General features: G+C 28.0%; 6 protein-coding genes across 9 annotated transcripts in view; 3 read left to right on the top strand and 3 right to left on the bottom strand.

Annotated features, from left to right (window-relative positions):
• Positions 1–8,553: 8,553 nt before the first annotated feature.
• On the bottom strand, positions 8,554–21,325 carry LOC145749647 (uncharacterized). Its single transcript, XM_082565470.1, has 38 exons — positions 21,245–21,325; positions 20,887–20,991; positions 20,629–20,754; positions 20,319–20,444; positions 20,130–20,255; positions 19,897–20,022; positions 19,559–19,684; positions 19,219–19,344; positions 18,855–18,980; positions 18,578–18,703; positions 18,214–18,339; positions 17,937–18,062; positions 17,573–17,698; positions 17,313–17,438; positions 16,967–17,092; positions 16,692–16,817; positions 16,285–16,410; positions 15,855–15,980; positions 15,658–15,780; positions 15,185–15,307; positions 14,805–14,930; positions 14,522–14,647; positions 14,082–14,207; positions 13,695–13,820; positions 13,383–13,508; positions 12,947–13,075; positions 12,494–12,619; positions 12,202–12,330; positions 11,816–11,941; positions 11,527–11,655; positions 11,142–11,267; positions 10,853–10,981; positions 10,440–10,613; positions 10,161–10,199; positions 9,834–9,962; positions 9,471–9,638; positions 9,144–9,308; positions 8,554–8,782 (listed from the first exon to the last, which is right to left on the bottom strand). The coding sequence occupies exons 2-38, from the start codon at positions 20,915–20,917 to the stop codon at positions 8,763–8,765; spliced, it is 4,512 nt and encodes a 1,503-aa protein (XP_082421596.1). The 5' UTR covers positions 20,918–20,991; positions 21,245–21,325; the 3' UTR covers positions 8,554–8,762.
• On the bottom strand, positions 21,204–24,647 carry LOC145750928 (alpha-tectorin-like). Its single transcript, XM_082566999.1, has 8 exons — positions 24,428–24,647; positions 23,881–24,129; positions 23,431–23,687; positions 22,899–23,051; positions 22,544–22,707; positions 22,206–22,350; positions 21,776–21,939; positions 21,204–21,387 (listed from the first exon to the last, which is right to left on the bottom strand). The coding sequence occupies exons 1-8, from the start codon at positions 24,645–24,647 to the stop codon at positions 21,204–21,206; spliced, it is 1,536 nt and encodes a 511-aa protein (XP_082423125.1).
• A 1,026-nt stretch (positions 24,648–25,673) lies between these two features.
• LOC145749646 (uncharacterized) lies at positions 25,674–32,866 on the bottom strand. Its single transcript, XM_082565469.1, has 7 exons — positions 32,618–32,866; positions 32,295–32,378; positions 31,136–31,792; positions 30,767–30,872; positions 26,812–30,500; positions 26,673–26,733; positions 25,674–26,210 (listed from the first exon to the last, which is right to left on the bottom strand). Exons 1-7 carry the CDS (start codon positions 32,827–32,829, stop codon positions 26,040–26,042), a joined length of 4,980 nt encoding a protein of 1,659 aa, XP_082421595.1. The 5' UTR covers positions 32,830–32,866; the 3' UTR covers positions 25,674–26,039.
• Positions 32,867–35,897: 3,031 nt separating this feature from the next.
• Positions 35,898–38,037, top strand: LOC145750927 (uncharacterized). Its single transcript, XM_082566998.1, has 5 exons — positions 35,898–35,956; positions 36,740–36,883; positions 37,047–37,150; positions 37,350–37,510; positions 37,645–38,037. Exons 1-5 carry the CDS (start codon positions 35,898–35,900, stop codon positions 38,035–38,037), a joined length of 861 nt encoding a protein of 286 aa, XP_082423124.1.
• A 14,993-nt stretch (positions 38,038–53,030) lies between these two features.
• On the top strand, positions 53,031–60,235 carry LOC145750180 (guanylate-binding protein 2-like). Of its 3 annotated transcripts, none has more exons than XM_082566142.1 (17): positions 53,031–53,073; positions 53,666–53,746; positions 53,902–54,110; positions 54,454–54,582; positions 54,802–54,963; positions 55,251–55,325; positions 55,416–55,671; positions 55,890–55,919; positions 56,119–56,303; positions 56,403–56,474; positions 57,250–57,444; positions 57,772–57,855; positions 57,978–58,139; positions 58,356–58,433; positions 58,592–58,774; positions 59,095–59,166; positions 59,272–60,235. In XM_082566142.1, the coding sequence occupies exons 2-17, from the start codon at positions 53,689–53,691 to the stop codon at positions 59,638–59,640; spliced, it is 2,319 nt and encodes a 772-aa protein (XP_082422268.1). In that variant the 5' UTR covers positions 53,031–53,073; positions 53,666–53,688; the 3' UTR covers positions 59,641–60,235. The 3 variants fall into 3 exon arrangements, with proteins under 3 accessions (XP_082422268.1, XP_082422270.1, XP_082422267.1); XM_082566144.1 differs by lacking the exon at positions 53,031–53,073 and adding an exon at positions 53,119–53,168 and having other exon boundaries at positions 58,356–58,424; XM_082566141.1 differs by lacking the exon at positions 53,031–53,073 and adding an exon at positions 53,127–53,168.
• Positions 60,236–60,758: 523 nt separating this feature from the next.
• LOC145750241 (atlastin-2-like) overlaps positions 60,759–60,948 on the top strand; it is a 6,810-nt gene continuing 6,620 nt past the window's right edge. For both annotated transcript variants that reach the window (XM_082566226.1, XM_082566227.1), the window contains exon 1: positions 60,759–60,864. In XM_082566226.1, the coding sequence (XP_082422352.1) occupies positions 60,810–60,864 (55 nt within the window). In that variant the 5' untranslated portion in view covers positions 60,759–60,809. The remainder of the gene's footprint in view (positions 60,865–60,948) is intronic.

Below are 60,948 nucleotides of genomic sequence, written 5' to 3'. Positions count from 1 at the left end.
GAATGTTAGTTAGGTCAAGGCACATCTAATAAAATATTTATATTTGAGTTTTGAAAATTTGTAAAATATTAATAAATTTGTCATAACTTTATCAATTATTAATATTTTTTGCTAATTTTTTGAAAATACGTTGTTTAGACTAATTGGGTTGTAATGGTATTACTTAAATTCGATTTAAAATTTTCAACTTTTTCGCAAAATTTTTTTCTTAATACCAAATTGAAGTTAAGTGGGGGCGCTAGAGGCAATATAAAAAATACCTCTAATTTTTGTTTTATTGAATATTTTTGTAAAATGTTTTATCTTGAATGTTAGTTAGGTCAAGGCACATCTAATAAAATATTTAAATTTGAGTTTTGAAAATTTGTAAAATATTAATAAATTTGTCATAACTTTATCAATTATTAATATTTTTTGCTAATTTTTTGAAAATACGTTGTTTAGACTAATTGGGTTGTAATGGTATTACTTAAATTCGATTTAAAATTTTCAAGTTTTTTGCAAAATTTTTTTCATAATACCAAATTGAGGTTAAGTGGGGGCGCTAGAGGCAATATAAAAAATACCTCTAATTTTTGTTTTATTGAATATTTTCGTAAAATGTTTTATCTTGAATGTTAGTTAGGTCAAGGCACATCTAATAAAATATTTAAATTTGAGTTTTGAAAATTTGTAAAATATTAATAAATTTGTCATAACTTTATCAATTATTAATATTTTTTGCTAATTTTTTGAAAATACGTTGTTTAGACTAATTGGGTTGTAATGGTATTACTTAAATTCGATTTAAAATTTTCAACTTTTTCGCAAATTTTTTTTCATAATACCAAATTGAGGTTAAGTGGGGGCGCTAGAGGCAATATGAAATATACCTCTAATTTTTATTTTTTAGAATATTTTGGTAAAATGTTATATCTTGAATATTAGTTAGGTCAAGGCACATCTAATAAAATATTTAAATTTGAGTTTTGAAATTTTGCAAAATATTAATAAATTTGTCATAACTTTATTAATTATTAATATTTTTTGCTAATTTAAAAAAAATACGTTGTTTAAATCAATTGGGTTCTAATGGTACTACTTAAATTTGAATTGAAATTTTCATCTTTTTTGAAATTTTTTTTTATGGTAGCAAAATAAGGTCGAGGGGGGCGCTATAGGCAATATGAAATATACCTCTAACTTTTGCTTTTTAGAATATTTTGGTAAAATGTTTTATCTTGAATGTTAGTTAGGTCAAGGCACATCTAATAAAATATTTAAATTTGAGTTTTGAAAATTTGTAAAATATTAATAAATTTGTCATAACTTTATTAATTATTAATATTTTTTCCTAATTTTTTGAAAATACGTTGTTTAGACTAATTGGGTTGTAATGGTATTACTTAAATTCAATTTAAAATTTCCAACTTTTTTGCAAAATTTTTTTCATAATACCAAATTGAGGTTAAGTGATGGCGCTAGATGCAATATAAAAAATACCTCTAATTTTTGTTTTATTGAATATTTTCGTAAAATGTTTTATCTTGAATGTTAGTTAGGTCAAGGCACATCTAATAAAATATTTAAATTTGAGTTTTAAAAATTTGTAAAATATTAATAAATTTGTCATAACTTTATCAATTATTAATATTTTTTGCTAATTTTTTGAAAATACGTTGTTTAGACTAATTGGGTTGTAATGGTATTACTTAAATTCGATTAAAAATTTTCAACTTTTTCGCAAAATTTTTTTCATAATACCAAATTGAGGTTAAGTGGGGGCGCTAGAGGCAATATAAAAAATACCTCTAATTTTTGTTTTATTGAATATTTTCGTAAAATGTTTTATCTTGAATGTTAGTTAGGTCAAGGCACATCTAATAAAATATTTAAATTTGAGTTTTGAAAATTTGTAAAATATTAATAAATTTGTCATAACTTTATCAATTATTAATATTTTTTGCTAATTTTTTGAAAATACGTTGTTTAGACTAATTGGGTTGTAATGGTATTACTTAAATTCAATTTAAAATTTTCAACTTTTTCTGAAATTTTTTTTCATAATACCAAATTGAGGTTAAGTGGAGGCGCTAAAGGCAATATAAAAAATACCTCTAATTTTTGTTTTATTGAATATTTTCGTAAAATGTTTGATCTTGAATGTTAGTTAGGTCAAGGCACATCTAATAAAATATTTATATTTGAGTTTTGAAAATTTGTAAAATATTAATAAATTTGTCATAACTTTATCAATTATTAATATTTTTTGCTAATTTTTTGAAAATACGTTGTTTAGACTAATTGGGTTGTAATGGTATTACTTAAATTCGATTTAAAATTTTCAACTTTTTCGCAAAATTTTTTTCTTAATACCAAATTGAAGTTAAGTGGGGGCGCTAGAGGCAATATAAAAAATACCTCTAATTTTTGTTTTATTGAATATTTTTGTAAAATGTTTTATCTTGAATGTTAGTTAGGTCAAGGCACATCTAATAAAATATTTAAATTTGAGTTTTGAAAATTTGTAAAATATTAATAAATTTGTCATAACTTTATCAATTATTAATATTTTTTGCTAATTTTTTGAAAATACGTTGTTTAGACTAATTGGGTTGTAATGGTATTACTTAAATTCGATTTAAAATTTTCAACTTTTTCGCAAAATTTTTTTCATAATACCAAATTGAGGTTAAGTGGGGGCGCTAGAGGCAATATGAAATATACCTCTAATTTTTATTTTTTAGAATATTTTGGTAAAATGTTATATCTTGAATATTAGTTAGGTCAAGGCACATCTAATAAAATATTTAAATTTGAGTTTTGAAAATTTGTAAAATATTAATAAATTTGTCATAACTTTATCAATTATTAATATTTTTTGCTAATTTTTTGAAAATACGTTGTTTAGACTAATTGGGTTGTAATGGTATTACTTAAATTCGATTAAAAATTTTCAACTTTTTCGCAAAATTTTTTTCATAATACCAAATTGAGGTTAAGTGGGGGCGCTAGAGGCAATATAAAAAATACCTCTAATTTTTGTTTTATTGAATATTTTCGTAAAATGTTTTATCTTGAATGTTAGTTAGGTCAAGGCACATCTAATAAAATATTTAAATTTGAGTTTTGAAAATTTGTAAAATATTAATAAATTTGTCATAACTTTATCAATTATTAATATTTTTTGCTAATTTTTTGAAAATACGTTGTTTAGACTAATTGGGTTGTAATGGTATTACTTAAATTCAATTTAAAATTTTCAACTTTTTCTGAAATTTTTTTTCATAATACCAAATTGAGGTTAAGTGGAGGCGCTAAAGGCAATATAAAAAATACCTCTAATTTTTGTTTTATTGAATATTTTCGTAAAATGTTTGATCTTGAATGTTAGTTAGGTCAAGGCACATCTAATAAAATATTTATATTTGAGTTTTGAAAATTTGTAAAATATTAATAAATTTGTCATAACTTTATCAATTATTAATATTTTTTGCTAATTTTTTGAAAATACGTTGTTTAGACTAATTGGGTTGTAATGGTATTACTTAAATTCGATTTAAAATTTTCAACTTTTTCGCAAAATTTTTTTCTTAATACCAAATTGAAGTTAAGTGGGGGCGCTAGAGGCAATATAAAAAATACCTCTAATTTTTGTTTTATTGAATATTTTTGTAAAATGTTTTATCTTGAATGTTAGTTAGGTCAAGGCACATCTAATAAAATATTTAAATTTGAGTTTTGAAAATTTGTAAAATATTAATAAATTTGTCATAACTTTATCAATTATTAATATTTTTTGCTAATTTTTTGAAAATACGTTGTTTAGACTAATTGGGTTGTAATGGTATTACTTAAATTCGATTTAAAATTTTCAAGTTTTTTGCAAAATTTTTTTCATAATACCAAATTGAGGTTAAGTGGGGGCGCTAGAGGCAATATAAAAAATACCTCTAATTTTTGTTTTATTGAATATTTTCGTAAAATGTTTTATCTTGAATGTTAGTTAGGTCAAGGCACATCTAATAAAATATTTAAATTTGAGTTTTGAAAATTTGTAAAATATTAATAAATTTGTCATAACTTTATCAATTATTAATATTTTTTGCTAATTTTTTGAAAATACGTTGTTTAGACTAATTGGGTTGTAATGGTATTACTTAAATTCGATTTAAAATTTTCAACTTTTTCGCAAATTTTTTTTCATAATACCAAATTGAGGTTAAGTGGGGGCGCTAGAGGCAATATGAAATATACCTCTAATTTTTATTTTTTAGAATATTTTGGTAAAATGTTATATCTTGAATATTAGTTAGGTCAAGGCACATCTAATAAAATATTTAAATTTGAGTTTTGAAATTTTGCAAAATATTAATAAATTTGTCATAACTTTATTAATTATTAATATTTTTTGCTAATTTAAAAAAAATACGTTGTTTAAATCAATTGGGTTCTAATGGTACTACTTAAATTTGAATTGAAATTTTCATCTTTTTTGAAATTTTTTTTTATGGTAGCAAAATAAGGTCGAGGGGGGCGCTATAGGCAATATGAAATATACCTCTAACTTTTGCTTTTTAGAATATTTTGGTAAAATGTTTTATCTTGAATGTTAGTTAGGTCAAGGCACATCTAATAAAATATTTAAATTTGAGTTTTGAAAATTTGTAAAATATTAATAAATTTGTCATAACTTTATTAATTATTAATATTTTTTCCTAATTTTTTGAAAATACGTTGTTTAGACTAATTGGGTTGTAATGGTATTACTTAAATTCAATTTAAAATTTCCAACTTTTTTGCAAAATTTTTTTCATAATACCAAATTGAGGTTAAGTGATGGCGCTAGATGCAATATAAAAAATACCTCTAATTTTTGTTTTATTGAATATTTTCGTAAAATGTTTTATCTTGAATGTTAGTTAGGTCAAGGCACATCTAATAAAATATTTAAATTTGAGTTTTGAAAATTTGTAAAATATTAATAAATTTGTCATAACTTTATCAATTATTAATATTTTTTGCTAATTTTTTGAAAATACGTTGTTTAGACTAATTGGGTTGTAATGGTATTACTTAAATTCGATTAAAAATTTTCAACTTTTTCGCAAAATTTTTTTCATAATACCAAATTGAGGTTAAGTGGGGGCGCTAGAGGCAATATAAAAAATACCTCTAATTTTTGTTTTATTGAATATTTTCGTAAAATGTTTTATCTTGAATGTTAGTTAGGTCAAGGCACATCTAATAAAATATTTAAATTTGAGTTTTGAAAATTTGTAAAATATTAATAAATTTGTCATAACTTTATCAATTATTAATATTTTTTGCTAATTTTTTGAAAATACGTTGTTTAGACTAATTGGGTTGTAATGGTATTACTTAAATTCAATTTAAAATTTTCAACTTTTTCTGAAATTTTTTTTCATAATACCAAATTGAGGTTAATTGGGGGCGCTAGAGGCAATATAAAAAATACCTCTAATTTTTGTTTTATTGAATATTTTCGTAAAATGTTTTATCTTGAATGTTAGTTAGGTCAAGGCACATCTAATAAAATATTTAAATTTGAGCTTTGAAAATTTGTAAAATATTAATAAATTTGTCATAACTTTATTAATTATTAATATTTTTTGCTAATTTTTTGTAAATACGTTGTTTAGACTAATTGGGTTGTAATGGTATTACTTAAATTCAATTTAAAATTTTCAACTTTTTCGCAAAATTTTTTCATAATACCAAATTGTACCAAATTGAGGTTAAGTGGGGGCGCTAAAGGCAATATAAAAAATACCTCTAATTTTTGTTTTATTGAATATTTTCGTAAAATGTTTTATCTTGAATGTTAGTTAGGTCAAGGCACATCTAATAAAATATTTAAATTTGAGTTTTGAAAATTTGTAAAATATTAATAAATTTGTCATAACTTTATTAATTATTAATATTTTTTGCTAATTTTTTGTAAATACGTTGTTTAGACTAATTGGGTTGTAATGGTATTACTTAAATTTAATTTAAAATTTTCAACTTTTTTGCAAAATTTTTTTCATAATACCAAATTGTACCAAATTGAGGTTAATTGGGGGCGCTAGAGGCAATATAAAAAATACCTCTAATTTTTGTTTTATTGAATATTTTCGTAAAATGTTTTATCTTGAATGTTAGTTAGGTCAAGGCACATCTAATAAAATATTTAAATTTGAGCTTTGAAAATTTGTAAAATATTAATAAATTTGTCATAACTTTATTAATTATTAATATTTTTTGCTAATTTTTTGTAAATACGTTGTTTAGACTAATTGGGTTGTAATGGTATTACTTAAATTCGATTTAAAATTTTCAACTATTTCGCAAAATTTTTTTCATAATACCAAATTGAGGTTAAGTGGGGGCGCTAGAGGCAATATAAAAAATACCTCTAATTTTTGTTTTATTGAATATTTTCGTAAAATGTTTTATCTTGAATGTTAGTTAGGTCAAGGCACATCTAATAAAATATTTAAATTTGAGTTTTGAAAATTTGTAAAATATTAATAAATTTGTCATAACTTTATCAATTATTAATATTTTTTGCTAATTTTTTGAAAATACGTTGTTTAGACTAATTGGGTTGTAATGGTATTATTTAAATTCGATTTAAAATTTTCAACTTTTTCGCAAAATTTTTTTCATAATACCAAATTGAGGTTAAGTGGGGGCGCTAGAGGCAATATGAAATATAACTCTAATTTTTGTTTTTTAGAATATTCTGGTAAAATGTTATATCTTGAATATTAGTTAAGTCAAGGCACATCTAATAAAATATTTAAATTTGAGTTTTAAAATTTTGCAAAATATTAATAAATTTGTCATAACTTTATTAATTATTAATATTTTTTGCTAATTTAAAAAAAATACGTTGTTTAAATCAATTGGGTTCTAATGGTACTACTTAAATTTGAATTGAAATTTTCATCTTTTTTGAAATTTTTTTTTATGGTAGCAAAATAAGGTCGAGGGGGGCGCTATAGGCAATATGAAATATACCTCTAACTTTTGTTTTTTAGAATATTTTGGTAAAATGTTTTATCTTGAATGTTAGTTAGGTCAAGGCACATCTAATAAAATATTTAAATTTGAGTTTTGAAAATTTGTAAAATATTAATAAATTTGTCATAACTTTATTAATTATTAATATTTTTTGCTAATTTTTAAAAAATACGTTGTTTAAATCAATTGGGTTTTAATGGTACTACTTAAATTTGAATTGAAATTTTCTTCTTTTTTGAAATTTTTTTTTATGGTAGCAAAATAAGGTCGAGGGGGGCGCTATAGGCAATATGAAATATACCTCTAACTTTTGTTTTTTAGAATATTTTGGTAAAATGTTATATCTTGAATGTTAGTTAGGTCAAGGCACATGTAATAAAATATTTAAATTTGAGTTTTGAAATTTTGCAAAATATTAATAAATTTGTCATAACTTTATTAATTATTAATATTTTTTGCTAATTTTTTAAAAATACGGTGTTTAGATCAATTGGGTTCTAATGGTACTACTTAAATTTGAATTAAAATTTTCAACTTTTTCGCAAAATTTTTTTCATAATACCAAATTGAGGTTAAGTGGGGGCGCTAGAGGCAATATGAAATATACCTCTAAAGTTTGTTTTTTAGAATATTTTGGTAAAATGTTATATTTTGAATGTTAGTTAGGTCAAGGCACATCTAATAAAATATTTAAATTTGAGTTTTTAAATTTTGAAAAATATTAATAAATTTGTCATAACTTTATTAATTATTAATATTTTTTGCTAATTTTTTAAAAATACGTTGTTTAGATTTAAAAAAAATTTTGGTGAAATGTTTTATCTTAAATGTTAGTTAGATCAAAGCGCATCTAATAAATAATTTAAATTTATGTTTTGAAAATTTGTAAAATATTAATTTGTAAATACTTGTAACAATGAACAACACATTGGCAAACAAATGGCAATTATAAAATAGTGTTTTTAAACTTTTTTAAATAAAGTGCATATAGCCAGGGACATACCTTTTTATGTACGATTTTCTGATTTTATAAGACTATCCTTAGGTTTATTTTTAAACGTAAAATGACCAAAAACTATTAAGTTTAATACTCACAATTGTTATTTTACTATGTGTATTTTACTATCTTGCACTTCAAATAGTTAATTATTAAAATTAACAATTATTTGTAAATACAACTTAAAAGGCTTTATACCAAAACTAAGCTGTTTAAGTTACATGTAAACAAACTGTAAGCTAAAGCATGAACGTACAGTTTGGGGCATCTTTATGTTTTAAATCTTGAATCATGCCCGAGGTTAAACACTATGGTTTGAGTTTTATTTATCAACAAACTTTACGCCTGGATGTTAAACTGACATAGGTATTTGAAAATTTATACGCATAATTACCACAAAAACAAAGATATTTTTGATTTTTAAATGTAAGCAAACTTATCTTGTTCAGCAAAATTCTCAGTTTTATTTACCATAGGAATTTATTTATGTCTATAACTATAGGCGATTACACAAATTATTATTTTAGCAAATAGAAGTAGAGCAGTAAAATAAATTTAAAACCGTTTTCAGATTAAATATAAATACATTGTTAAAAAAAAGTTAGTTTTAAAAGAAATTCAGTTTAAATTTGTCTTAACTATGAAAAAAATATAATAACATACACATACAATTCTGTTTATATTGTTTTAACTACACGATTGAAACACCACCAATAATTCTGTAAATATTTAGGGTCTTCTATTTTTTGTCATCACCTTACTCGCAGTGATCGATTTCTGTTAGCAAGCACAAACAAATAAATTAATAAGAAATATTGCTATTGTTAAATATAATGCATGCTTTATTAAAATTTACACCAAACATGGTTATCCATATTTGTCATCATGACATATTGAATAGTAAAGTGAATTTAAATAAAACTTATAAATGAACAATAAACTTAATTTAAATTTTGGCTTTGGAAACTCAAAACAGCGTTATTAACTAAAATAACAACAATAGAACAATAAATTTTGTTTAATCGTTGTAATTACAGAGGCCAATTACCAATTAATTTTATCTAAATAAACAAGGCTAGTTTTTATTTGACTTAAAATGCGGTATCACATTATTAACACACAAACAGGGATATTTTACCTGGACATTCATCCTCTTTCACGCATTCATCATCGAGCACGTAGGTACCTTCAGGACAACTACAACCAGCCTTGCAATCTTTTGTACATGGAGGTGGATGATCTTTGTTTTGACATGATACCTCGCAACCGTGGCATGTTGAATACACACGACCACCCGCGCACACTAAAAAAGTTTAGTAAGGTCAGATATGTATGTGTTTATAACAGGTTAATTATTTAAACGCTTTATTACAAATTTGCCAAAACAAATTTAATAAAAAAAGAGTCTTTGAAAATGTGCCACTAAGAAAATTTAACAAGTTTTTTGTTTGCTTTGTATTTTTACCTGGACATTCGGTAGCGGGAACACATCTGTCTTCAAATACATATGTATCATGAGGACAACCACAACCGTCCTTACAGGTCTCTGGTGGACATGCTGGTGGATTTTCACGGTCCTCGCATTTTACTTCACAACCGTGACAAGTACAGTACACTCTACCGTTGGTACACTCTGTAAATTAAACGGTAATTTTTTTAAGCTTTACTTTAAATACAAAAAAAAAAAGTTAAGCTTACAATAAAAAATACTTTTGGTCATTTATTTGTATAAACTCTTCTAGCAAAAAAAACAAGACTTAAAACCAAATTTCGGTAATTTACAATATCGATCTCTATGTTGAAGTTTTGTGTCTAACTTTTAACATACCTTCTGTACAAGTTTTTCCATCTCCAGTGTATCCTTCATTACAAGTACAAGTAAAGCTCTCTTCTGTGTCTGTACAAAGTGCATTTTCATCACAATTGTGTTCTCCTGTTTCGCATTCATTCTTTCGAGCTTCGAATAATTTTGTATTTATTATTAAGAAAAATGTATGATTTGATTTTAAAGAATATTTTTTTTACATCGATAAAAAAGTGATATAATTTAACAATAATTAAGTGTCGTGTTTAAATGTATTTTTAAATAGTTTGCAGTCGTAGTAAATGACTATACTAATTTAACTTGTTATTTTAACTTTAAAAAAATACTTACTATCTCTAGGTGTTGTTGCTGGTGGAAGAGTTGTTGGCACTGTTAAAGAAAAGAGAAAATTAAGAATGTACAAAAACTTATTTAGTAAATTAAATTTGTTTATCTCAAACTACAAGTGTCAACTTATTAGTTTAAGGCAACATTAGGCACCAACAATTATTTTATGTGAGTTCGGTTGATTATGTTTCTCAAAAACGCAAACTTATATTTAAAAAAAAAACGATCTTAGATTTAATTTACAAGTAAAACATTGTTTTATACAAACGAATTATTAGTTACTTGGACATTCATCTTCATTCACGCATTTATCATCAAGTACGTAGGTACCTACAGGACAAGAACAACCAGGCACACATACTAATGGACAAGGGGGTGGCATATCCTTATCTTCACATGATACTTCGCAACCAGGGCATGTCGAAAAAACACGGCCACCCTCACACACTGGAGAAGCTAAGAAAGATAAGTTATACCCTTGTTTTATAATAATTAGGTTTATTTACCGTTTAATTAACGGAAATTGCTAAACCCAAATTACAAGGACCAATAATTAATATTAATATAACAGGACGCATCAAAAACTTAATCTTAAGAATTTATTTTTTTAACAAACGTGTTTTTGAACGCACTTTTCTCATAAAAATGATTCAATTGCGATAACATTGTATCAATATATTTATCAAAATACTTACGTTCTGTACAAGTTTTTCCATCTCCGGTGTAACCTTCCTTGCAAGTGCAGGTAAAACTTCCAGGTGTGTTGTCGCAAACTGCATTTGCATCACAATCGTTTTCAGCTCCTTCAGCACATTCGTCTACATCTAATATCAAATTTGTTAGTTTAAAAATGGCATTTAAAATGCTCTTACATTATTTTTACTATAAAATTTTACCAAAGCTCTGTTTTTAATTGTTATCTTAATTTTACTTATTACTAAAGTTTTTATATTAACTCCGACAACGTTTTTTATAATTATTTACCTGCACAAGTTTTTCCATCTCCAGTGTAGCCTTCGTTACAAGTGCAAGTAAAACTGTCAAATGTGTCCTTACAAGTTGCATTTTCATCGCAATCGTTTTCACCATTTTCGCATTCATTTCTTTCAGCTAAGAATAATTTTAAATTAATTACTTAGAAAAAACATTGGTGCGGCTTAAACCCCAAATCTTTTGGCTTGTAGTTCAACTTTATAACCGGTTTACTACGCTACCAGTTAATTAAACTTTTTATTCTTAAACTACCAGCGTCAATAATAAAAATTTAAAGATAACAGCACGCAATAAAAACTTATTTTTTAGAATTTCTTTTTTTTAAAAAGGAAAAATGTATTTAAAAGACCAATTCCCATAAAATTGGTTTACTCACTTTCGGTACAACTCGTTCCATCTCCGGTGAAACCAATTTTGCATTCGCAAGTAAAGCTTCCAGGTGTGTTGTCACAATCTGCATTTGCATCACAGTTATTGTCACCACCTTCGGCACATTCGTCGATATCTAATATCAAATTTGTTAGTTTAAAAATGGCATTTACAATGCTCTTACATTATTTCTACTATAAAATTTTATCAAAGCTCTGTTTTTAATTGTTTTATCTTATTTTTGCTTATTACTAAAGTTTTTATAATAACCCCGACAACGTTTTTAAACTATTTACCTGCACAAGTTTTTCCATCTCCAGTGTAGCCTTCGTTACAAGTGCACGTGAAACTGTCAAATGTGTCCTTACAAGTTGCATTTTCATCGCAATCGTTTTCACCATTTTCACATTCATCTTTTTCAGCTAAGAATAATTTTAAATTTATTACTTAGAAAAAACATTGGTGCGGCTTAAACCCCAAATCTTTTGGCTTGTAGTTCAACTTTATAACCGGTTTACTACGCTACCAGTTAATTAAACTTTTTATTCTTAAACTACCAGCGTCAATAATAAAAATTTAAAGATAACAGCACGCAATAAAAACTTATTTTTTAGAATTTCTTTTTTTTTAAAAAGCAAACATGTATTTAAAAGACCAATTCTTATAAAATTGGTTTACTCACTTTCGGTGCAACTCGTTCCATCTCCGGTGAAACCAATTTTGCATTCGCAAGTAAAGCTTCCAGGTGTGTTGTCACAATTTGCATTTGCATCACAGTTATTGTCACCACCTTCGGCACATTCGTCGATATCTAATATCAAATTAAATTTGTTAGTTTAAAAATGGCATTTAAAATGCTCTTAAATTATTTTTACTATAAAATTTTACCAAAGCTCTGTTTTTAATAGTTATCTTAATTTTGCCTATTACTGAAGTTTTTATAATAACCCCGACAACATTTTTAAACTATTTACCTGCACAAGTTTTTCCATCTCCAGTGTAGCCTTCGTTACAAGTGCACGTGAAACTGTCAAATGTGTCCTTACAAGTTGCATTTTCATCGCAATCGTTTTCACCATTTTCACATTCATCTTTTTCAGCTTAAAATAATTTTAAATTTATTACTTAAAAAATATTAAGTTTGATTTTAAATAATATGTTTTTAACATCATCAAAAAGTAATTTACTATTACAATACTTAAGTGAGTTATTTAAATAAATTTTTAAAAAGTTTGCTGTAGCCCAAGAGAAAAATGACTTTACAAATTTAAATTGCTTACTTATTAAAAAAATTACTTATTATTGCTAGGTGTCGATGCTGGTGGAAAAATGTAAAAAACTTATAGAAATTAAAAATTAGAAATTTTAGAGCACGCATTAAAAACTTTTTTTTAAAAGCACAGTTCTTATAAATATGTTTTACTCACTTTCTGTACAACTCGTTCCATCTCCGGTGAAACCAATTTTGCATTCGCAAGTAAAACTTCCAGGTGTGTTGTTACAATTTGCATTTGCATCACAGTTATTGTCACCACCTTCGGCACATTCGTCAATGTCTAAAACAATATTCGTATTAGTATACCATAACGTACACATGATTGTAAATATAATTTAATATTATTCTTTAAAAATAAAAATTTATTCAATTATATAGATTGTTATAAAGAAGCATTGAATGTACTATTTAGCCAAAAAAACAAATTTTTAATGCACTTAAACAATATTTCTGACTATGTCTACAAACATTTTTACCATAAATATGTTAAAATTAAAATCCTTTGCGAATTCTTGTCCTTTCTTAAACTATAGTTGTTTATAATTGGACTAAACAAAGTAAATCACACCTAAGTAAAAAAATGTTACCGTTGCAAGTTTTTCCATCTCCAGAGTATCCGTCTTTACAAGTACATGTATAAGAACCACCTGAGTTGCTACAAATTGCATTTTCGTCGCAGTCGTTTTGAGCACTATCCTCGCATTCGTCGATTTCTAAAAATATTGTGAGTTTACCCTTGAATGTATAATCGTTTGGTATTTTAACATATTTGTGGGTTAAACCCAATAACACCAAGCCTATTTCTGGTTTACTATTGTAAGGGTTATATACATTTAATGTTGATATTGGTGGTGATTTAAAACAAGTCTAGTGTTTTTGTGTAAAATTTAGCAACGTACCTTCACAAGTTTTACCATCTCCGGAATAACCCTCCTTGCAAGCACATGTGTAACTTCCAGGTGTGTTGGTGCAAACTGCATTAGCATCACAATCATTGTCAGCGCCTTCTGCACATTCGTCAATGTCTAAAAGTAAAATAAAGTTTATTTACTGAAAATACTAAATCGCTTTACCCTTCCCAGGTGTTTTTCTTATCTTTTAATGTAAAATATAAGTACTAAACAACGAGTTTTTAATATACAAATAAAAATATTACGTTGTATGTTTCGTGATAAAATGATGAGTTGGATTATATTTATTTTATATATATTATAGTTTAACATAGATATGTAGAAAAAATGTTAAAACACAAATTCTAAGAAAAAAGTTATTGGTTAGTATAATACCTGTACAAGTTTTTCCATCTCCAGAGTATCCATCCATACAAGCACAAGTAAAACTTCCTGGTGTGTTGGAACACTCGGCATTAGCATCACAGTCATTGTTACCACCTTCGGCACACTCGTCAATGTCTAAATTAGAAGTAGTAATAATATGTGCATTACTTATATATTGAGTTTATTTAAATGTAAAAGTTTTTCATGTTTTATTTTATTTGAAATATCATTTAGTTTAGTTAATGCACTAAAAAGTCTTTTTTGTCTACATACAAATATTTTTTTAAAAGCATGTTTATACATAAGGATTAGTTTTATGTTAATAAAATAATGAAATCCTATGTTAACATATATTAAAATTTGCTTAAAGTATAACATGTTTATAAACTATTTTTTTTTTGTATTATGTTGTTATTCGACCAGAAAAACGTTATTGGTTAGTATAATACCTGTACAAGTTTTTCCATCTCCAGAGTAACCATCTTTGCAAGCACAAGTGAAACTTCCAGGTGAGTTGGTACAAACTGCATTTTCATCACAGTCATTGTCAGCACCATCAGCACATTCGTCAATGTCTAAAATAAATTTTGCATAAAATACCAATTACGATTGCAATATAAATTAAAACATGTGTTTATAAATGTAAAATCATCATAAACGTTGTTAACATAGAAATGTCTAGTTTCGTCAATAAAAAAAATTGAGTGATTTGGTCAACATTTAGCAATATACCTTCACATGTTTTTCCATCTCCACTATACCCCTCTTTGCAAGTACAAGTATAACTTCCAGGTGTGTTAGAACAAACTGCGTTTGTGTCACAATCATTTTCAACGCCTTCTGCACATTCATCGATATCTAAAACATACAAATTTATGTAAAATATACCGTACAATTATTTATTTAAAAAAACAGAAAATTTAATAGTGAAATACTTTATGTAGCTTGTTGTTGTTAAATACTGTAAAAGTTAAGCCAACATATTACTTATATATTTCATATCTATCCGAAAGATAAAAATAAATATTCAGTGATAAAACTATGCAACGAATTAATCATCTAAGCAAGCATTGACACATAATCATACAAATAAAAATGAATTAAAATGGTACCTGAACATTGTTTTCCATCCCCAGTAAAACCTTCTTTACACACGCATATAAGAACACCATCCACATCTTTGCAATCTGCATTAACATCACAAGTGCTATCGCCGACCTGGCATTCGTCTTTAGCTAAAAATCAACTTGACTTGTAAAAATAGTTTATAACATTGCTCAATCTTTAAATCTTTACAAATAATCGTTGACTTAAGTGTTCTTACTGTTTCTAAATCTGGGCGTGAGTAAATTAATAGTATTTAATTTATTCATGCTTAAAACCATTAAAAGGTAAAGAATCAACTAAATAACATCAACATCTAAGAAAACAGCTTTAAGTAAAACTTAAAGACTAAAAGTAATCTAATATCAAAGCCATATAGTTGACTTGTATGTATACAAAAACTACATATAAAATTAAAAGTGAATTTTATTGTATTTTTTAATGTTGAAGTTATTTATTTAGGATTTATTAAAGTATTTACTTGCACAGTTTATTCCGTTTCCTGAAAAACCCTCGTTACAGGTACAAGTAAAAGATCCCGGCGTATTAGCACAAGTGGCATCAGCATGACAGTTTGCACCACCATTTGTACATTCATCAACATCTTAAAAAAATTTAAAAAATGATAAAAAAATTGGCAACAATCTTGAAATTATATATTAAAATTTAAGTAATAACCTGCACAATCTTTTCCATCTCCAGTATAACCTGCTTTGCAAGCACAAGTATAACTTCCAGGTGAGTTGGTACAAATTGCATTTACATTACAGTCGTTGCCAGCACCAGCAGCACATTCGTCGACATCTTAATGTACAGTAGATAATTATAGATTTATTTCAAAACAAAGTTTGTTTTTTTTATTGCAGTAAATATTTTTAATATACTACATACTTGAATAAAATCTAAAGTAATATTCTTAAAGAAGTATATAAGTAGGTTACTAGATTTTTAGTTGTGCTGTACATAAACAACTTAGGTTAAAAAAAATGTTACTCGCAGAATATTTATTCTTTATACTTTTAATTAATACTATATACATTAACATTAAAGCCTAATGGACCGATCAGCACTTTTTCAACTTTTTTAAAATTCTGTACAAAACACCCACCTTGACAAGTTTTTCCATCGCCAGTGTAACCTTCTTTGCAAGTACAAGAATAACTTCCAGGTGAGTTGCTACAAATTGCATTTACATCACAGTCGTTGTTAGCACCTTCAGCACATTCGTCAACATCTAAAAAAAGTGTTTAAAAAAGAATAATCAACATAAATAATATTTACAAAAATTATTTTAAAAACTAAGATAAAAAAATGCTGTTTAAAAATATCTCAAAGTTGTAAATTTTCTTTAACTTGCTAATTTGTGGCTTATCAAACAAATACTCATACACAAATGTTACAAAACCTTAAATTGAACAGCAATGTAGGAATAACTACTAAAAGCCAGATGATGTTGGTACACATACACCCCAAAGCATATACTTTTATGTAACAATGTTTTTTATAACTACATACCTTCACAAGTCTTTCCATCTCCAGTGTAACCTTCTTTGCAAGTACAAGTAAAACTTCCAGGTGAGTTGGCACAAACTGCATTTGCATCACAGTCATTGTTAGCAGCATCAGCACATTCGTCGATATCTAAAATCAATTAGTTATAAATAAAATTATTTCATTTCAAAATATTTTTAATTAGAATATTATTTTATTTCTCTGATTTTGTTATTCTGATTTGACTTTTTACAGAAGTTTTTGATTCGACCCATCAACATATGTTACAAACGCTTTACCTTCACACGTTTTTCCATCTCCGGTATAACCTTCATTGCAAGTACAGGTATAACTTCCAGGTGTGTTTGAACACTGTGCATTTGCATCACAGTCATTGTCTGCGCCTTCAGCACATTCGTCGATGTCTTTAAAGATTATTAATATTAAAATGACTAGCCTTAAACTATTTATTAATGATTGGGCTATTGCTGAAATTAAAGTAAAAATTGCCGTTCCTTTTCTAATTTTTAAAAGCAAGTTATTAATGTAGCTAGCTTTATATTAAATTAAACTTGAACCTATCAACTTTTTGTAAATGTCATTTATAGTTAAATAAATAATTACAAAAACTTATCACAAAACCACCTTGACATGTTTTTCCATCTCCAGTATAACCTTCGTTGCAAGTACAGGTATAACTTCCAGGTGTATTGGCACACTCTGCATTTGCATCACAGTCATTGTTACCACCTTCGGCACATTCGTCGATGTCTTAAGCAGGGCAAAAATGTTTTATAAAAATTTAAAAAAAATTATAAATTAGATATTATGTTATGATAAAAGCCTATATGTTCATAATAGAATTCTTTTAGAATCGTACAACGTAAAAAACTGTAGCAGCCTACCTTGACAAGTTTTTCCATCTCCAGTATAACCCTCATTACAAGTACAAGTATAACTTCCAGGTGTGTTGGCACACTCTGCATTTACATCACAGTCATTGACAGCACCATCAGCACATTCGTCAATGTCTTAAAATAGTTGAAAAGTTAAAAAAGTACTTTTTCTAAATATTAAAAAAAAATAGTTTAATAAAATATTTAAACTTAAACAATATTATGATAAAAAGTTTTTTAATTGCTGTAAAATTATAATGACAGTTTATTTAAACAGCACTGTCTTGCTTCAATTTATCTAAAACAAGTACGTTTGCGTGAAAAGTTATTTTACTGTTTGAAAATGAACTACTAAAAAATTAAGAGATATTACCTTGACAAGTTTTTCCATCTCCGGTGTAACCTTCGTTGCAAGTACATGTATAACTTCCAGGTGTGTTAGCACACTCTGCATTTGCATCACAGTCATTGTTAGCAGCATCGGCACATTCGTCAATATCTAAAATTAATTTGAAAAATACAAAATATAAGACTTTAATTTTATTTCTTTATTATGTACTTCTGCAATGTTCATTTTTTAGTTTTTATAATTTACCTCTTTAGAATAATATTTTATTTAATCACATCAAAGTAACTTGCAAACTCTTTACCTTGACAAGTTTTTCCATCTCCAGTATAACCCTCATTACAAGTACAAGTATAACTTCCAGGTGTGTTGGCACATTCTGCATTTGCATCACAGTCATTGACAGCACCATCAGCACATTCGTCAATGTCTTAAAATAGTTGAAAAGTTAAAAAAGTACTTTTTCTAAATATTAAAAAAAAATAATTTAATAAAATATTTAAACTTAAACAATATTATGATAAAAAGTTTTTTAATTGCTGTAAAATTATAATGACAGTTTATTTAAACAGCACTGTCTTGCTTCAATTTATCTAAAACAAGCACGTTTGCGTGAAAAGTTATTTTACTGTTTGAAAATGAACTACTAAAATATTAAGAGATATTACCTTGACAAGTTTTTCCATCTCCGGTGTAACCTTCGTTGCAAGTACATGTATAACTTCCAGGTGTGTTAGCACACTCTGCATTTGCATCACAGTCATTGTTAGCAGCATCAGCACATTCGTCAATATCTAAAATTAATTTGAAAAATACAAAATATAAGACTTTAATTTTATTTCTTTATTATGTACTTCTGCAATGTTCATTTTTTAGTTTTTATAATTTACCTCTTTAGAATAATATTTTATTTAATCACATCAAAGTAACTTGCAAACTCTTTACCTTGACAAGTTTTTCCATCTCCAGTATAACCCTCATTACAAGTACAAGTATAACTTCCAGGTGTGTTGGCACATTCTGCATTTGCATCACAGTCATTGACAGCACCATCAGCACATTCGTCAATGTCTTAAAATAGTTGAAAAGTTAAAAAAGTACTTTTTCTAAATATTAAAAAAAAATAATTTAATAAAATATTTAAACTTAAACAATATTATGATAAAAAGTTTTTTAATTGCTGTAAAATTATAATGACAGTTTATTTAAACAGCACTGTCTTGCTTCAATTTATCTAAAACAAGCACGTTTGCGTGAAAAGTTATTTTACTGTTTGAAAATGAACTACTAAAAAATTAAGAGATATTACCTTGACAAGTTTTTCCATCTCCGGTGTAACCTTCGTTGCAAGTACATGTATAACTTCCAGGTGTGTTGGTACACTTTGCATTTGCATCACAATCATTATCAGCAGCATCAGCACATTCGTCAATGTCTTCAAGTACATAATTAGGTGTAAAAAACAAACCATTCAAAAATGTTCTACTTTTAAAAATTTACACTTCAATATTAATCAAATCGAAAGCATTTTTAGTTTTTGTTAAATAACTCTTGAGCGTTTATAATTGCCTAAATTAATCATAGACAATTAATTTTTATGAAAATCTTTTCAATTTTGTTAAGAAATAACAAAACATTTAAAAAATTACCTTGACAAGTTTTTCCATCTCCAGTATAACCTTCGTTGCAAGTACATGTATAACTTCCAGGTGTGTTAGCACAAACTGCATTCGCATCACAGTCATTGTTAGCAGCATCAGCACATTCGTCAATATCTAAAATCAATTATGTATAAAAAATACCATTTACGATTGCAAAGCTACATTTTGACAAATTTGTAACAATTAAATGCTTTTGTTAATTTGTAAAATTTATGCCAAGTGACTTATATATAGTATTTTCTATGAATTAATTTAAATCAAGCAAACTCTTGTCGAATTGAATTTGTTGTTTTAAAGTCAGTTACAAACATATTAAGAGAAACTACCTTGACAAGTTTTTCCATCTCCGGTGTAACCTTCGTTACAAGCACATGTATAACTTCCAGGTGTGTTGGTACACTCGGCATTTGCATCACAATCATTGTCAGCAGCATCAGCACATTCGTTGATGTCTGAAAATTCACAAAAAAATGTTGTATATAATGTTCTTTGTAGAAAAAAAGTTGCAAATTTTGCTTAAAATAATTATTATGCTGTCACCTATAAAACACTGCATTACCTTGACAAGTTTTTCCATCTCCGGTGTAACCTTCCTTGCAAGCACATGTGTAACTTCCTGGTGTGTTTGTACACTCGGCATTTGCATCGCAATCATTGTCAGCACTATTTGCACATTCGTCGATGTCTTAAATATATTTAAATATTTTAATAGTATTTCCAAAAGTATAAGTACATTAAGCAAAATTACCTTGACAAGTTTTTCCATCTCCTGTGTAACCCTCTTTGCAAGCACAAGTATAACTTCCAGGTGTGTTGGTACACTCGGCATTTGCATCACAATCATTGTCAGCAGCATCAGCACATTCGTCGATGTCTGTAAACAGGTATATAGTCAAATAAACAATTTTGAAAATAAAAGAATAGATTTTTTTTTAAAATTATCACTACTATTTAAACATTCGTTTATGTCAAAATTTTTTATTTAAACGTGAGTTATAAAGTTTGCTAAAGTGTTATTATTTTTTTGTATATGTGTTTAAAAACCACTTTAAAATTACCTTGACAAGTTTTTCCATCTCCAGTGTAACCTTGATTGCAAGTACAAGTATAACTTCCAGGTGTGTTTGTACACTCGGCATTTGCATCACAGTCATTGGCAGCAGCAATTGCACATTCGTCAATGTCTAAATAAAAATAAAGTTTTTAAAATTTAAAAAAAAAATCTTTTAGTATTCTTTTTTTTACAAGATAAGGTATTTTTATATGTGGGATTTCAATTAAGTGTGAGCTTCTGAATAATTATTTTCAATAATTACCGACGCATGGTTCTCCAGTATAGCCTTCCATACACACACATTGAATATCCTCTCTATCTACACAAGTGCAAGTAGCATGAATCTCCTCAAACGTAAGTGAGTCATCTGTAAATAATAAAATTTTTATTAAATTTCGTTAAGAAATACAAAACGTTTCAAGAGTTTAGATAAAATTGTTTAAATTGACAAAAAACAAATATAAGCTTTAAATAGTGCGAAAATTTATGAAATTTTGCAAAATCATTCAAATGCATTTAATAAAATGTCAATTTTAACTAAAAGAATATTATTTTACATGCTTAGGGACGATTTTCAGTTTATAATAATGACATTAATTTACGTATAAAACAGCACTTACGTAAGATTATGTAGGCTCCTTTAATTGGTGGATATTCTGTGGTAAAAGTACAACCACATTCAGCACTAACTACACATTCTATTCCACTCTTGATAAATCCTTCGTCGCAAACACAATCTTCGTTCTCGCCTCTGATTAAGCATCTAAACAAAAATATAGAAGCGTGATTAAACTTTATTAATACTTTAGCAAACCTAATATATATATTTTTTTTTATATTTTTATCTTCGATTTGAGAAAGACAACTTTATGACCTAAACACAGAGTAACATTAATTACCCCGACCCAGTCTCGAGTTGCATTTGGCAGTTTGGGATATTATAGAATATAAGTGCCCGATATTTGCGCTGCTGATAAAGTGTTGGCTCAGCAGAAGTTGTGCCCTATATTTGCGCTGCTGATAAAGTGTTGGCTCAGCAGAAGTTCATCTTTTATAGCGCTCAGGGGCGCTACCATACAAGAGCTGTAGAGATCGAATTCACGACCTCATGTAATGTGGCAAGTGTTACAATGATAACTTTGAAAACTTACTGATCTGGCACTTCCGGGGCAATACAAATCGATTGACAAGGACTTGTGCAACCTTCGTAATGAGCATTCTCTGGGCAAACCATAGGCAGAGAGCTGGTCTGAGTTCTCCAGTCACAAACTTGGTGGCCAACTTTGCCGCACTCGTCGCTATACGTTTTGATCGACTAAACATTTAAAATAATTAATTATTTTCAATTTTAATAAAAACAGATTTAACATTGAATACTCAGTCAGTGGACACATTGCCTCTCAAAATATATGATTTTTATCGGACGATTGCAAACCAGTTGAAAAACAATAATAAGTTTGATTAAATAACTATTAATGGCTGTTAAAGTTATCCAAAATGGCGGTTTTCGTATGAAAAGCAGACTCCAATAAAATAAGTAATGATGCTTAGCTAAACACTATAAAAATATTTTATACATACGTTTGTCAAAACGCTTTTGTCTCCATTCTTTGCGCACACATCAAACACACAATTTTCGAAGAAGTCATCCGGGCTAACCCTAGTTTGGCAATCGGCAAACACTCCTGAAGGATCATTTATGACTCCGCAATAATCATTACTACCCCTATAAGCAAAATTTTTTTTTTTAATAGACAAAGTGCCGTCAAGGTCTTAAAACTAAATTTGTTAAAAAAAAAAAAAAAATCGTTTTACCATTAAAATGAATCGTCTCGTTTTTGTATTTTTTTTTCAAAAACACATCGGCGTAGTAAGGCAAACAGTCTAAAAAAAAATCCTTAAAAAAAGCATTAAAATACCATTTTTCTGGATCTGCGCAATCATTAGTTTCAGGGTCCTTATTTTCGCAATCACCTACAATGTAAGCTTTTGTCAAATCCAAAAAGCTAGTTGCTGTCGAACCGTCCGGTAATTCTAAATCGTCCTTGGGATCTTTGTTGTAGTTGCCACACAGACCTCGAACCTAAATTGATTTTTACCCAATGTTTAATACATAAAATACCTCAAACCCCCATTTAGTAATTGGCATTTATTACGATATAAATGATTTAAAAACAAGTTTCGACTTCATCTATTTTTTTATCTATTTTACATTTTTACACCATGTTACAAATAACCTTTTACGGTATAGTTTAATAGGCTTCAATTGCAAACCTTGTTTTGGTAGCTACCAGGTAGCCATACGTAGGCTGCTTGACCGCTAAAAATCACACGAAGTCCGTTGGCAGCAGATAAGATTAAAGACGTTCCAGATTGAACAACGTTTACTGGATCCGATGTCAAGCCCCAAACTTTATCACCATCAAACTAAACAAAAAAATGTGTGTTGTTTAGTTGATAATTGATTAAACTCTTCGTTTTTTGTTATTTGCTTAAAAAACTTTTAAAAGAAACGTTAATGTACAAATCACAACACTTCCTACACTACATGAGGTCATGGGTACGATCCCCAGTGATCTTATGCTGCAGTGCTCTTGAGTAGGGCGCTATAAACCGTATAAACTTTGCTGGGCTAGCACCTAATCAGCAGCTTAATTATCGGGCAATCATAATCTATAATATTCCAAACTGTCAAAAGCAACCCAAAACTGGGTCAGGGTAACCGTTGTTGCTCTATGATTAAGTCTCGCATTTCGCTCTTTCCGCATCGAGGATAAAGTTATATACAAAGAAAAAAAACACGTACCAAGATGGACCTGTCGCCGTTAAGTGTAACAGTTGTACCGACACCCAAATGAACTTCAAGGCAGGAAATCGAGGAAACGCCCATGTTATCAGTACGATGTTCGTTGTTGGCAACGACTTGAAAATATGAAGGGTCAGTATTCGGTATGTCTTTCGTTTCTGCCATTATGTAGGAGCAGTTGCCCATGAAATCATAAATACCGCTTCCGTCAAATGTAATATAATGAGGATCACCGAAAGCTTTGCACTGAGCAAACTCTAAAAAAGCATTTTAAGATATTGGATTATTAAAAACAATAATAATCTCCTTAACTATCTTACAAAGTAATTTTCATACATTTAATAGGCGCAAGCTAAAAGCTTATATTTTTTAAGCTAGTAAGTCTACAGAAAACACTTTAAAATCAATATTTTGGTATTTGTTTAGGAGATTATGTAATAATTCTCTAACCTAGTTGAGGGCTTCTCTCGCAGATGTATTTTGACTTTTCAGCGCATCTTACGTTAGCCCATTCGTCCTTGTCTGAAGTCATTCGAATACATTGCTTTTCTCCTGCTGGCTGACCAGATGCCCAGTTTGTGTAAGTTAAGTCGGTACCGTCTTCCCATACGAATGAAACTTTCTGAAACGGGAAGAAACCCAAGTATTCTGTGGTTGTCACTGTCTTGGCGCCGAGAAAAAATCCGGGGTCAGTTCGACCTAAAAATAACAACAACGCTTACAAAAGTTCTATTGTAAAAAGTACAAGTCTACGTTATATTAGATTATAAAGAGTCTCCCTGTCACTTAGCTAATTTAGAAATAACTTAACGTTGTCAAAATACGATAATTACTGCTATAAAATATTGATTGAGGTATTAAAAAAATATTTTATAAATGATTAGCTAAATTACAACCTTACCTACATTTATCTAGGTAGTTATTGCATGCATTCAAACAAAACTAAACTAGTTTATAAATATAATATGTTAGAGTAAGTTTTAACAGTTTTCCTTACCTATGTCAGAAATTGTTCTAGTAAAAAAGTTTTGAACTGCAAGAGTTTCAATCTTAGGAATGGTTGCGCCCTCGAGCTTACAGGCAAGTTTTGCTGCGTCGTACGTCGCTACAGTATCAGAGAAAAAATACTGTTTGCCCTCGAACGTGTACCATTTGTCTTGCGCTTGAACGCTTAACACACTCAGGCAAACAACAACGAAAACTGATAACTTATTCATTTTTGAAGTCAGGTTAACAGCTTATCAAGATGTACACACCTATTTAAAGATTTTAAACCTAAATACTGTAGTTTTTTACCATTAACAAAAATTTTAATTGAAATATTTTAATAGTTATTTAACTTTAAAAGTAAGCGCAGTAACCGATTATTTATTATGACTTTAACTTTATTAGATTTTAATGCAGTCTTTATTCCGTTGCTTTACACTTCTGTTTTAATAACGTAATAACTATATGCAGTACCGACCTTTAACGAGTATAGTAATTAAGCATAATCTGGTTTGTTTATAAAGTTTTTAACTCGTTTATTTAAACCTAATTTCCTTGACATGTAACGGTAAAGTATATTGAAAAATATACGAACTGCTATTTACGAAAAACTCCGCAATTGAAATGCATGGGAATTTAGGCAATTAGTTGACAAAAATACTGAAGGCCAAATGCGCTTGTATGTAATGTATATAGAAATATAGTTGTTTTCAAATATTCTTAATTTAAGAAAAAAATTCTTTAAAAAAATATTTTTGGTTATTATATACTGTGTTTATATTGGCAAATTTTTTCACTAAAAAACAAAACAAAAATAAATATATCGCTTTATAATTATATATTAAAAGAGTGATATATTATACGCAGTGTGGATACTTAATTAGCGTTTGTTTCAAAAATTTCCGAACAAAATTTTCCAATATTTCCTGTTTTAAATGAGTGAACTTTTTCACAGCCGATTAGTAAGTTTAAATAATAACGAAAAATATTTTCGTAAAACTTTTGATCATTATTTAGGTAAAAGCGTAAATTCCTATACTGATTTAAAACGTACCTATTTATACAATTTAATGACTTTTTTAAATATTATTTACTTATAAAATGTTTAATAAAATAGATATAACTAAATTTCTACATGTGCATGCAATAAAAAAAAGTACAAGCATTAAAAAAGATAAAATATATACAACTATACTTTAAAATAAAATAGTTTAAATCTATAAAAAAGATAGAAAATACAAACAAAAAATGGGCATATTTGTAAAAATATTTATGGTAATTTAAAATTAATAACCTAAAAAATACAAATATGTAAAACATCACTATAGCAAACTAAAAAATATAAAAGAATAAAGCATTATTTTAGGTGTAAAATTAATTAAAAAACATATACACCAACTAGCCAAAGAATATTTTAAATAATATTTAGACTTTAAGTAATTACTACCAAAGGCTATAACCTAATACTAAACAACAGGCTAGTTAAAAAAATGTGTGATTTTTAAAAATGTTGACCAGCTTTAAAAATGTTGTAAAATCCTTGTAACACTTCAAAATAAGGCCTTTTACTATAATGCATTTTAAATATCACACAAATATCATAAAGGACACCGGTGCATAAACTAATCACTTTCTTGGGAGTTACTGCTGTTAGGGTTGGAATTATGAACCTCGTCCGCGTCGGATAAAATGATTTCGTCCAGGCTTTCAACATCAGTCATCTCACTTTTGTTAGACGTACTATCTTCCCATGTGGAAGAGTCGTATAAGTCCGGAGTGTCGTCATGGAGGGGCTATAATAGGATAGTATTTTGTTTAATACATAACATTGGACTTTTGATATATTTCTAGTGTTGTAAAACACAAACAGGCCCGCATGTACAAATGATAGGTTTATAAATCACTGTCAATTTAAGTTTATCAAGAAAATGCCCAAAACAATATAATTTATTTTAGTCAATATACTTTCTTGATATAATACATGTTTAATTCGTGATGAGATAGTGTAATATTTTAAAAATCGCCATATGTCGCAAACAAAGCAAGTTAGAATTTTATTAACCCTTTTTGCGGTTATTTGTGTCGTTTTGCGACTTTTGCGGTTATTAGTGGTTCTTTCGTTATTAGTGCAGTTAATTGTGGTTATTTAAATTTTGAGATTTTGATTCCAGCACAACATTATACTATTAATAATATTATAAGTCATACTAAATAAAACATATATTTAATTATTAAGATAATTAACTAGCATCTACCTGTACTAGAGGATAAGTCTTTGTACCTTTTGAAACATTGGTTTTCTCAGTGGGACTATCTCTAAAAACATAAAAAAAATAGATTTTAGTTTTTCTTAAAAGTTATAGGCTATATATAATTTCAATTACAAAAAGTTACCTTTCGGTTGGTACTCCGTTTATTGTTGTATTTTCTTCAGTACTCGCATAGACAACCTTAGTTGTATCGGATTTCACCTTTTCAACTTTTGGACCAGACGACAATAACGAAGTTAAATTTTTCTTTGATTTTTTAGATTTTTTGCTGGCTTGCCTCTTTTTTGCTATCTTTAATTTGTTCTTGCTTTTTTTAGAGCTAGTTGAAGAAGCCCACGAAAATTTTCGAAGTGGAAAAATGCTGTGAACGAAGCGAGGGAAACTGGATTTTGAACTTCCGGAAGAAGACATGGATTTAGGAGAGCTACCGTCCGAATCCGTAGACTCAATTTTAAAGGAGTCTCTATTTTGAGGTGAATCCGTTGTTTCAATACCCTTGTCGTACTCTAATAACTCGGACCTCGGGCTGTTTGGTAATTTAAACTTTTTTATGGTAGGTGGGTATTTTAATGATTCGACTTCTACAGAGTTTGGAGATAAGGGTTTTTGAGAGTCTTGATCAGATTCGGAGGAGCTTTGTCTTGATATGCTACCAGATTCACTTACGCTACTGCCCAAATGGTAAAGAGCAACACTTTTTGCAAACATTGGTATGCTAGGTACTCGTTCATACCTTGGTTTTACTAACACCTTTTCATTTTTAACGTTGTTTTTAACCGTATTCGTTGGTTTACTAACTACTTGGTCGTAGGCGGGTGGTGTTGGAAGAAAAACGTCATTATTATTTTGGTGATCTTTAATATCGAGTTTAGGCACAATAGCGGGACAGGTCGCTTGTAAAGTTAAATTTTTGTTCTTTTCGGTTTTTACTTTTCCACCGTCGATTTCAGTAAGATCTTCTGAAACATCGTCAGGTAGATCTTCGTTATCGCTACTTTGTAGAACAACGTGTGCCTTCATTGCCGCTGATATCGCTTCCCTGTCAAGTTCGTCTAATTGTGCCTTGCCAGCAACACTTTCTGGGTTGAAAGGCCAACTGGGTATAAACTTTTTACTTGATTTCTTTTCAACTTCGCTTACTGACGACGCGGGGCTTGGAAATTGGGTAGCTATGGACACGTTGTTTTTAGGATAATACTCTGAATTGATGTTGTTAGTTTTGCCTTGACGTCCAGGGTTTTTACGCCTTTTAACTTTAAAGATTCGTTCGTAAGCGTTGGTGGAGTCATCTAGTCCGCTTATTTTAGCCCAAAGTATATCTAAGATGTTGGGATTGCATAACTTTTCAGTGTTATTAGTAACATCAGAAAAACTCGAAGTATCACTATGATCTTCAAACGTACTATCGGAGTTGGAAAAAATGTCTTCCTTGGAAGATAATCTAAGAGGCAAACTCATTGTTACGTCATCTAAAGTGACGTCATCATCGCCTAACACTGCCAACGCGCTCATGGCACCAATAGTTTTACGATCATACTCTGTATCGCTATCGTTGTTGTCGTCGATTTTACCATCGACAACTAAAATAGGAACTTCTTGAACTTGATTTTGATCAAACTTTGTTTTTTCAGATCCATCTGCTTCTATATAAGATTCTATAGGCGGACACAAGTTGGTTACATTTATCACAGCTTCGTCGTTTGCATTAGAGGTTAAGTTATTATTAACTGGCGTTGGTTCTGTTTCAGGAATAGAAATGGTGTCTTCAACAGATGGCTCGGTGTCTAAATATCCGTTAGAGGAATTTAATATGTTTACATTTACAACACCGTGTTCGTTATCATCAGTTTCTAAATTATTATTAACAAGTTGTGGTTTTGTTTCAAAATTAGTTAAGGTGTTTTCAACGGCCCTTCCGCTATCTGAATGTTCGCTTGGTGAAAGTAAGTTATCCTCATTTACATCCGCTTTGCTGTTTTCTTTAGATGTTAAGTCATTATTAATTGATGTTTGCTCAGTTTCTGGGCTAGAAACGATATCCGTTTCTGCTGTTTGATGTGTTTCAGGGTTAGCAGGAATGTCCTTGGTAATTGTTTCGTTCTCCAAGGTAACTGTGTCACGACTAGAATAAGAATTATTTTCTTGATCCACAGAATTATAATCTATCAGTGAATTTTCGGAAAGAATCACATCTGAAAATTCAGATTTAGCATAAAAAGAAGTTGGCAACCCCTTCCTATCATCTGGTAGAAAATCATTATTAGCCATAACGTCTATAGTAATATCACAAGTGTTAGCATGATTAGCGTTTTCTGGAGCTAGAGAAATGTCTTCGTTATCAGACGCATTTTCTTCACCACTTTCCAAAATCGGTGTTTTAATTTCTGTTGTAATAGATTGTATGTTTTCCCCACTCACATTTTCGATAAGGACGGGCTTTATTTCCATGTTATCCGTTGTTATTTCGGGTTCAAGAGCCTTATTTCTAAGCGTTAAAGGCTCACCATATAATGTTGTAGACTCGTATTTAATTGGCTGGTCTTCGATACTTACAGGTGTTATGGCTACAATTGGATTTTTATCAGAAACTGGACTTTCCTTTAAAGCTAAAGACGTAGGCTCTGGCTTTGGAACTGAGTTATCGGTTATTTCCGCAGAATTTAAAGATTGGTTTTCTATTTCAACTTTTACAGGTTCGTTTTTGATGACTTTTTTAGGAAAATTGTTAGAGGTTAGAGACTCTGTACTAGAATTAATAGAAATGGCCGTGGCATTATTATTTGTAAGAGGTACGACTTCGTTGGTCAAGGGTGATAGTTTGTCATTAGTTGTGACGTCATTACTGGAATAACTAAGCTCATTTTCTAGAACGACGGAACTTTCTACGTTAACACTTGTGTTTAAAGGTATATCAATTGTGACGTCATCTTTGTCTGATGTCTGGCTAGTAAGCTTAACACCGTCAGCACTGGATTTAGTTAATTCTATTAGTGTGACGTCATCATTTGTTTGACTTATCGGTTTGACGTCATCGTCGGTTAGAGTTGGTTGAATAGCGGTGACGTCATCGTCGGATAGAGTTGGTTGACTAGCGGTGACGTCATGGTAGGTTCCGGTTGATTTAACTGGCGTGACGTCATCATCAAAATGACTTTCTTCAAAGCTAGTCGCCGTTTTTGCATCCAAAACGCCGTCGAGAGATTTTCTTTTTACTTCACTCCCGCCCAAAATCACCAAAACTTCACGGGCACCCTGCGATGATTCAGATTTTGAACTTTCCGATTCGGTTTCTTCTTCTAGGAGAATGACAATCGCTTCTCGAGTAGATTGAGACACCAAGGGTGGCACTAAATGCCAGGTGGGTTCAATTTCGGTCGGTTTTCCACTAACGAGAAGTTTATTTTGACCTGGTTTCGGCTTGTCTTCTTCGCACGTCTCAACCACGACATCTGGCGGTGGCGGTAAAATATCTTCATCAAGAAAATTAGCTTGTTCGTCCTCACTTATCAAAATAGAAGGCGCCGTATTCGAATGAAGAAGAATTTCAATGCTCTCTTCTTGGACAGGTGAGATTTGTGACTCGTCTTCCTCCATAATAGTCTCAGTAAGTAGCAAAGAGCTTTTACCTAAAATAGGACTACCGCTAGAGCCCATATCTCCTATTATAATAACAGGAACTTCTTGAATAATGGGTTGTTTGGTATCTGGGTCTCTAAGTGTAACGATCGTAGGTTGTTTAGTAGAAGACTGGGATGAAGTGGGTAAATTTTCAGATTTTAAGCTAGCAGTATGACGTAAACTGCTTTTTCGAACCTAAAATATTAAACTCTGGTTTAGAATTTTTAACTGTAACTTCTGCTATACTATTTAATACAGTATGCAGTTTGTTGCCTGAATAAGTTAACAATAAGTTATCAATAACTTGGTATGCAGAATTTCTTAACTGCTTTACATATATATATATATATTAAGCAAGCACAAGTTACAAACTTTAATATATATTCTTTGAACATCCTTTTTAGTTTACCGCTTCTGATTTATAGCGTTATAAAAAATAATTATTTTAGGTTTAAGCTTACAACTTTTGGATGGTTACGTGACAATTTTGAGCTCTCCTCACGAATGTCCTCTTCAGTTTTGACCTTTTTCTTCCTAAAACTGAACCGAAAACTCCCTTTCCGTTTTCTATTGAAAAAAATGGTTTATAATTGATTAATTGACAAAAATTTTTTTTAAATTACTTAGGTTTTGCAATTAAAAAATATATAGTTTTGTTGAAGTACAAAAAAAAAAATAAAGTTTTAAGCAAGTCAAAAAAAAGTTCGACCGGCGCTTGAGCGGCGATCTGACCCAGATAGAAAAAAAAACCTAAACAATGCAAGCCTAGCTTTTGTGTGAATTTTTTGCTATTTTAAAGCATTTTTTACACTTTAAAATTATGTTCTTACGTTGCTAAATGTTTGGGTGAAGTTGGCATGCTGGAAGTAGATCCCCTTTGTGACGTAGTGTCCGATCCCGTGACGCGGAAGAATACGTGGTGGTCAACAACATTTCGCCAGATGGCGTGCGCGGTAGTTTCTGAAGCCATGTGGTAGGATTTTTCAATCGATTTCTTCTTAGGCGAAGTTGGTAAAAGCTTGAGAAAGAACTTGTTCTTTTTGTAGTTGACATTTTTGATGTTACGCCACCGAAAAATGTTTGTGTCTTTGTTGTTGACTATTTCCATTACGCCGTGCAACCCGATACCTAGTATCAGCCCATCTGGTTTGCCTTGTGTTTTTTCGTCAACAGTACCGTACCTATGAACACCATAGAGCGCTAATTTCGATGCCAGTCGCAAAAACTGAGTGTCCGCATCGGCTGGGGGCATTCCATGTCGAGACTTGTAAATCTTAATTGTCTTTTCTTGAAAATCCTCCTCTTTGTCGCCTCGACACGCAGACTCCAGTAACGCCAGACAATTTTTGACTTCGTTTATTTCGGATTCTTTTTGGTCTCCAAACTCAGACTGCAGCCAGTAAGAGGCAAGAAGTGATAAGGAAGCGACGGGGCAAGGCAGCCTGCCTTTTAACAGATCGTCACGAGTTTGCAAGCATATCTGATACCTGGAGAAGACAATTTAAGACTAAGTTTGTAAATATAGATAAATAAAATCTCTATTATAAATAAAAAATCTAATTTTAAAAAACTTTTTTTATTTTACAGAAACAATTGTTTTAACAAAAAACAATACCACATCCACCTCATGTGAATAAATTATTACGTCACTATACCAGAACGCGTGGCCTACTCTAGAATAACCAAACAATGACGTAATTAATACTATGTCGCGTGTTGCCGGACGCTTCGCATTGTTAGGTAACAATGGCCTTTAATTTTAAATACCAGTTTTGTCCCAGGATTTTATCCTTTAATTTGTAATGTCATAACCTTAATAATTTTGACCCATTTTTTTAAATAAATAGAATAAAATAATAAAAAACATTATATATTAATTTATAGTATTCGTAATATTTTAACTGTTTGGTTGTAAAAAACGCAAGTCTCTAAACGATAAATTTTAATAAAAATAATATTCTAAATTTTTAACAAAAAGTTTGTACTAACTTTGTTAACTCTTCTTTTAAATAAGAAGGATCTGATGGATAATATTGAACAGAAAAAGAAAATTTTAGATTTGCTGAAGTTGGACTGTTAAAAAACGATAAGATTTAATTAAAAACTAACGTGGTTTTTTTAATTTAAGGTTTTTTGTTTAGTTAGATACCCAAAAATTTCTTGTTTAATTAAATAACCAAAAATATTAAAGTTAGAAAAAAAGCAAAAAAAAAACACAAAAAAAAATTACTTTTTAAATCATATCAAAAAAAAGTTTTACTAATTAACAATAAAATTAAAAATTTTATAAAATATTATAAAAGTATAGCTACCTGATTTCAAATTGTTTTTTGAATGATTTATCCAATCTTAACCATATATCGTCTTGCAGACCGTTAACTCGAAAAATTAACCCAAAATATCCAATCTCGGCTAAGTTTAGAAATTTACAAACTTTGTCGAACAACTTTCTTCCATTTTCATGTTGATGTATCTGAAATTCAATCTCAGATTTGTCTAGTAATGTCACCAAGCATTTGACCATTTTAAACAAATGTTGTTTACATTAAATTCGTCCTAACCTCAAGTGTAATCTAAAAAATATTTACATTAACATTTTTGCAAAAGTTCTCTTACATATATATTTTATTAAAAATACTCCAAAAAATAATGTGCAATAACTTATACATCTAACAGTTTTGTGTTAAAATGTAGCAATTTATTTCAAATCTATCATTCCTTTCAAAACAACCTTTTCATTTCAACTGACATAACTAAAACATGATATTACATCTGCTCAAAATATGAAACAGTGGCAACACACAACAATACAATACCCATAATATGATTACATTTGTAATAAACTATGTTTAATCTGAAGAATAAATGTCCTTGCGTTTTGATATTAAAGTTCTGTTTATTTAAAGCGGTACACTGGCAAAGGTCGCGTAGCGTACTGGTGTAGGATTACTAGATATTAAATTACTCTTGTTGAATAGCGATAATGTTGATACTATTGATATAAAACAAAATTGAATACAATCGATAATTTGAAAGGTATTTTAGGTTGACAAAAAGAAACTTTCATAATTTAAGAGAGCTAATACGTATACCTAGTCCTACATTTTTAAACTTTTTAACATTTATTTTATATTTTTTTATCCTCAATGTGGAAAGAACGGCTTATAGCTTAAGCATTAGGTAAATTTTAGGCCTGGTTGGTGTTACTATCACAGATGGCATTTGCTTAAATACAAAATTAAATGCAAGCACCGCAAATCTTCGCCGCTTTAACCTGCTTAATAAAAAATATTTTGTTTATTATTTTACAACCAAAATTTTAAAATGGTTTAAAGTAATTGTCATAAAAAAATTTAATATTGATTTTATTTCAAATAAACTTTATGCTAAATTTAAACGATTAGTAGTTACATGAACACAACCGTATCAAGAATTGGTCACATTCTATTTACATTGGTAAGCCTAAAACTTTGCCGTTTTCCGGTTTTAAGGCTTGGAATTCAAAACCATAACGTGAATGATGACATGACAAATAAAATATTGAAAATATCCCGAATGTCGTAAAAAAAATATTTTTGGCAGAAATTTAAGATGCTCAAAAAAGGTAATTTTATAATTCGATAAGGGCCAAAAGCGTTTGCATTTTTATAAACATAAAATTTAAGTTGTTAAAAGGCGTAAAATTAAATATTAAATGTTTGAAAAAAAGAATATTGATAGACATAATAAATTAAAAAATATTTATTATATCTCCATTTATAGATTTAAACAATAAAAAAGAATACTTTAGTTTTTTGATGAAGATTAAAAAAGAATCAATTTTAACAAAACGGAAAAATGATATTGGTGCGAAAAACGGCAACGCGGCTAGAGAAAGGTAAATGTTTTTTAAATTGTGTAACAAAAAAAAAGTAGGTCATCACTTAAGTATTCAATAAAAAAAAAAAAAATTTTAAGTATTGTTTTGCAATGTAAGAATATAATTTTTTTTTAATGACTGTTGGAATATAATTTTTATTAATGACTTTCAGCATAAAAAACTATTTATATTTCACTCTATTCAAAATAGTTATGTAATCAATAGAAATTACATTATTTTTTATAGGAACAGAGTACGGACCCTACGAACAGCGTATTTACAATTACAAAGTTCATTGCCCTCTATACCACCCGATACTAAACTATCAAAATTAGATGTATTAACTTTAGCAACAGCGTACATTACCCATCTTATGCATGCCTTGGAAATTAATCAAATAAAAGAGTTTAATACAAAGAAATATTACTGTAAGTTGTTATATCATTAAATGACAATGTTATGTTTAAACTATCATTTATATATTATATTTTAAACAATTAGATTTTTTTAATTTAAATAAAGAATTAATATTTTAAGTAATTTTCAGGTGGTGCAAAAGCGAAAGTTTTGGTCCAGGAACAATATTGCAAAAGCAAAAAAAATGATCAAAAAGAAACACTACATCCAATTAAGGTTAATTTTAAGATTTGTTATTTTGTAATTATATTTCATACAAACATTTTTTCTTATTTTTAAAAGTATAAATGCATTAGTTGTACAACCCATGACCTTAGGTTCCAATGTAAAAAGTCTTAGGTTTAAAGTCTAAATAACCTCAGTTTACCTTTTACGAATACTTTAAATATATCTAATTTTAAAAAAAATTTAATTGTTTTTTAATTTAATTTTTTTTGTGTGTACATAATAAATATCCACAATTTATATTTATTTGCTCTCCTAAATTGCCACACCACATGATACATTGTTCAGCTTTGCACCTGGGCAAATTTTAACAATTTTTAAACGTGATTTATATCTGAACTCGGGCATTAAATCGGATACAAAATGACAGACAAACTGTCAAACAAAAACTTGTTATTTTTTAGAATGTAACAAAATAAATAATAGTAGCAATTTTATAAAATATAATATAAAAATACCATTTTCAGTAGACCTATTCTAAGATTTATAGGTAAGTTTATGATAGACCGAATATTAAAATTATTTTGTTTTAGAAATGGCCACTACGTTCTAAATTTTTAAAAGAATTCAACGAAGGTGTACAACACAACTAGAGAAATTCCAATCAACTTCACAACGTAACCTAAAGATATTTAACTATTTACATGTATTACAGAATATAATATCATTATGTAAATATTTTTCCTAGTAAAAGTTTTGAGGATAAACTAATTCAAAAAGTAAAAAAAAATAAAAATAATTTACAAGTTTGCAAAAAATAATTGTTATATTTCATCTTGCAAATTTTTGTTTAAAATGTATTACCGATAAAACTATTTTAGTTATTGTATTAATATTCACAAATATACGTGTCTTTTGTGTAAAGTTATGAAGCAAAACTATTCAAATATTTACTTATGATTTCACTATCATGATTTAATCTCCATTAAACCGCTGTTTAAAATTGTGTTTAACTGCAGTTATAAAAAAGGTAATTAGTTCTGAGCAAAAGTTTTAAACATAACACAAGTAAAGTTAGCATGAGTATATTCAATCATTTTATAGATACATAAAATTTATTATTCATTTTCAGAGTATATTTAAGTACAAAAATGTCTAATAATGTCAATAAAATATATGGATTCAATGAAAATATTTTCAACTACAGTAGGTAAGAAAAGCAAACTTTTTTATCTATTTAGACGTGATAGGGTATTTAGTTGATATGTATCACTTAAATGAAACCAAGTATTTATCAAAACAAGTTTAAAATATTTGCCCATAATTGATTTAAAACGAATAATAAAAAAAGGTTAAATTGATGTCGTCGGTTAGTTACCAAAACATTTAAAATAAGTAGGTCACTAGCCTTAGCAAAACGTTTTTAAAATGTTACATTCCTTAAGCAAGCATAAACTAACGCAAACGCAAAAAACGCGTTTCCACATGCTGTCTGACTATAGTTTACGCTTAAGTTTAAACTCGATTAAAGGTTTATAAGATGTATAATATACAATGCTAAACTAGCACAGTTTATTTATTTATCTGAACAACGTCACTTATGCATTGCAACAATCCTAATACCATACCAATCTAGTTTAATTAATACGAACTTGATGTAGTTCAGGATCTAAGTTATCATTTATTTGTGTGGTATTAAATAAATAAATAACTAACTCTTTTTTAAAAAAAAAACTAATCACACATGTATTTTACTTTTAATCATACATCTATCTGAACTATAATCTAGTTAAAAAATTAAGACAATATTTTTCAGCATCAATTAAAAACTACTTTTGTTATCTTACTTTTTGTACCAAACAACACAATCGTACAATTATGTGAGTAGAAACTCAAAGAAATCCGTCTGGCTATGGGCCAAAACGCTTTATTGAAACCAAGCAGTTTTTGAAAATATTTCTGTAATTAATAAGTAAATATCTATTACTTGTAGACTTGCTTTTGCACTCTGCATATTGGCTGATGCTGTTTGGTATATAGCATCCTTTGAAACAAGGTCGAGATATTGTCGAGCCCTTGGCTTCCCAGTGCAGTTTATATATTTGATTGTCGCATTCTACACTTTCTTTGGAGTAAGGTAAAAAGTGTTAACATTTGTAGACCTACAAACTTAGTCCTTTGGTATATGTGTATATATACATACATAACATATATATGATAGCACCGCTCTGCATTTTGTGTATACTTCCAACTACCACTTTAAATACCATGTTCATAAATTTTGTACGTTTCTCATATAGAATTTTACTTAAGAAACAATTAGAGTTCTCAAGCTTAGGAATGCTTGTAACCTACGCAGTGGTTGCTTTTTTAATTCATCATCCAGTTGGAGACGGAGGGATAGGTTAGTACTTTAAAGTGTTTACCCATATAAGTTGTATAAACTAACTCAATATAATAATATAACCTGCAATATACGTACTGAAATTCACGCAAAACAGTTAAGTCTGTCTTTCCTAAAAATAATTGAAATACTTTCGTAAGAGATGTAGGTACAATACTTTTACATAACTGTACAATAGATGAATTTCTTATTGTTTTAGGCGATTACCCAAGCACAATAAACGGCGAAGTTAATTTTCTACAAGCTTTGTTTTACCAAGGTATTATAGGTGGTCTGTTGGTTATTATTGGAGTTGAAGACGTTAAAAGAAAAAACAAAATTATGGAGGGATCAAAATCATATGCTGTTGTACTTGGCAGGGTAAACATACTATTTTAAAAATACTTCACACTTGAAACCCTTTAAAAATGACATTAAATTACAAGTCATAATCTTTAAAAAGTTATAAGTTTTATACCTTCTTTCAGTAAGTACTTAATTCTATTTATATTTAGGCGTTTTTTGCCATTCACTTCATAGTACAAGTTATCTATTTCAAGATCGTCCAATATCGTCTACGAAGCCAGCAAATTAGCATAATGGGGGGATTTCCCCTTTTTCATATTTTTGTAGTCGGCGGTATTCACTTGCTCGGCTCATATTTCGCATGGTTCGGCAATAAAAAACAACGCAAGGTGGCCTCACTGTTACTGGCTTATACCATACTAGTATTGGCGTTTGTAGATAGCTCCACTATGGCCACCTCACTGGGCGTTTATCACATGAAAACTGAAGCCAAAATCCATCAATTTATAACCCAGGTTCAACTGGCAGCCACTGCTGTCATGTTATATGCAACTGCAGGGTTGGAAACGCACGAATATGTTAAATCAATAAATCAAGACTAAATAGAGTAACTAACACGATATATTTCTTGCTTTAAGTTATTGACAAATATAAAGTATTTGCGTTTAAAGATTTTCAATTATCGCTTATAATAAAGACAACATTATGTTGCTATTGTAATTTATTTTTCAAATAAAAATGCCTCTAATCATTTTGACCTAATTTTTTTGTTTTAAATAATGTTTTAAACGTTAAACTGCTTTTTGTTTTTACCAACCATTTAAGTTTAAACCCATATAGGTTAAATCAATATAATTTTATTGCTCTTAAAAATATTTATATTTAGAGCTTGATTTGAACTAATTTCGTTTTATCCACATAAATAATTACCAACAGCATTAAATGCAATAAGTTCAAACAAAAAAGGAAAATCTACCGCCAGACTTTAAGCCTGTCAAAGTTTTTACAGTACCTTTATTAAACGTACTTAAGTTTTATTGCTAAATTAAAACCGCAATACAATGAATCAAGCTAGCATAAATTGAACCATATTCCGTTGTACTATTGATACGTTGAAGGAATTGCAGAGTTACACCATTATGTTTAGGTTTACGATGTGTATATAAAGAAAATTATTTACTTTACCCATTACGGTTGCAACCGCTAACAACTCTATTGTGAAAGTTTACCTAGTGGAAATTGTGTTCAAAAGTTGCACAATACGATGATAGAGCTTAAATTCTCTAACTAATATTAGGCGCAGTACATGAGCCATTATATTAGGTAGAAATTGTTGATCTACTTTATTTTTTAACTGCAAATTGTGCATAAGTTTAAAACCAAAATGAATTATGTGCAAGATAAAATACGTGAATTTGTGACAAGTATGGACACTGGAAGTGGTATTTAAATTTCAATTTTTTTAAATCAAATAAAAAATACTAAATATATAAAAAAAAATATTTTTGCTGATAGGTAAGACAAAGCAACTGTTAGTAGAACGAGAAGGTGGTGCTACAGGTTATGATTTAGATGAAAAAGTTTTAAGCGAAGTATTTCTACAAGATAGAATCAAAGATCTACCTGTTGCTATTATCTCAATTGTAGGCGAAAAACGGAAAGGAAAATCTTTTCTTCTCAACCTCATGCTTATGTATTTGGAAGCTAGTTGCAACAAAGAAAATGTAAGATCTTAAACAGAATCGATTCAAATACTATTTTTTATAAATAATTTGATGTTTGGTACAGTTTTATTAATTATTAAAAACAAAACAGTTTTTCGAACATGCTGAAAGATATGTAAACTCATCCCATAATTTAAACTATAAAAAAATAAGTATATATCACAATTTATTATACTTTTTTAAAAATAACTTTTAGCTTAAGCTGATATTTAATTTAAAAAATATTTAAAGAAATATTTCTTTAAAACTAACAAAAAAACTTTAGTATATGTACCCCTTTTTTTAATCTGCGTTAATCTTATTATTTTAAAGATGTTTAAAGACTCAAATCCTGTTAAAATTCCAAACTGGTTTAACTGGCGAGGTGGAGATAAAGCAAACACGAAAGGAACTTGGATTTGGACAAAACCTTACATTGTTTCCAATAAAAACTACGAAAAAGTAAGTTTACAAACAAAAGCAGTACTAGTAATGTCAGGACTATAATAAACTTAGCATATTTGCAAGTTAATTTACTTAATGTTATATGTCCTTTGTCAAAAAACCACATTTGAACCAAGTAAACTAATTGTTTGTTACCCGTATTTGAACTAACAGGTGATTGTTTTTTTTAAACAGATTGCTGTTATAATATTGGACAATGAAGGTTCATTTGACAATGATTGTTCAGATAGTTTGAAAACAGCTTGCAAAGTATTTTGCTTCAGCACTTTACTGAGCTCAGTTCAAATCTATAATCTTCAGACCCAACTTAACCAGAAAGATCTTGGACCGTTATTGGTAAGTTCAAGTTACAAATTAAACTGTAAACTAACATTTGTCATACATGTTAATGTCTCTCACGCTTGGTTCAAAAAGTTCAATCCAGAATATTTTGGCATTTCTGTTTTGTCTGGTTGTTCAGTTTTTATTTGATTAAAAATATTTTAGCCCATTAAGTTTGTTTGCCAATGTTGTAAATTCGCTGCGCCAAAGTAACTAATATTTTAGGGCCATACACATATATTCGATTTGTCCAAATTGTAGCAATTTGTAAAACATCTTTTTTAATTAAATTTTGCAAATCGTGTATTTAGGTATTTTCTGAGTACACACAAAGAGTTGGCGAAAGTCAAAGCGTAGCCCCGGAAAAGAAATGTAAACCATTTCAGGTAAATGCTTAATACAGAGTTAGCGTTATTAACTTGTTACACCTAAAGTTTAAATTTTACTTTACAAATATCTACAATCAATCGTATTCTAGAACCTCAAAATATCATAACAAAAACGTTTTTTCCCCAGAATTTAGTTTTTTCGATTCGAGATCGCCATGACTGTACAGATTATGATGTTGGATTTGACGAAGGTCAAAGATATCTGAATAACGATGTTTTCGCAAAAAGTTACGAAAATCAAATAATTCAAGAGTCGTATGATTCGATCAAATGTTGCCTTTTTCCTTTTCCTGGAACCCAAGTAGCAGAAGGTAACCAAAAAACCTCAGTTAAATGTAATGCGGATGACCAACAACCTGTTGAAATAGCATCTTCGGGAAATAGTGCAATACAATATTTAGTAGAAAGCGAAGGTTAGTAAACAGAAAATACTCAGGTTTTAGAAATAATATTAAAATTTTTAATTTAACATAATTTAATTTATTTTATTTTGCAAATAAACATTGTAATTTTTTTAGGTCACTCTGAAAGAACTTTATATCACACAGGTATTTAAGTTCATGTAATATTACTGAATTGATGTTTTGAATATATTTTTAAATTTATAAAGACTAACCTAAAGTCCACAATAAAATGCATAAAAGGGTATTTTTTTAAATTTATTAGTAAATACAACGTTGTGTTATTATTAGAAATGGAATACAATTTTCGAAAAGTGGTTATTTCAATGTTTGAGGAGATGTTTTCTCCTGATAACATCGTAGTAAAAACGATCAATGGAAATATCATACTTGCAAAAGATATTCCAAAATTTGTTCGAAATTATTACAAAATTTTGAATAATGGAACTGTTGGCGAACCTAAGTCAATTTATGAGGTAATTTCACAAGTATATAGTATATGCTCAAATTATAAAAAGTTGAATACTTAAATTGGACAAAAATGACATTGTGAAATTTCGTACAAACGATAAAGTTTGTAAAACATATTAATGCTGATTTATATAAAAAAACATTAATGACACTTAATTAAAGGCAAATTTGTTGGCCATTGCACAAAGTGAAGTATCGGTTATTTTGGATAAATACAGCGAAGAAATGACAAAGGTAAATTTAATGCTGAAAGTATTTTTTTTTAAATAAAAAACCATACCGTTTTGCTACTCTACAAAAATATCTTTTGTTTTTTGCATTCACACCACGATTGGTTAATTTAAATTTTTGTTTAAGTTTATGAATGGTGGTTATACTGATTTATCAAAATTGAGGGAACATCATGAAAATCTAGTTGAGAATTATTTAAAATCATTCTTAAAGGCATTTCAATTCAAAGATAAAGAAGACATCGACTTTATCAAGGATCTAAACTTACGCTTAAAAAGCAACTACCAATGCTGTTTAAAAAAAAATGAAGCTTACCAAGTAAAAAATTATCCTATATAAATGATATAAGCAATAATATTTTTAGCGTATTTAGTTTAATCGTTTGCAAAAGCTGGTCCTTTAACAATGTTATTGAAAAATTTTTGTTAAAAAATTCATCAACTTAATTATTATGAATACCACTTGTTACTTTAAGTCTTAGGTTTAACATATTGAAACATTATTGACATATTTTTATGGTCAAGTCATTAACCTGAAAGTGGGTAATTGAGTTTAGATAATGGCAACGTCTGACGATTAACTAAATTTATATTCAACAAAATATTTATCCTATTTAATAAGCCTGCTAAACAAACAACCAATTTTATAAATTTTATTTTAAACCATAGGCTCAATTGGAACTGAATTATAATTCCTCCATTTCGGATCACGTTAGTACAATTCAAAGAGGGCTTCAAGGTACAAACATGCAGGTAATAACTTTAAAAACTATTGGTTTATAGGACCAGTATAATTCTCTATATTGAAGTATTATAAAGTTTTTGTTTATGCTAGTTATTTCAGTACCAAAAAAAATCTCGATTTTAAACTTTTGTTTATTGCTTATTAACCTGTTGTTTTATTATATATCAAATATTAAATAATTTTAAAATATTTAAAAACAGAAAGATTTTAATTTCAATAAGCTAAGAAACGAGGAATTGGCAAAATTTCAATACAATTATTCCAAGAAACCCTTGTACGAAGATTACAAAGAACGACTGGAAAATAAAATAAATGAAGCTAGGATTGCTGCAATAAATAAAACATATGAGATGAAGGTTTCAAAATTTTTTATATTTTTTGAAATCAAAATGCTAAATTTACAGTCTAAAGTTAATTGTCGCTTAAACTTAACATTAAAGCTAGATTGCCACTAAATAAACATTGAACTAAAGAAAATACCAATTAATACCGAAGCCAAATTGTTTTTAAAAAATACCCTTTTTTTGAAATGTTAAACTAAGTTAAAATAAAATGGGTATTTACCTAATAATTTTAAAATATATATTTAGAAACTTGATGAAAGTGAAAAAGGGGAACAGAAGAAATTGGAAAAATTGTTGGATGATTTTCAAACTAAAGTGAAAAACAAAGTAGTTCTTTTTAGACGTTGTCTTAAAAAAAGGGGTTTTAATAAATCAGAAAAATATAAAAAATTTTACGCTTTTTTAATATTGAGTTTAAATAGTATACATCCATTCGTTTGGATAATTCTATTTTTTTTTTATTTGGCAATTCAATTTTATTTACTTTTTGTTTCAGTTTGTTTCTAAAATTATTTTATTAAAATTTAATTTTAGATGGATGACCAACAACGATTGCCAGATGAATTTGCTAGAAAAATCAGCAAAATAAAAGACGAAATAATTTCTGACGCTAAAAATGATTGGGAAAATCAAAATTTAGGTTATAAAACAGCAGAAAAACGCGAAGAAAAGTTACGGTCATTACTCAATACAACAATTAACGAAGCAAACATTGAATATGAGGTAGAATAATTTTTTAAATCTAAAATACTAACCAAACGGAGCGGCAAACAGTTTTCAAACAGAAAATTGTTAACTTTTTATAATTTTAAATATATAAATACTTTTAAGTTTTGTATTAGAATTTGGTTATGCTTTTCCTGTTAACACCCCACCTTTGAGCCTTAACTTTGGCTATAAGAGCTTAAGTAAAAATAAATCCTATATAAAAACTAATATGTAATACATTGAATTGGGCATAAAAAATATTTATTGCCTTTTTTAATATTTTTAAAGGTTACATAATTATTTTGTTATCTTATTCATTTTTAAGGAGAGCTTTAAGAACAAAGTTGAAGCCAAGGTTAAAGATATTGATGCTGATTTTTTGGACTTCATGAAAAAGGTTTTTAACATTTGTAATAATATAAATTATAGAAATAACATGAGCACCTTTTTTCTAAACTTGTGTGTCTGTAATCCGGTCTTTATTTTTATTCCATGTTCATAGGCGATAGAAAGCAATAACATTGATGTTGCTACAGCCGACAAACTACACGACATGTTCATCAAACAAATTGACTACAAAACTAAAAACAGCACAACAGGGTTTCACGACAAGGTGAAAGAATGTGTAGAAGACCGACTTAGAGCAACACTTACCACGATCAAAGAAGAATGTGCCCGTACAAATGAAATTACTCCTTATCCAGAAGCAGAAGACGAAGTTCTTACAAAAGGAGAAAAAATAGCGGTAGGTTTACTTATACCAGTGGCTATAGTTGTTGGTATTCCCTTGCTTATCATCAGTTCGCCGTTTCTTCTTATCGGGGGAATTATTAAATATTTTATAGAATCGAAAAAAAAACAAGAATAATTAAATTTTTTTTTGTAAATTTATATGACTTACGTGGAAATATATATATCCAACACATTCTTTTAAAATAGTTTGTATAAAAAATGATTATTGTTATTGTATATTTTAAAATTATCTATTGTACTGTATTAAAATGAGTAATTATGTTTTTGGAAACACTAAAAGTTGAACACGCTAATTTTTGTAGTTTGCTTAAAAAATATGTGATAGCATTATGTAAATTTGATTTTTTCCCTATTTTGTATCCAATTCTATATCGCAATGCTTGTTACTTTACCTTAGCAATTGTATTTACATATATAACATATTAACCAAATGGCAATTTTTGTACACTAAAAAAAGTGCTAATGTTGCAAATATTTTGTAAATTATTGATTCAAAGTGACGAATTTAAATTTAAAGCCATCAAATAATATTGTAACATTTATTAGAATTATAAAACAGTACTGGTTTTTTAGTTGGTATTTTTTTTTAGTTTGGTTTTTTACTTGGGTTTTTAGTTGGTATTCATTACGTAAAATTAATTAAGTATTTATTAAAACAAACTTAAAATATATGCTAACCTTTCCTATAATTGATTTAAAACAAATTAGAGGTACATTTGCAAAATTGAAGTCGTGGGTTAGTTATCAAAACATTTAAAATAAGTAGGTCACTAGCCTTAACAAAACGTTTTTAAAATGTTACATTCCTTAAGCAAGCATAAACTAACGCAAAAAACGCGTTTCCACATGCTGTCTGACTATAGTTTACGCTTAAGTTTAAACTCGATTAAAGGTTTATAAGATGTATAATATACAATGCTAAACTAGCACAGTTTATTTATTTATGTTTTTAAAAAATATCCTTTTTTTGAAATGTTAAACTAAGTTAAAATAGAATGAGTATTTACCTAATAATTTTAAAATATATATTTAGAAACTTGATGAAAGTGAAAAAAGGGAGCAAAAGGAATTGGAAAAATTATTGGATGATTTTCAAACTAAAGTGAAAAACAAAGTAGTTCTTTTTAGACGTTGTCTTAAAAAAAAGGGGTTTTAATAAATCAGAAAAATATAAAAAATTTTACGCTTTTTTAATATTGAGTTTAAATAGTATACACCCATTCGTTTAAATAATTCTATTTTTTTTGGGGGCAATTCAATTTTATTTACTTTTTGTTTCAAGTTTCTAAAATTATTTTATTAAAATTTAATTTTAGATGGATGACCAACAACGATTGCCAGATGAATTTGCTAGAAAAATCAGCAAAATAAAAGACGAAATAATTTCTCACGCTAAAAATGATTGGGAAGATCAAAATTTAGATTATAAAACAGCACAAAAACGCGAAGAAAAGTTATGGTCATTACTCAATACAACAATTAACGAAGCAAACATTGAATATGAGGTAGAATGATTTTTAAAATCTAGATTACTAACCAAACGGAGCGGCAAACAGTTTTTAAACAGAAAATTGTTAACTTTTTATAATTTTAAATATATAAATACTTTTAAGTTTTGTATTAGAATTTGGTTGTACTTTTCCTGTTAACACCTGTTAAAAGCCTGCATTTTCCTGTTAAAAGCCGTACGGATATTAATTAACTCCACCTTTGAGCTTTAACATTTGGCTATAGGAGCCTAAGTAAAAATAAATCCTATATAAAAACTAATATATAATACATTGAATTGGGCATAAAAAATATTTATTGCCTTTTTTAATTATTTTTAAAGGTTACATAATTATTTTGTTATCTTACTCATTTTTAAGGAGAGCTTTAAGAACAAAGTTGAAGCCAAGGTTAAAGATATTGATGCTGATTTTTTGAACTTCATGAAAAAGGTTTTTAACATTTGTAATAATATAAATTATAGAAATTACATGAGCACCTTTTTTCTAAACTTGTTTGTCTGTAATCCGGTCTTTATTTTTATTCCATGTTCATAGGCGATAGAAAGCAATAACATTGATGTTGCTACAGCCGACAAACTACACGACATGTTCATCAAACAAATTGACTACAAAACTAAAAACAGCACAACAGGGTTTCACGACAAGGTGAAAGAATGTATAGAAGACCGACTTAGAGCAACACTTACCACGATCAAAGAAGAATGTGCCCGTACAAATGAAATTACACCTTATCCTGAAGCAGAAGACGAAGTTCTTACAAAAGGAGAAAAAATTGCGGTAGGTTTACTTATACCAGTGGCTATAGTTGTTGGTATTCCCTTGCTTATCATCAGTTCGCCGTTTCTTCTTATCGGGGGAATTATTAAGTATTTTATAGATTCGAAAAAAAACAAGAATAATTAAATTTTTTTTTTGTAAATTCATATGACTTACGTGGTAAATATATATATCCAACACATTCTTTTAAAATAGTTTGTATAAAAAATGGTTATTGTTTTTGTATATTTTTAAATGATCTATTGTACTCTTTAAAATCAGTAATTATGTTTTTGGAAACACTTAAAGTTGAACACGCTAATTTTTGTAGTTTGCTTAAAAAATATGTGATAGCATTATGTAAGTTTGATTTTTTCCCTATTTTGTATCTAATTCTATATCGCAATGCTTGTTATTTTACATTAGCAATTGTATTTACACATATAACATATTAACCAAATGGCAATTTTTGTACACTAAAAAAAGTGCTAATGTTGCAAATATTTTGTAAATTATTGATTCAAAGTGACGAATTTAAATTTAAAGCCATCAAATAATATTTTAACATTTATTAGAATTATAAAACAGTACTGAGTTTTATATGTTAATCAGATTTCTGTTATTTATTACCTTTCTTGTTAAAACACATACAGGTTAAACCAATATGTTATGATTGCTCTAAAAAATAATTCTGTAAAGCTCGGTTTGACTTTTATTAGTTGTTATTTGTAAACCAAAATAAATAACATAGCCAATATGTGCAAACTTAAAAGGACTAATATCTTTAGACACTGAGTGTGTTTTAACTTTTACTGTACATTCAATTTACGTTTTTAGAATTTATTACCAACTTAAAATTAAAATGCAATAAATTAAGTTTGCATAGGATACTAAAAAGTTTTGCAAATCACACTGTTGTGTTTACATTTATACCCAAGCAAAGGTTACGCTTAAGAACGTGTTATTGATTTAGCTTCACGATGTGTATAGAAAGAAAATTATTAACTTTATTTCAATTAATTTGCCACCTTTATCATCTTTATTGTTAAAGTGTTTAGGTAGAAAATTGTGTACATTAGTACAGGTTACAAAGCAAGACAATCGTTTTAAAATATAAGCTTTTACTAATATTGGTATATATTTAAAATTTAATTTTATAGAAATAGATGATTGACTTTACCTTTTCTTAACTGTAGATTGGTTTAAGTTTAAAATAAAAATGAATTTTGTGCAAGGAAAACTACGTGAAATGGTGACAACATTTGAGACTGGGGGCGGTATGTAGCCTACTGTTTGTGTTAAAATGAATCATGTTTTAAACTACTTTACCAAATTATATAACACATTCCATAAGATTATTTTACTTATAAAAAAACAAGAATAACAATATCATATTTTAAATTAAATAAAGTATTTTTGCTGATAGGTAAAACAAAGCAACTGTTAGTAGAAAGAGAAGAAGGTGCTACAGGTTATGATTTAGATGAAAAAGTTTTAAGCGAAGTTTTTCTACAAGATAAAATCAAAGATCTACCTGTTGCTATTATTTCAATTGTGGGCGAAAAACGAAAAGGAAAATCTTTCCTACTTAATCTCATGCTTTTGTTTTTGGAAGCCAACGACAAACGTGAACCCGTAAGTACTTTTTTTTTAATTTGACTGATAATTTAATATTCATTACAAAAAAAGCTTAACAGCAGTTTAGATTGTCACTTTTTAAAGTATAATTTTTGCTTGTACATCTAAAAACAATGAATACATCTATAGAGGTATTTCAGTTTGTTCAAGACATCATTCTTTTAAATGTGTTAACATTCAGAGTAACGATATATTTATTTAAAATTAAATTTTTTGGTTTTTATTTTGGATTACTCAACTAATTACCCGAAGCATTCATTTAAAATTAGCAGAAAATGCAATGTTTTGTTCAACGTGCGTTTAAAAACGTTAATGTTATCACTTATTTTTGCGCGTTGTGTAGACAAATCGGTAACTAGTCGTCTATTTATCTGATGTATTTGTTTAGGTCTGAGTGCAAAAAATAATGATAACTTAAGCAAACGAATTGTGCCTGGTAAGCTGCAATATGTAATAACTAATTGAATAGTTTTGGCCCTTAACATCAAACGCAAAAAACAAATTGAATACCATTTTTGATTCTCCTACTAAGTAGATTTTAAACAAAATAAAAACACGAACGAATTTCAACATGCTAAACATTTTAACAATGCTTTCTTTTAATTATTGTTTAAACATAACAGCTTTTATCTTGAAGTTAAAATAGGCCTCTTCATTAATATTTAAGTTATTTTTAGTTATTGGTAACAATATTAAAACTTACATAAAAAGCTTTTGAGTAACTTAAATTAATATTTTAAAGTTGTTCAAAGACCAAAATCCTGTTAAAATTCCAAACTGGTTTAACTGGCGAGGTGGCGATAAAGCAAATACGAAAGGAACTTGGATTTGGACAAAACCTTACATTATTTCCAATAAAAATTATAACAAAGTAAGTAAATAGTATTACCAAAGTTAGTGCTACCTATTATACTTAACAAATTTGCATACCATTAGGCATTTTACCTAATATGGTATGTGGTTTGTTTAAAAACAGTGCGATTAGGCTTTTAATGTTTGTTTCGCGTAGAACTATTTTATATTACCCACAATTCAAATAATTTTTTAAAAAAAATTATTAATGAAACAGATTGCTGTTATAATATTGGACAATGAAGGTTCTTTCGACAACGATTGTTCAGATAGTTTGAAAACAGCTTGCAAAGTATTTTGCTTCAGTACTTTACTGAGCTCGGTTTAGATCTATAATCTAACGGCTCAGCTTAACCAGATGGATCTCGGACCGTTATTGGTATGTTGAAGGCCTTAATGTAAATGAATTAAACTATTGTTGACTTTATTAATCTATAATTTTATTTTTTGTCGAAATATCAAAAATTTCAGTTTATTACACTTTCCCGAGTATGTCCCCCGTGCAAGATTTTTTGACATTTTTAAAGCGTTGTTTAGATTGTTTAGAGTTTCGTTGTGCAAACGTAAACTGCTTATGCAGTTAGTATATCTAAATTGAAAAATTATTGTTTTAATACGTATTTTACTTTTTGCATATTTTAATCATTTTAAGCTTTTTAAAATGCCTTTTTTTTGGTAAAATTGTATATATTAGTTTTATATTCAATGTGTATAGAAAATAACAGTCGGACCTAAACTTTGATAATAAATAGTTTTTACAAAAAGACTACTAAAAATTTAAATGTTTATTCTTTTTAAATTTTTCAGTGGAATTGACATTTATCTTTTGTTAAATGTTCAATATGTTGACTTGCCCTTTATGTATTTAGTTTGTTTTTAAACTTCTGGGGGGGTGCGACTGAACTAGAATTTGTGAAAATCAAACACAACATTCACTTGGTAGGCATTTAAAATTTTGCAGCCTTGTTTTTTTGCAAAACTTTAAAAGGAAAATTAATAAAAAATACATTAAAATATTGGCCGTGTACTAACTTTAATTAAATTAACTGCTGGGTGTTACCAAACAATAATAAAACTGCGTTCCAACAAAAAATGTTTTCTCCCAGTAATATATTTTATATGTTATTTATATTTCATTTACATACAAGTTTTGTAGAGAACCGCTGTGTTAACATTTGCTAGTTTTGTTTTATAATCTAAAGTTCACAAATTTCTCAAGTAAAAAATTATTATTAAAGATTGATTTACACCAAAAATTAATTCTAAATCGAAATTAATTTTAAATATTTTAAAAAACTATAAATAATTAACTGCTGTTACATTTTATGTTACAAATTTAAATTAAAATTCTTGTTTTTAACCATGTTATTTAATTAAAATTATTTAATTAAGAGAGCTTTTTAAAAACATAAAATTAAATAAACATTCGCTTTGTTGGCACTTAAAGTTTTTTTTATAGGCTGTTTACAATCCATTTACATACAGGTTTAAAAACTGCCAGGTACTTTTATTATTTAGAAATTTGTTGTTTAAAGTGTTAACCAATTTTTTTACATAATTTTACGTATATTTATTAAATTTAATACACAGTTATTAAAGATTGAAAATTTTTTATTAACTAAGAGAAATTTTTAATTTTGAATCAGGTGTTCCAGCTTATACTCAAAACTTAAAGGTACATATAACTTAAATCTGTTTTAACGTAATAGTGTAACACCTGATCAACTTAGCATTCACGTTAATTTAAAACACTTTGTTTTAAAAATATTTGTTTTTATTTTTAAAACTGTAGAAAAAAAGGTAATAAAATAGGAAAATAATAGCTATGCTTAATGTCAATTGCAGATACTTTAGTTTTTTACTTTTTAAACACTTTTAAGATGAATAACTTTGATGATAATGACAAACAAGAGATAGATAAAGTAGAGAAGAATTTTCTTTCCACCATAGAAAAAAAAGTAATATATAACTAACTAGTATGTAAAAGAGATTCATCCAAAAGTATTAAATTTTTTGTATCATTAAAAAAATCTCAAAATTTATTTTAAATAATGTGTTTTTACTATAATAAATTTAAGTATATTGCAGTTCAAAGAGTCGATGACACCGAGTGAGTTTAATATAAAAATATTAGATTTAAAAAGCCAAATTTGTTCCAAAGCTCACCAAGATTGGATGACGAGCGATTTGAGTAAAGATCGCTTTTTAAAACGAAAGAAATGCTTAAAAACAAGACTCAAAAATCAAATTGCCCAACAAAATAAATGTTTTAAGGTAAAAAAATCAAAAATTCTTAATATACACAACGCCAATAAATTAAATATGATTTGAACCGACTATGTTATTTATTTAAACCAGGAAACTTTCGAAAGCAAAGTTCGAGCAGAAGTTGATCGTATCGACGCATTGTTTTTAAAGTTTTTAAAACAGGTAATACAATTAAATAAAAAAAAGCTTTTAAACTGTTTATCACGATTCTTACCAATGATTAACTTTAAAATACTAATTAAAAGAATTAAAAATCATTAACATTTGAAAATAATACCGCGTAAGGTAAAATTAGTTGTGTTTAGGCGATCGAAAGCAATAACGTTTCTAGTGCCACAGTAGACAAACTTTACGTGATGTTTACCAAAAAGATCGAATACAAAACAAAGAACGGGACAAAAAGTTTCAACTATGAGGTTAAAAACCGCGTGGAAAGGGAACTTAGAAAAACACTTACCACGATCAAAGAACAATGTGCGTACACAAATAAAATTACTCCGTATCCAGAAGCAGAAGACGAGGTTCTTACAAGAGGGCGAAATTTAGCGGTAGATTTACTTATACCAGTTGTTGTAGTGGTTGCGATTCCCTTAGCTATTCTTAGTTTACCATTTGTTGCTATTATGTGGGGTATAAATGCACTATTTTCAAAGAAATAAAACAACTTTTTCCAGAAAAGCATAGTGGTCATTGACATAAAGTAACTAATGTTAAATAGTTTTATTACTGAGTTCGTATTAACCTTAATTAATCTTCGTTTTTGCATAAAGGTTTATAAATAAAAAGTATGTGCATATTAGCAACTTCTTTTCTTGTTACCGTAGCAATTATATTATTTACCAAAATAACAATAATAAAATTTTTTATATCTGTTTCAATTAACATTTTTAAACCTATTTTTTAAGTTTTGATTTGGTTTCGATGTTTGCTTGTAATTAATTTTTGGTCTTGTTTTTTGTATATAAACGTAAATATTTTACGTATTTAGTCTAAACTTACTGAATGACATCATCTTTTGTTAAATATTTTATGGTATCCAAACGAATTAGATGCAAAGTGTAATTGTTTTATTTGTTTAAATTATCGTTCTAATTTAGTATTGAATGATTCTCCGCATTTATTTTCTGTTAATGCAGCAAAAAATTATTCTCTGTTTCTACATATTTATTTGTAATGGCTGTATCTTTTTATTCAGAATACACAAATGTTAAAAATATAAAAGGTTATTCAACCCAAAGGTTGAAAACTATATTTAAATATATATTTTATGTTGTTTATACATAACATTTAAATTTTTTTTCGATATTTGCAACAAGTTATAAATTATAAAATTTTTTTATTTTTTTTTAATTTTGTTATGTACTGCAATTTTAAATAAAAATTTAAGATAACATTTTTATATATATTTTTTTCCATTTAAAATTATTTAGGTGATGTTTTTATACTTATTTTGTTAAATTAACGTATTCGTATATTTTCAATGTTTTCATTGTATATATCAATATATAAACTAATAAATTTTTGCTTTTTCATGTAATGTTAGACCATTGAAATAGCTAAGTAAAGCTATTTCCAAACAAAACAAATTCAGTAAGTAGCAGATATTTGACTTTTAAAAGCGTCGAAACACTACTCCACTAAACAACTTCAATATGATTTGTAACGGCTTGTAACCAAATATCTTTCAAAGTAACGAAGGGTAGGCCTTAGTAACGTAAAAGAAAGAAAGACCGCAAAAATATTTAGGCATAACAAAACAGAACCTTAGAATGTGGGTTCCTCCATAGAGATACTAATATATACATACTAATATATGTATATATACTAATATATGTATACTAATATATGTACTAATATATGTAGAGATACTAATATATGTATATATTAGTATCTCTATGGGTTCCTCTTTATAGTTGCTTAGTTACCTTTTAGTCTAGGCAACACATTGTGTTAAATTTTTTCGGTTATTGTAACTTTGTGAGCAATTTATTTTAGAAGCTTTTTTACGCCTCAATGACAAGAAAAACCCAAGATCGTGCATATATCAACAATACCTACCCTTGTCACGCACAAAGTCAGGCAGGTACTTAAAAAACTACAAGTATGAGTCTGTAGTACAAAAACGACTGAAACAGAAGCCTTAAACAAATGGCAGTAAAAGTTAACAGACACTATAAGGTACATTTCAATAGATAGAAAAGTCTTAAAACGTTAAACATATAATTATATATAATTTAGTGCTAAAGGCATTGTAAAAAACTATTGATTGCAAGTTTTTAAAATTAAAACAGAGGGTAAGGGCAAATAAACATATCTATTTATTTACTTTAACTTAATTTCAAACGATTAATTAAAACATCAATTAATTAAAACATCAAAAAATCAAAAGGAGTCTTTTTCGATTTGTTTTATCTAAAAAAATACATAGCCTATATACAATAGCGCACTTTTAAATAAAATAAATTTGCATTCGAATCGCAAAGAAAAACAAGTTTATTAATTTACAAATCTTTGTATTTTTCATATATGAAAAAACGCTTTAAAAATAATTTTGAAGAGCTTGGTTTCAATTGCTTTTATTAGTTGCATTTTATTTACCAAAATGTTTACCAAAATAAATAATAAAAGCAATAAGTCAAATTTTTTATAAAATTTTTTTAATTTTTCAACTGTAGATTGTGACTTTATTTAAAATAAAATGAATTTTGTGCAAGGAAAAATACGTGAATTTGTGACAAGTCTGGAAACAGGAGGCGGTATTTAAATTTCGTTTTTTTAGATTTCATTTTTAAACTACAATATCAAAATATATAAAACGATGCATATGAATATTTTACTAAAAAATATAGTATCCAAAAAAATGAAAAAATAAAGAACACTCTTTAATAAAAATAAAATATTTTTCTGATAGGTAAAACAAAGCAACTGTTGGTAGAAAGAAAAGGTGGTGCTACAGGTTATGATTTAGATGAAAAAGTGTTAAGCGAAGTATTTCTACAAGATGGAATCGAAGATTTACCTGTTGCTATTATTTCAATTGTGGGCGAAAAACGAAAAGGAAAATCTTTTCTCCTTAACCTCATGCTTTTGTATTTGGAAGCCAGCTCTAAAAGAGAACCTGTAAGCTACAATTGATTTTTTTATTTACCGATTTGACATTTAATAGTTTAACTTTATTTAAAACATTTTTAAACAGCCTAAATGTAATATAACTTTTTGTGTATTATACAAGTTTTGAGCCAATAGAAAAATTTTTTTTTAAATATTAGCGTACTAAATAATTTAACAGTTTTATTTTTATATATGTTTAAACATTATATAGGAACATTAATGTATAGACTATGTTATATTTACACTTTTTTTAATAAATTTATAAATAGTTTGCTGTTAAATGGTAATAAGTTAAAAATTTAAACAAAAACTTAATAGTAGAAGACTTTTAATTATTTAAAATTTATTAAAGATGTTTAACGATCAAAATCCTGTTAAAATTCCGAACTGGTTTAACTGGCGAGGTGGCGATAAAGCAAACACAAAAGGAACTTGGATTTGGACAAAACCTTACATTATTTCCAATAAAAAATACGAAAAAGTAAGTTTACAAGTAAAGCAAACACCAGTAAATTTAAGACTATATACTTTGATTTTGCCAAATTTTTACATTATAAATCAAATTACTCTTTATAAGTGTTTGATTAAAAACCTATTGGCTTGGAAAGATATTGTTTGTTAACCAGTTTATAGCTTGACAAATAATTGTGTGTTGAAAAATTAATTCAAAGGTTTTATATTAACTGTTTGCTGTAAACAGATTGCTGTTATAATATTGGACAATGAAGGTTCATTCGATAATGCTTGTTCAAATAGTTTGAAAACAGCTTGCAAAGTATTTTGCTTCAGTACTTTACTGAGCTCGGTTCAGATCTATAATCTAACGGCTCAGCTTAACCAGATGGATCTTGGACCGTTATTGGTATGTTGAAGGCCTTAATGTAAATGAATTAAACTATTGTTGACTTTATTAATCTATAATTTTATTTTTTGTCGAAATATCAAAAATTTCAGTTTATTACACTTTGCCGAGAATGTCCCCCGTGCAAGATTTTTTGACATTTTTAAAGCGTTGTTTAGATTTAGAGGTTGTTTGGTAACTTTGTTGAAAAATTTCACTTTGCTAAGTCAAAAGATATTACGTTTGGACTATTTGTATGTAAACTTACATAGTTTTTGTTTCTAGGATAAAATTAAACTTATATTTAGGTATTTTCTGACTACGCACAAAGAGTGGGCGGCGGTGAAAACTCACATTTTAAAACGAAATGTAAACCGTTTCAGGTAAATATTTATTGCAGAGTAAGTGTCATTCTACTATATTACTGGAATAAGTTTGGCATAACTGAATATTAACTTTATGTTTTGCCTTAGAATTTAATTTTTTCGATTCGAGACCGACATGACACTTCAAGTTACGGTTTTGGATTTGATGAAGGTCAAAAATATCTGAACAACGAGGTTTTTAAAAATAGCGAAGAAAATAAAAAAATTAAGAAGTCGTATGATTCGATCAAATGCTGCCTTTTTCCTTTTCCGGGGCCCCAAGTAGCAGGAGAGAAGAAAAAAAATACTGAAACAGAAGATAACAAAAAAACTACTGAATCAGCAGCCACAAGCAAAACCCCAGGTAATTATTTAACAGTAAAGCAATAATAGTGCGAAAAAGGATTTATTACAAAACAAAGGTAACTAAGCAGAAACTATTAGGGTTTTTAAGAAACAATGTTAAAAGCTTATATACTTTAAAAAAATTTGTTTATGATAAACTCTTAAATCTTGTATATCCCTTAACCACGTAATTATTCCTTTTTTATTTTTTTAATAATTAACAATGTTATTTACAAGGTCATTTTGGAAGAACTTTATATCACACAGGTATATATTTAGTTCGTATACCAAATAAAAAACTTTAGTATATTAATATTAATTAATTAAAGTTTAAAATAATGTTTTTTTTTTAATTTTTTTCATATTTTTAATAATAAAAAACTAATTTAAACCTCATATTAAAATAACCGGAATAAAGTCAAATTTTTAAAAGATGTTACAAAATAACATTAATTTTACTTATTAGATATGCTTTTGCCCTTTCGCGAAGAAGTCATAGCAATGTTTGAAAAAGTGTTTGCTCGAGAAAATATTGTGGCAAAAACGATCAATGGCAATATCATACTTGCAAAAGATATTCCAAAATTTGTTCGAAATTATTACAAAATTTTGAATGATGGAACTGTTTGGGAACCTAAGTCAATAGTTGAGGTTATTTCGTTAACTTGTGTTAATTAAATTTATAGAAATTAGTTTATGTAGTTTGAATATTACAAATTTCCAAATTAACATTATATTTCATGCTTTTAGGCAAATCTGTTGGCAAGTGCACAGAGTGAGGTATCGGTTATATTAGAGAAACACAGCGAGAAAATGGAAAAGGTAATTTGTGTTTTAGTTAAGTCCGTCTAAACCTAAAAACGATAGCGTTTTGCTACAATAATTTATCTGCTAAAAACGATGAACAAAAAGAGTAGGCCATTAGTTAGCCATTAATTGCTTCAAAGCTATAAAATGTGTATCCATTAACCACTATGAAGCGGTTTAAAGATTCGCTTTATCTGCTGGGGTATTTCACAGCGAATAATGGAAAAGCGTTTAATGGAAAAGTATTTAAATTTTAATTATTTTAAAATATTTCCCTACCCTAAATCTTTATTTAACCATTAACACCATTTTCTTAAATAAATAATTTAATATTTGGTACATTGTTTGTATATAAGTTTATTTTCAATCTAGAAAGGTTAACTACACGACCTAGGCAATAAGAAATAACTGTTTCTTAGAAGTTTGGGCCATTATATGTTCTAATTGCCAGATAAATTTTTTGCTAATTAAGTGTTGTCAACGGGATTAACCCAAGACTTTATGTAGTGTCAGTAAATGTTTAGACCACTACACCACCCTGCCGGTTAAAAAACAACCGCTTTAACATCACCTAAAAGACCTAAAGTGACTATTAAGTTGCACCATTACCCGGTTAAAGTGTTAATAAAATACCCCAGCAGACAAGATGTATCTTCCAACCCGCTTCGAATCGGTTAATGGCTCTATTGGCTAACTAATCGGGTGAAAAAAAAAGATAAAATAAAATTGTTTAGCAACAATACGTTTTACTGTATGTATTTCGATTAACCTTTCTAAATTTTTGTTTAAGTTTATGGACGGTAGTTATACAGATCCATCGAAGAAGCTAGAGGAACATCATAAAAGTCTAGTTAAGAGTTTTTTGGAAGAATTTTCATCAAAATTTCAATTCCAGGATAAAGAAGATGCCAACTTTATCGAAGATTTAAAATTACGATTACAAAACAACTACAATTGCTGTTTAAAGAAAAATGAGGCTTACAAAGTAAATACACTTTATTTAAATAAAAATTACAATGGTAAATTTTTCTATAAATAATTTTTTCGTTTTTTTTTTTAAAGATTATATTTTTAAATTTTATTTTTTATTTTTGAAGAAAGTTGTCAACCAAGTTTAGTTGACTTTTTATACCTTTGCTTAGTACTGCGTTTAACATGTTAAAATAGTTCTTACTTTGTGTAATGAATTTTTAATTTTCAAATTATTTTTACGCACATAAAGACATATATTTGAGCAATATTTTCGCCCAGAAAACCTGTTTTATAAGAAAATAAAAATTCTCTTTTTATAAAAAAATATTTAAATCTTCAGGCCCAATTGGAACTGAATTATAAATCCTCCATTTCGGGACATATTGGCACAGTGCAAAGACAACTTCAAAGTAGTTTAAAACAAGTATAAACCCTTAAAATTATATGCAAATGTTGCTTTTTATTTTAAGCCTGTTTTGTTAGATTTTGTAAGTATATTCTGTTTTTTATGTATCAATTTGTTGATGAAAAAAAAATTGTAAATAGGGAGATTGCAGCGTTAGTTACGAAAACCTTAGAGATGAAGAGCTGAAAAAATTCCAAAACATTTTTTCCAGAAAACCACTGTACGGAGATTATAAAGAAGTACTCCAAACTAAAATGAACGAAGCTATTGATGCTGCGGATCAAAAAAGAAAAGAAATGAAGGTTTTTAGAACATTTATTTATTTTGCAAAAATAACATTTCAAAAATTTTTGATTTAAAAGGTTAAAAATATAAAGCCTAAAAATTAGTATCGAGACAGCGTTTGCTGTTTTTAAGTATTATATACCATAATAAATTAAATAGTGTTTAAGAAATACTTGTTTAACACATCGTACTAATGCAAAGTTCTTTATGTAATCCTTTTTTAAATTGTTTAGAATCTTGGTAAAAGTGAAAAAAAAGAACAAAAAGAGCTGGAGAAATTGTTGGAAGTTTTTCAAAAAAATGTCACTACTGTAATTCTATTTTTAAATTTTTATAGACTATTTAAAATGGTATAACAATACTTTTGAAATATTTTAACGTATCATCCCATTTTATATTTGGCAAATATTTTTTTTAATATTCAATTTAATTTGATTTAAAATTACTCTATTTTAAATTTACTTTTTAGATAGGTGACCAACAACGGTTGCCAAATGAATTTGCCAAAAGAATCAGCAAAATAAAAGATGAAATAATTTTCAACGCTAAAAGTGATTGGGAAAAGCTAGATTATAATGTGGAAGAAGAGCGCGAGGAAAAATTAAGGTCATTACTTACCACAAAAATTAAAGAAGCAATCATTGAATATGAGGTAAGTAGTTTTTAAATCAGAATATTCATTCGATAGAGTACAAATAATTTTCAGATTAAAATTTTTTAATTTTTTACTGTAGGTAGTAAGTCAAATAAAGTAAAAATTGTACAACATTTGATTTAGCCTATTTTTATATTAAAAACTAAAAAAAAAATCCTTGCAAGGGCAAAAACATTATTTATATATTAAACATACCAATTATCTATAAATATCTTCTTTAATAATTTACTAAATAATATTTATTTACTAATTATCTTAAATTAGTTTTAATGATTATCTTGAACAGTTATTAATTTATTATCGTGTTTTTTTTTAAGGAGAGCTTTAAGAATAAAGTTGATGCCAAGGTTAAAGACATTGATGCTGATTTTTTGGATTACATGAAAAAGGTTTTAAAATTTGTTCATATAAAAAAATATAAGAATTGCATTACCTATTTTTTTAAACTTTTTGTCAATTATTTGGTGATAATGTTTTTTATTTTTTGTTTATAGACGATAGAAAGCAATAACATTGATGTTGCCACAGCCGACAAACTTCATGATATGTTTGTCCAGAAAATCGACTACAAAACTGAAAACAGCACAACAGGTTTCAACGACAAGGTAAAAGAATGTGTTGAGGACCAACTCAGAGCAACCCTTGATATCATCAAAGAAGAATGTGCCCGTACAAATGAAATTACTCCGTATCCAGAAGCAGAAGACGAAGTTCTTACAAGAGGAGAAAAAATAGCGGTAGGTTTACTTATACCAGTGGCTATAGTTGTTGGTATTCCCTTGCTTATCATCAGTTCGCCGTTTCTTCTTGTCGGGGGAATTATTAAGTATTTCAAAAAAGCAAAAAAGAACAAAAATAAGTAAAACAGTTTATTTGTAAATTTATATTCGGAAATTTGTGGCCAAACAGTTTCTACAAAAAATTTTATTTGTGTATAATACAATCTAATTATTTGTGTATAGATATAAAATTTATTGTATTATATTCATATTCGTAGTTTTTTTTTAAACACAAAAATTTTACTGATTAATAAATTAACAGATTTCAATAAGGAATGATACAGAAAATAACATTTTGTAATTTTATAACAAAATTGTCATAGCGTTACGTGTATTGGTAATTTTGCTCTATTCTATATCCAATGATAATTTGTTTATCTGGCAACAATTTATTAGCAATCGTAGTAAATCTTATAATGTATTATTCAAGTAGCGATTGCCGTACACTAATAAAAGTGCTAATGCTGTCATGTTGTGTTAAATAAATTTTTTTTTACCATAATAACAACTTATATTTTACAAAAATAGGTTTATTAACTCTTTTTAGGTCATTTTGTGTAAACATAACTTTCTTTGCAGTTTTCGACACACTATATGTTATAACACTTAAAAACCTAATAATTGCAGAACATCACACTCTACAATAAAAATCAAAACATGATCTTTTTAGTCACAACTATTTTGTGTGTGTTTTTTTACGCCCCATTGACTATATAATAAGTCAAGGTATTCTACGCATCAGTAATAAAAACTTTGTATGCTCAAAGTCAGACAGGAACCGAAATATTTGTTAGACAGGTACCGAAATTTTTATAAGGGTGGGTCTGTATTAAAAAAATCAAATAAACGGTAGTTTCAAGCAAATTTTATTAGTTTTATTTATATAGGAAACCTCAGTACCTTTAGCTATAATATTTACTTAACTGTTAACTAAAGCAAAAAGTAAAAAAAATATGTCCAAGTATGCGTTTACTAAATTTTAGATAATTCTGAATAATAGCGGTTCTTCGAAACAAAACAAAAAAATTTAAAATAAGACCGAAATCATGCGTATTAAAAACTCAGTTTATTAATTTTAATTTTGCTCGTGCTAATGTAATTTCCTGTTGACTGAGTAGACATAAAAAGTGGTTCGTTTGCAAAATAACTTACTCTATAGTACGACAAAAGTAGGTATATTGTTACTTAGCATTGATAAATGACTTCATTTCGTTTTGTTCAACTGCAGATATTGCTTAGGTATATAATTTAAAATGAATTTTGTACAAGAAAAAATTCGTGAAATTATAACAACTCTCGAGACTGGTGGTATGTAGCTTTTTATTATTGTTTTTTACGTGTTTAAATTATTTGCCTTAAAAAATAATAATAAATAATTCTTTAGCATACTTT

The sequence above is a fragment of the Corella eumyota genome, chromosome 4, assembly GCF_963082875.1.
Source record: "Corella eumyota chromosome 4, kaCorEumy4.1, whole genome shotgun sequence".
Lineage (NCBI taxonomy): Eukaryota > Metazoa > Chordata > Ascidiacea > Phlebobranchia > Corellidae > Corella > Corella eumyota.
This window is presented reverse-complemented; position numbering and strand designations above follow the sequence as displayed.

Excerpts from the sequence above, each read along its gene's own strand:
- LOC145749647 (XM_082565470.1), bottom strand. The coding sequence starts at position 20,917 with ATGGAAGGCTATACTGGAGAACCATGCGTCG. Across the intron at positions 20,256-20,318 it reads AGATGGAAAAACTTGTCAAG|ACATCGACGAATGTGCAAAT; the intron begins GTAATTTTGCTT and ends AATATATTTAAG. Across the intron at positions 17,699-17,936 it reads AGATGGAAAAACTTGTCAAG|ACATTGACGAATGTGCTGAT; the intron begins GTAATATCTCTT and ends AACTATTTTAAG.
- LOC145750928 (XM_082566999.1), bottom strand. The coding sequence starts at position 24,647 with ATGAATAAGTTATCAGTTTTCGTTGTTGTTTGCCTGAGTGTGTTAAGC. Across the intron at positions 23,052-23,430 it reads ACGGCGACAGGTCCATCTTG|TTTGATGGTGATAAAGTTTG; the intron begins GTACGTGTTTTT and ends TTTTTTGTTTAG. Across the intron at positions 21,388-21,775 it reads GCCCCGGAAGTGCCAGATCA|ATGCTTAATCAGAGGCGAGA; the intron begins GTAAGTTTTCAA and ends ATTTTTGTTTAG.
- LOC145749646 (XM_082565469.1), bottom strand. The coding sequence starts at position 32,829 with ATGGTCAAATGCTTGGTGACATTACTAGACAAATCTGAGATTGAATTT. Across the intron at positions 32,379-32,617 it reads AAAAAACAATTTGAAATCAG|TCCAACTTCAGCAAATCTAA; the intron begins GTAGCTATACTT and ends GTTTTTTAACAG. Across the intron at positions 30,873-31,135 it reads TCACCCAAACATTTAGCAAC|AAAACGGAAAGGGAGTTTTC; the intron begins GTAAGAACATAA and ends TTTTTTCAATAG.
- LOC145750927 (XM_082566998.1), top strand. The coding sequence starts at position 35,898 with ATGTCTAATAATGTCAATAAAATATATGGATTCAATGAAAATATTTTC. Across the intron at positions 36,884-37,046 it reads TACACTTTCTTTGGAGTAAG|AATTTTACTTAAGAAACAAT; the intron begins GTAAAAAGTGTT and ends TTTCTCATATAG. Across the intron at positions 37,511-37,644 it reads ATGCTGTTGTACTTGGCAGG|GCGTTTTTTGCCATTCACTT; the intron begins GTAAACATACTA and ends ATTTATATTTAG.
- LOC145750180 (XM_082566142.1), top strand. The coding sequence starts at position 53,689 with ATGAATTTTGTGCAAGGAAAAATACGTGAATTTGTGACAAGTCTGGAA. Across the intron at positions 56,304-56,402 it reads AACCTAAGTCAATAGTTGAG|GCAAATCTGTTGGCAAGTGC; the intron begins GTTATTTCGTTA and ends TCATGCTTTTAG. Across the intron at positions 56,475-57,249 it reads ACAGCGAGAAAATGGAAAAG|TTTATGGACGGTAGTTATAC; the intron begins GTAATTTGTGTT and ends TTTTTGTTTAAG.